Below are 54,374 nucleotides of genomic sequence, written 5' to 3' on the forward strand. Positions count from 1 at the left end.
AAGCTCGATCTCCACTCTGAAAACTCTGGTATTCATACTCTCTTCTGTTTTCTGTCAACGCTACTGTACGTAGTGTGTCTGTAGATACATACCGATGCAAGAAAGCTGGACTATTACACTCTCACACTTTCACATTCTCAAAGAAGTATGGTACGGTTACTATCCGTGACCATTATATATACCGCTCAAGTCAAAGAAAAGGAATGCACATGTAATATACCGCTCAAGTTAAAAAGTGAATGCACTGCTCACCATTTTCAAAATCACGATTTTTGTCTTTTTAGTGTAGCTCTCACCATAACGTATATCATATTCAAATTTTACACACGTGTAATATATCTGTACGAACGCGTGTGTGGTTTTTTTTTTTGAAAATTTTAAATATGATTTTTTTTTTAAAAACAAGGTCCGTGAAGCTCATCCTTTGTTTAGCATTTGCGGTTGTATTACAACTAAGTTAACTATAATGAAATATGTTTTTACCCAGCTTTATAAATAAAGCATCAACCATGTTGAAACAAGTTATTCGAGTACGATCATATTGAATAGAAGATCTGTTGGGACAACAGTACAAGACATACCCAAAAGCGACACATTACTCCTCCCCAGGGCCGAGGAATCAACTGCTAGGAGGCGCAGCAGGCTGACGGAAAATCACCAGAAGACCATCCATCATGCCGCCTAGCTGGTCTCTGTCCCTCCGCCTATATAGCGGGTGTGCCACTGCCATCGAAATGCAAGAATTTGGCTCTGTTTGTTTGCGTTTATGTAACCGTTTTGAACAAAAAAGCTAAAGTCCAAACTAACAGCTAATTAGCAATTACTCACTACAGGAAAGACCTTGTATGTCGAATACCGAAAGTACTCGGCAAAGGCTGAAAAATAGTTGGCAAAGTCTTTGTTGAGTGCTACACTTGGCAAAGACCACTCAATTGCAATAGGAAACGAAGAAGAAATAATTGGCGTAATGTGGTGTGTGTATTATTAAGCCTCGAGGAAACGAAGGAAGAAACCGACAGCAAACTGACATCCCCCACAGTTGTAGCGGGAGCATCGTCGACAGTGTCGCACCACAGATGCCTTGATTGTAAAGGAAGCCTACAAGGTGCTCAAGCAAGGTGGTAGTCCTTTGTGCCAATGTCAAGGTAGTCAAGAGTGTAGGGCGGTCGAGCCACGGTCGAGGTAGCCGAGCATGTGGACGTCGTGGCCGATGTCGAGGTTGGGGTTGTTGGTATATAGGTAGCCGCACGTGAAGTCGCGACTACAAAGAAGCAATCTAGGAGCCGGGGATGCAGCAATGCGCCAAGAAAAAAAGTGAAGATATGATGAGGCAATCGTCGAGGAGGGTGTCGATGCCGAAGACGACATTTTTATAGCAAGAATGTTACTTTCTTGATCAAATAATTATAGCATAATAGATTGGAGAAAATGACCTACTCTTAATTAAATTAAAACATATTCTGGGATTTCCTAGGGCTATCTTCGTGGATAGCGCTTACGTGTTCGGTCATTTTGGGAGTAGCTGGTAGTAGAGGTAGAGGGACTCCCTCCTGTGACACACCCGCAGGCGTCCGGGGGGGGGGGGGGGGCAACCCTAGCCCCCCCTCCTCCACTTCCTCCTCCCTCACTGTCGCCGGGGGCCGCGAGCGGGCGAAGCCCGCTCATCACTGGTGACAGCGGGGCTCTCTCGTCTCCGCGTGCAGGGGATGCGGCACGGGTTGAATACCTCAGGCCGGATGCGGCGCTCGGCAGCACTTCGTAGTGATCCGGCGACGGTGCGTGACGACAATGCAACGGGAAGCGCGAAGGTGGTGCGGGCTGGATGCTGGTGGTGGCGGCGGCGCGCCCAGATCCGCCTCTGGCGTCACGGGTCGCGGTCGGCCTCCCCTGCCATGGCTCGTGTGGGGGGGGGGGGGGGTAGCGGGTGGATGCGTGCGCCGCTGGCCGGTCAGGCCCTTGTGGCTGGTCGGCGACGCACGCGGTGCGGGAGACTCCCCTGGTCGCTATCCATGAACGCGGCGACGAGGGCTCTGCTTCCTCCTCTCCGGCGATGGGCTGCTTTTGTGGTCTCGTGCGGGGCTAGGCCAGTGGCAGGGGGCGAAACTAGTGGTTTCAAGGTGGGTGGGTGGGTGGGTGAGGAAGCTAGTTGGAGTGATATGGGCTTCGCTGCCGAGCTGCCCATCGTCGGCACAAGGTTATTGCTTGAAAGATAGTGGATGTCGCCTAGAGGGGGGGTGAATAGGCGCTTTAAAATAATTACGGTTTAGGCTTCACTAGTAGAAAAAGGGTCTGTTGTCCCGGTTCGTAAGGGCCTTTTGTCCCGGTTCCTGAACCGGGACTAAAGGGTCGGTACTAATGCCCTGTCCCTTTAGTCCCGGTTTAATCCAGAACCGGGACAGATGGACCTCCACGTGGCCTGTGCGCGGAGCCCAGGCAGGAGGGCCTTTGGTCCCGGTTGGTGGCACCAACCGAGACCAATAGGCATCCACGCGTCAGCATTTCTGTGGCTGGGGTTTTTGTTTTTTTTGAAGGGGGGGGGGGGGGTTGGGGTTGGGACAATTCCATTTCTATCCCTAATTTCAATGTGTGCTCAAATTTACCCCTCTGCTGTTAGTTGCCCTTATAGAAATGCCCTTCTGCGCCATTACCGTCTGGTCAAACAGCTTTGACCATCTCGAAAAAATAGCAAAAAAGTCAAAAAAATCTGAAATTTTGTGGGATCGAAGATACTCAGTTCGCAAGGTGCGTGCAAATTTTCATGTTGTTTGGACATTTTAGGAGCTCGTGGCGAAGGAAAAATAGTAAATATATATGCGTGTGAACCATAAATTCAAAAAAATAGCAACAAAATTCAAAAAAATATTAATTCTTTTGGCATCCAAGATGCTTAGGTGTGGAAGGTGTGTGCAAATTTTTTTTGTGTTTGGACATTGTAGGAGCTCGTGGAGAAAAAAACAAAATTTGTCTCAGAAAAAAACTTGTAAAAAATACACTATTTTAGTTTTTTTGCGAGAGCTCCTCGCATGTCATTTGATAACAAAATTTTGCACACGCCTTGTGCCCCCAAGCATCTTGGATGCCAAAAAATTTCATATGTTTTTGAATTTTCTTGCTATTTTTTTGAATATACTATTCAAAGATGTACAGATTTATTGTTTTTCTTTGCCACGAGCTCCTGATATGTCTAAATAGCACGAAAATTTGCACGCACCTTGCGCACATGAGTAGCTTCAATCCCACGAAATTTCAGATTTTTTTGATTTTTTTAACTATTTTTTCGAGATGGTCAAAGTTGTTTGACCGGACGGTAACGGCGCAGAAGGGCATTTCTATAAGGGCAACTAACGGCAGAGGGGCAAATTTGAGCACACATTGAAATTAGGGGCAAATTTGAGTAGTGGGTTCCAGTTAGGGGCAGTAATGTAATTGTCCCTTGGGGATTTTGGGGGGGGGGGGTTAATTTAGGTGTTTCATATATTGTGTTGGCTAGCTATAATTAATAGAGAGAAGTGTCCTCTCTTATGTCCGTGCTTGGTCGACGCTACGTACTATACATACGTATAGAGAGGACTAGACACGCTAGCTAGCTAGTAAGCAAACGAAGGAAACAGAAGATCGTCATGAACATATATGCATACAGAGAGAAGTGATATCGACCACCTCTCCTTCTCCGAGAGACTGGTCGAACAATAAGTTCTCGTATATCTATCCGACACTACCAGCTACATATATACAATAATTATCTCTTACAAATATAATCTCCTAACATACGGACTCATGGTCCACATAGTATTCTCCGTGACTCGCAAACGTAGTATCCACAGAAATCATTCCCTTGTTCCTGCCACAACCACTTTACAAGAAATAGAGGTCAATCAAACTGATAAGCAAGAATGCCAAATGGTATTGATGAGACTAGCGCTTGAATCAATAGGAGATGCGCGGAACATGCTACTATAGTACTTACTTTCGGGTGTCTAAATTGCAGCTTCTTCGGGAGTCCCGGAGCTTTTTTGGTGAATTTTTTCCAAACCCTGCCACACAAAGAAAACAATTACTTGATATATCAGGAAATGAACAAAGTTGCTGATATGGTGGATAATGATCGATTTAACTTACTTCTCGAGCATTTGAGTCATGTCCGCATAGTCCTGGGGATCTTTTCGTCTTGAGTCTAAGACAATTACTAGTCCGTGCTCAAGCTTAATCTCTAAGAGAATATAGTGGAAACTGCACATGCATGCATAACTCATCAATTACATTACTATAATCTTGACTAATATATAAGGGAAACCGAATACGCACAAGACAGTAACACTCACTTGAAGTTGTAAGGAAAGAGTATTATATCTTCGTTTTCATTTATTACCAACGATCGTAGCAAGTTGGCCTCGGTATCTGCGGCATGAAATTTAACCTAAGTTGCATCTATGATATTTGTGTTAATGAACCCAATATCACCGATTTGTCGTTTCTTCAATTCGACGATCTTCAATCTGCATAATATAGTGAGAATAATTATAAATACATGCAATGAAAGAGCTGAGTTATATAGAGAGACTTAATGACAGAAGTAGTACTACTTACAGACAGTAGCAGGTGACCGTTGCTTTATCAAGGTCCAATTGATTGAAAAACTGAAAGAACTCCTCAAATGGAACAGGCAACAGATCAATTCCAACGAGGTCATGCTCCTTTTTAACTCTCACATACAAAGTACTCCTCCCCCCAGACTCTCTGCAGATTTTCAAGTACCAATCATGCAATCTTCGCATCATCGTTGATAGAGATCTTTCATCTTTGACGAGAGGCTTCCCGTACTCGTATCTTTGTATCTGCACCTCCATGGAATCATAATGTACATCGTCGGGAAGGTAATCTCCAAGATTGCTATAACCGGGCACCATCCTCGGATCATTAGCGACGATGTCGCTAGGCACCTTGAGCGGGGGGCACGATTGCTTCGCTTGTTCGCCGAGCTGTGCAATTTGTTTCCCAGCTCATCGTTCTTTTCGCCTTTGATCACCGATAGTACTTGCCGACCGCTCCGCTTCGGCAAATTCCTTTCCAATAATGCGGTCATAGTTTCCTTTCGGCGGAGACTTGGGTGGTTTTGTCAGGGCAGCCAGAGTGCGCTTCACTTTCACCGAATCTACCTTCTCCTCCGGAGGTGGATGTTTCTTTGCTTTCACCCCTTCAAAGAAGTTCCTCACTTCTTCTCGCGTGATCTCGGCGTTCTCCTCCGGGGTCCTCTCGTATGGTAACTTCTCTAGAGTCTTCAGAGAAGGACCGAATCTGTATGTCCTCCCGCCTCTGGCTGTACTGCTAGACGCTGGCAGAGCAGACGGAGCGGTTGTCTTCTTTACTTGCTTACGAGGCGGAGGAGAAGGACTACGACATGCCGGAGCAGCCGGAGCGGCGGCAGGTCTCTTCTGCCCTTGCTGACGAGGCGGAGAAGGAGGAGGCTGGCTGCTCAGGCGCGCCGGCGCAGGCGGAGAAGGAGGCGGAGTGCCGCCATGCGCCAGAGAAGGAGCCGGCCGAGTGCCCTGATCGTCACTCGCCGGAGGAGGCGGCGGTGGAGGAGGCGGAGTGCCCTGACTCGTCGGAGGAGGCGGAGGAGGCGGAGGCGTCCAGTTCAGAAGGTTGATGAGCTCCTTCCGCCATAGGCATGGAGTCTTCGGAGCAGAACCCAGCCGAGTCTCCCCTTCACCAGTAGGGTGGTCAAGCTGGAGGTCCTCAAATCTCTCCATTATTTCATCCACCATCACCCTAGCATATCCTTCTAGAATCGGCCGGCAGTGAAAAGTTGCACCGGGTTCAGTAGGAAAAACAGAGCCAACAGCCGTCTTGACCTTCATATTAATCCATTGCGTCATAAGGTGGCAATTTTGAGACTCCGTGATAGCATCCATGGGATAGCTGGCAGGAGCCGTCAAGACATGCTCCGGCTGAAGCAGCTCGGTGGAAGCCATGCTGCTTCTCCGCTGAGATGGCGGGGTAGCTTCAGGGGAAGCTTCGGTAGTTCGTTTGCTACAATTTGCTTCTCATTCCTCTATCGCTTGTACCCTTGCTTGCAGCGTCTGCATTTGGGTCTGCTGCACTTTTTTCCTCCTCTCCTGGCATTTGTAACCGCTTGCGTCTGGAAACCCAACCTTCCACGGAATGAAGCCTGGCGTGCCTCGTGTCCGTCCAGGGTGCTCAGGATTCCCGAGGGCCATTGTGAGCTCGTCGTTCTCTCTGTCTGGAACGAACGTCCCTTGCTGCGCTGCTTCGATATACTGCTGAAGCTTCTTGACTGGTATGTCCATTTGATCGTTCATCCAAATGCACTTTCCTGATACAGGGTCCAAGGTTCCGCCAGCCCCGAAGAATCAAGTCCGGCAACGGTCTGGCCAGTTAATTGTCTCTGGTTCGATCCCTTTATCAGCCAGATCATTCTCAGTCTTGGCCCACTTAGGCCGGGCTACGAGGTAGCCACCTGACCCCGTGCGATGGTGATGCTTCTTCTTCGCAGCATTTTGCTTCTTTGTCGCCGACATCTTCTTGTTGGGGATCGTAGCAGAAATTTAAAATTTTCTACGCATCACGAAGATCAATCTATGGAGTAATTTAGCAACGAAGGGAAGGGGAGTGCATCTACATACCCTTGTAGATCGCTAAGCGGAAGCGTTGCAAGAACGCGGATGAAGGAGTCATACTCGTAGCGATTCAGATCGCGGTTGAATCCGATCTAAGCGCCGAACCACGGCGCCTCCGTGTTCAACACACGTGCAGCCCGATGACGTCTCCTACGCCTTGATCCAGCAAGGGGAGAAGGAGAGGTTGGGGAAGACTTCGTCCAGCAGCAGCACGACGGCGTGGTGGTGGTGGAGGAGCACGGAACTCCAGCAGGGCTTCGCCAAGCACTACAAGAGACGAGGAGGGAGAGAGGTAGGGCTGCGCCAAGAGGGAGATGATCTCGTGTGTGTTGCAGCCCCCAATACCTCAAGTATATATTGGGGAAGGGGAGGGGCTGCGCCCCCATCTAGGGTTCCCTCCCTAGGGGTGGCGGCAGCCCCAAAACCCATCTAGGGTTGCGGCCAAGGGGGGAGAGAGGGGGCGCACCTAGGGTGGGCCTTAAGGCCCATCTGGACCTAGGGTTTGCCTCCTCCCACTCTCCCTTGCGCCTTGGGCCTTGGTGGGAGGCGCCCCAGCCCACCTAGGGGCTGGACCCTTCCCACTATTGGCCCATGTAGGCCTTCGGGGCTGGTGGCCCCACCTGGTGGACCCCCGGACCCCTCCGGTGGTCCCGGTACACTACCGGTGATGTCCGGCACACTTCCGGTGGCCAAAACCATACTTCCTATATATCAATCTTTACCTTCGGACCATTCCGGAACTCCTCGTGACGTCCGGGATCTCATCCGGGACTCCGAACAACATTCGGTAACCGCGTACATACTTTCCCTATAACCCTAGCGTCATTGAACCTTAAGTCTGTAGACCCTACGGGTTCGGGAGTCATGCAAAGATGGCCGAGACAACTCTCCGGTCAATAACCAACAACGGGATCTGCATACCCATGTTGGCTCCCACATGCTCCACGATGATCTCATCGGATGAACCACGATGTCAAGGATTCAATCAATCCCATATACAATTCCCTTTGTCTATCGGTACGATACTTGCCCGAGATTCGATCGTCGGTATCCCGATACCTTGTTCAATCTCGTTACCGGCAAGTCTCTTTAGTCATTCCGTAACACATCATCCCGTGATCAACTCCTTGATCACATTGTGCACATTATGATGATGTCCTACCGAGTGGGCCCAGAGATACCTCTCCGTTTACACGGAGTGACAAATCCCAGTCTCGATTCGTGCCAACCCAACAGACACTTTCGGAGATACCTGTAGTGTACCTTTATAGCCACCCAGTTACGTTGTGACATTTGGCACACCCAAAGCACTCCTATGGTATCCAGGAGTTGCACAATCTCATGGTCTAAGGAAATGATACTTGACATTAGAAAAGCTTTAGCATACGAACTACACGATCTTTGTGCTAGGCTTAGGATTGGGTCTTGTCCATCACATCATTCTCCTAATGATGTGATCCCGTTATCAACAACATCCAATGTCCATGGTTAGGAAACCGTAACCATCTATTGATCAACGAGCTAGTCAACTAGAGGCTTACTAGGGACATGGTGTTGTCTATGTATCCACACATGTATCTGAGTTTCCTATCAATACAATTCTAGCATGGATAATAAATGATTATCATGAACAAGGAAATATAATAATAACCAATTTGTTATTGCCTCTAGGGCATATTTCCAACAGTCTCCCACTTGCACTAGAGTCAATAATCTAGTTCACATCGCCATGTGATTAACACTCACAGGTCACATCGCCATGTGACCAACATCCAAAGAGTTTACTAGACTCAATAATCTAGTTCACATCACTATGTGATTAACACTCAATGAGTTCTGGGTTTGATCATGTTATGCTTGTGAGAGAGGTTGTAGTCAACGGGTCTTGCCATATTCAGATCCCTATGTATTTCACAAAACTTTATGTCATATCGTAGATGCTGCTACCACGTTCCACTTGGAGCTATTCCAAATTGTTGCTCCATTATACATATCCGGTATCTCTACCCAGAGCTATCCGGATAGGTGTTAAGCTTGCATCGACGTAACTCTTTACGTCGAACTCTTTATCACCTCCATAACCGGGAAACATTTCCTTATTCCTCTAAGGATAATTTTGACCGCTATCTGGTGATCTACTCCTAGATCACCTTTGTACCCTCTTGCTAGACATGTGGCAAGGCACACATCAGGTGTGGTACTTCAGCATGGCATACCGTATAGAGCCTATGACAAAAGCATAGGGGACGACCTTCGTCCTTCCTCTTTCTTCTGTCGTGGTCAAGCTTTGAGTCTTACTCAACTTCACACCTTACAACTCAGGTAAGAACCCCTTCTTTGACTGATCTATTTTGAACTCCTTCAAAAACATGTCAAGGTGTGCGTTCCTTGAAAGCACCATCAGGCGTCTTGATCTATATCTATAGATCTTGATGCCCAATATGTAAGCAGCTTTATCCAGGTCTTCCTTTGAAAAACACTCTTCAAACAACCGTTTATGCTTTCCAGAAATTCTACATTATTTCGGATCAACAATATGTCATCCACATATACTTATCAGAAATGTTGTAGTGCTCCCACTCACTTTCTTGTAAATACAAGTTTCTAACAAACATTGTATAAACCTAAAAGCTTTGATCACTCCATCAAAACATATATTCCGATTCCGAGATGCTTGCTCTAGTCCATAGAAGGATTGCTGGAGCCAGCATATCTTTTAGCATCCTTAGGATCGACAAAACCTTTTATTGTATCACATACAACTTTTCTTACGAAAACTGGTAAGAAAACTTGTTTTGACATCCATCTGTAAGATTTCATAATCGAAAAATACAGCTAATGCTAACATGATTCTGACGGACTTAAGAATCGCTACGGGTGAGAAATTCTCATCGTAGTCAACTCCTTGAACTTGTGAAAAGATTCTTTCCCATAAGTCGAGCTTCATAGACGGTAACATTACCGCCCACGTCCGTCTTCTTCTTAAAGATCCATTTATCTCAATGGCTTGCCGATCATCGGGCAAGTCCACCAAAGTCCATACTTTGTTTTGATATATGGATCCTATCTCGGATTTCATGGCTTCTAACCATTTGTCGGAATACGGGCCCACCATCGCTTCTCCATAGCTCGTAGGTTCATTGTTGTCTAACAACATGATATCTAAGACAGGATTACCGTACCACTCAGGAGTAGTACATATCCTTGTCAACCTACGAGGTTCGATAGCAACTTGATCCGAAGCTTTATGATCACTATCATTAACTTCCTATTCAACAGATGTAGGCTCCACAGAAAACATCTTTCTGTGTTGCATCACTCTCTGGTTGAAATAAAGGTCCGACAACCTCATTAAGTTCTATCTTCCTCCCACTCAATTCTTTCGAGAGAAACTCCTTCTCAAGAAAGGACCCGTTCTTAGCGACAAACAATTTGGCCTCGGATCTGAGATAGAAGGTATACCCAACTGTCACCTTTGGGTATCCTATGAAGATGTGTTTGTCCGCTTTGGGTTCGAGCTTCTCCGGTTGAAGCCATAAGCATCGCAGCCCCAAACATTAAGAAACGACAACTTCGGCGTCGTCTCAACAGACTTATATGGTGTCCTATCTAAAGTGAATGCAGCTGTCTCTAATGCATAACCTCAAAATAATAGCGGTAGATCGGTAAGAGACATCATAGATCGCACCATATTTCATAAGGTTCGATTACGACGTCCGGACACACCATTACCCTGTGGTGTTCCAGGTGGCTTCAACTGTGAAACAATTCCACAATGTCTTAAGTGTTTGCCAAACTCATAACTCAGAAATTCTCATTGATCAGATCGTAGGAATTTGATCTTCTTGTTATGATGATTATTAACTTCACTCTGAAATCGCTTGAACTTTTCAAACGTTTCAGACTTGTGCTTCATTAAGTAAATATACCTATATCTACTCAAATCGTCAGTGAAGATGAGAAAATAGCGATATCCACCGCACGCTTCAATTCTCATTGGATCACACGCATCAGCATGTATGATTTCCAACAAGTCACTTGCCCGTTTCATTGTACCTGAAAACGGGGTCTTAGTCATCCTGCCCATGAGGCATGGCTCGCACGTGTCAAGCGATTCAAAATCAAGTGACTCCAAACATCCATCGACATGGAGTTTCTTCATGCATCTTACGCCAATATGACCTAAGCGGCAGTGCCACAAGAAAGTGGTACTATCATTATTAACTCTACATCTTTTGGCGTGAACATTTGTATTACCACGACCGAGATTCAATGAACCATTCACACGGGGTGCATGACCATGAAAGGTATTATTCATGTAAACAGAATAACCATTATTCTCTAATTTAAATGAATAACCGTATTGCAATGAACATGATCTAATCATATTCATGCTCAACGTAGACACCTGATAACATTTATCTAGGTTCAATACTAATCCCGAAGGCAGATGGAGCGTGCGATGCTGATCTCATCAACTTTGGAAACACTTCCAACACACATCGTCACCTCGCCCTTTGCCAGTCTTCGTTTAGTCCGTAGCTTTTGCTTCAAGTCACCAATAATAGTAACTGAACCGGTATCCAATACCTAGGTGCTACCAGGAGTACTAGTGAGGTACACATTAATAACACGTATATACTTTGAAGTTGCCAGCCTTCTTATCTACCATGCATTTGGGGTAATTCCGCTACCAGTGACCGTTCCCCTTACAATAGAAGCATTTAGTCTCGGGTTTGGGTTCAACCTTGGGTTCCTTCACTGGAGCGGCAACTGGTTTGCCATCCATGAAGTTTCCCTTCTAGCCCTTGCCCTTCTTGAAACCAGTGGTCTTGCTTAACCATCAACACTTGATGCTCCTTCTTGATTTCTACCTTTTGCGGTCTTAAGAACCGCGAACAGCTCCAGGATCATCTCCATCCCTTGCATGTCATAGTTCATCACAAAGATCTAGTAGCTAAGTGATAGTGACTAGAGAACTCTATCAATCACTATCTTATCTGGAAGTTCAACTCCCACTTGATTCAAGTGATTGTAGCACCCAGACATTCTGAGCACATGCTCACTAGCTGAGCTATTCTCCTCCATCTTAGGCAAAGAACTTGTCAGAGGTCTCATACCTCTCAATACGGGCTTGAGCCTGAGATCCCAATTTCAGCTCTTGGAACATCTCATATGTTCTATGGCGTTCAAAATGTCATTGGAATCCCGATTCTAAACCGTAAAGTATGGTGCACTAAACTATCAAGTAGTCATCAGGATATGTCTGTCAAGTGTTCACAACATCCACAGACGATGTTGTAGGGGTTTGCACATCGAGCGGTGCATAAAAGACGTAAGCCTTCTGTGTAGCAGTGAGGACACTCCTCGGACTATGGACCCAGTCCGCATCATTGCTTACAATATCTTTCAACTTGGTCTTTCTCTAGAAACGTATTGAAACAGGGAGCTACAACATGAGCTATTTATCTACTACATATTTGCAAAGATAATTTAGACTATGTTCATGATAATTAAGTTCATCTAATCAAATTATTTAATGAACTCCCACTCAGATAGACATCCCTCTAGTCATCTAAGTGAAACATGATCCGAATCGACTAGGCCGTGTCTGATCATCACGTGAGACGGACTAGTCATCAACGGTGAACATCTCATGTTGATCGTATCTTCTATACGACTCATGTTCGACCTTTCGGTCTTCCGTGTTCTGAGGCCATGTCTGTACATGCTAGGCTCGTCAAGTCAACCTAAGTGTTTCACATGTGTCCCGAGGCCATGTCTGTACATGCTAGGCTCGTCAACACCCGTTGTATTCGAACATTAGAATCTATCACACCCGATCATCATGTGGTGCTTTGAAACAACGAACCTTCGCAACGGTGCACAGTTAGGGGGAACACTTTTCTTGAAATTTTAGTGAGGGATCATCTTATTTAAGCTACCATCGTTCTAAGCAAATAAGATGTAAAACATGATAAACATCACATGCAATCAAATAGTGACATGATATGGCTAATATCATTTTGCTCCTTTTGATCTCCATCTTCGGGGCTCCATGATCATCGTTGTCACCGGCATGACACCATGATCTCCATCATCATGATCTCCATCATCATGTCTTCTTGAAGTTGTCTCGTCATCTATTACTTCTACTACTATGGCTAAGCTTTAGCAATAAAGTAAAGTAATTACATGACGTTTATGTTGACACGCAGGTCATAAATAAATTAAGACAACTCCTATGGCTCCTGCCGGTTGTCATACTCATCGACATGCAAGTCGTGATTCCTATTACAAGAACATGATCAATCTCATGCATCACATATATCATTCATCACATCCTTTTGGCCATATCACATCACAAGGCATATGCTGCAAAAACAAGTTAGACGTCCTCTAATTGTTGTTGCAAGTTTTTACGTGGCTGCTATAGGTTTCTAGCAAGAACGTTTCTTACCTACGCGAAAACCACAACGTGATATGCCAATTTCTATTTACCCTTCATAAGGACCCTTTTCATCGAATCCGATCCGACTAAAGTGGGAGAGACAGACACCCACTAGCCACCTTATGCATCTAGTGCATGTCAGTCGGTGGAACCAGTCTCACGTAAGAGTACGTGTAAGGTCGGTCAGGGCCGCTTCATCCCACGATGCCGCCGAATCAAGATAAGACTAGTAACAACAAGTAAATTGACAAAATCGACGCCCACAACAACTTGTGTTCTACTCGTGCATAGAAACTACGCATAGACCTAGCTCATGATGCCACTGTTGGGGATCGTAGCAGAAATTTAAAATTTTCTACGCATCACCAAGATCAATCTATGGAGTAATCTAGCAACGAAGGGAAGGGGAGTGCATCTACATACCCTTGTAGATCGCTAAGCGGAAGCGTTGCAAGAATGCGGATGAAGGAGTCATACTCGTAGCGATTCAGATCGCGGTTGAATCTGATCTAAGCGCCGAACCACGGCGCCTCCGCGTTCAACACACGTGCAGCCCGGTGACGTCTCCTACGCCTTGATCCAACAAGGGGAGAAGGAGAGGTTGGGAAAGACTTCGTCCAACAGCAGCACGACGGCATGGTGGTGGTGGAGGAGCGCGGAACTCCAGCAGGGCTTCGCCAAGCACTACGAGAGACAAGGAGGGAGAGAGGTAGGGCTGCGCCAAGAGGAAGATGATCTCGTGTGTGTTGCAGCCCCCAATACCTCAAGTATATATAGGGGAAGGGGAGGGGCTACGCCCCCATCTAGGGTTCCCTCCCTAGGGGTGGCGGCAGCCCCAAAACCCATCTAGGGTTGCGGCCAAGGGGGGAGAGAGGGGGCGCACCTAGGGTGGGCCTTAAGGCCCATCTGGACCTAGGGTTTGCCTCCTCCCACTCTCCCTTGCGCCTTGGGCCTTGGTGGGAGGCGCCCCAGCCCACCTAGGGGCTGGTCCCTTCCCACTATTGTCCCATGTAGGCCTCCGGGGCTGGTGGACCCCCGGACCCCTCCGGTGGTCCCGGTACACTACCGGTGATGCCCGGAACACTTCCAGTTGCCAAAACCGTACTTCCTATATATCAATCTTTACCTCTGGACCATTCCGGAACTCCTCATGACGTCCGGGATCTCATCCGAGACTCCGAACAACATTCGGTAACCACGTACATACTTTCCCTATAACCCTAGCGTCATCGAACCTTAAGTGTGTAGACCCTACGGGTTCGGGAGTCATGCAGACATGGTCGAGACAACTCTCCGGTCTATAACCAACAGCGGGATCTGGATACCCATGTTGGCTCCCACATGCTCCACGATGATCTCATCGGATGAACCACGATGTCAAGGATTCAATCAATCCCGTATTCAATTCCCTTTTTCTATCGGTACGATACTTGCCCGAGATTCGATCGTCGGTATCCCGATACCTTGTTCAATCTCGTTACCGGCAAGTCTCTTTACTCGTTCCGTAACACATCATCCTGTGATCAACTCCTTGATCACATTGTGCACATTATGATGATGTCCTACCGAGTGGGCCCAGAGATACCTCTCCGTTTACACGGAGTGACAAATCCCAGTCTCGATTCGTGCCAACCGAACAGACACTTTCGGAGATACTTGTAGTGTACCTTTATAGCCACCCAGTTACGTTGTGACGTTTGGCACACCCAAAGCACTCCTACGGTATCCGACAGTTGCACAATCTCATGGTCTAAGGAAATGATACTTGACATTAGAAAAGCTTTAGCATACGAACTACACGATCTTTGTGCTAGGCTTAGGATTGGGTCTTGTCCATCACATCATTCTCCTAATGATGTAATCCCGTTATCAACGACATCCAATGTCCATGTTTAGGAAACCGTAACCATCTATTGATCAACGAGCTAGTCAACTAGAGGCTTACTAGGGACATGGTGCTGTCTATGTATCCACACATGTATCTGAGTTTCCTATCAATACAATTCTAGCATGGATAATAAACGATTATCATGAACAAGGAAATATAATAATAACCAATTTGTTATTGCCTCTAGGGCATATTTCCAACACTTCTTACTCTTTTTCGATGTCTTGTGGGCCATAAATGCGGGCCAGTGATCTCTGATCTTCTCATATCTGCCCTTGAATTCTAGTGTCTCTTTATTTTCGACAAACTTATTCAGCTCTTTCTTCCACCTCCTGAATAGTTCTGCCATCCTCTTAAGAGCAAAAGACTTGATTAATTTCTCTTTAACTGGCTTCTTCGGATCATCCTCTTGCGGTAGGGTGAAATTTGATTTCAGCTCAGTCCAAAGATCATTTTTCTGCATATCATTGACATAAGACACCTCAGGGTCTTCTGTAGCCGGCTTTAACCATTGCTGGATGCTGATCGGGATCTTGTCCCTAACCAAAACCCCGCACTGAGCAACAAATGCGCTCTTTGTCCGGAGGGGTTCAATCGGTTGGCCGTCGGGCGCGATTGCTATGATCTCAAACTTTTCATCCGAGCTCAACTTTTTCTTCGGGCCTCGTCTCTTTACCGAAGTTGTGCTCGATCCGGAGGGCTAGAAAAAAGAACAAAGACTTAAGTAATATGTGTACATACCAAAACAATGAATGCATCAATTAGCTAGTCAGCAGAAGCTTAACTAATATATATACCTGGCCGGACTCGGTTTGGTCACCGGAGACGTCATCACGGTCTCCTTCTTGCACCGGCATTGGGTCACCGGAGCCATCATAATCATAGCCAGCTGCTTCCAGACCATCGGTGTCGTTGAGAAACAACGAGCAGACGGCATCACCTCCTCGTGCGATTATGTCCCCCAACAACTCTTCTTGTACTTCGTCTCGGGCGGTGTCCATAGTTTCTACAAATATTTACAACATGGAAATTATTATTCAAACATGACAGATGGATATATTAGTGGCAAACGTAGAACAAATATTAATTAGTGGCCTCGACGCTGCTTCTCTAGGGTTCGGGGTGGCCTCGACGCTGCTTCTCTAGGGTTTGGGGTGGCCTCGACAACGCTTCAAGGATTAAAAAAGAGGAAGAAGAAGAAAAAAAAAGAGGAGAAGAAAGAATAGACCCTCGTTCCCAACAAAATAAAGAGGAAGAAGAAGAAAAAAAAAGAGAAGAAGAAATCTTTCTTCTCCTCTTTTTTTCTTCTTCTTCCTCTTTTTTTTATCGGAAACGAGGGTCGTCGAGGGTCGCCGAACGGTAGAGGAAACCGTAAATAGAAACTATCGTGGGTGTGAGATACATGTGGCGTCGGTGTCGGACACTACATCCACGCCCCACAAGTGACATGGGCGTCGAAGCCTGCGTCACTTGTGGGACGTGGATGTACTGTCCGACACCGACGACCACATGTATCTCACACCGACGATACTTGCTATTTAGGATTTCCTCTACCGCTCGGCGACCCTCGACGACCCTCGTTCCTGATAAAAAAAGAGGAAGAAGAAGAAAAAAAGAGGAGAAGAACTCCTTTATTCTTTCTTCTCCTCTTTTTTTCCTTCTTCCTCTTCTTTTTTTATCCTCTTCTTCCTCTCATGTTCGACGACCCTCGACCCCTCGGCGACCCTAGACCCCCTCTCGTCCCTCGACCCCTCGGCGACCGTCGACCCCCTCTCGACCCTCGACCCCTCGGCGACCCTCGACGACCCTCGTTCCCGATAAAAAAAGAGGAAGAAGAAGAAAAAAAGAGGAGAAGAAAGAATAGAGGAGAAGAACTCCTCTATTCTTTCTTCTCCTCTTTTTTTTCTTTTTCCTCTTCTTTTTTTATCCTCTTCTTCCTCTTATGTTTGGCGACCCTCGACGACCCTCGTTCCTGATAAAAAAAGAGGAAGAAGAAGAAAAAAAGAGGAGAAGAAAGAATAGAGGAGAAGAACTCCTCTATTCTTTCTTCTCCTCTTTTTTTTCTTTTTCCTCTTCTTTTTTTATCCTCTTCTTCCTCTTATGTTTGGCGACCCTCGACGACCCTCGTTCCTGATAAAAAAAGAGGAAGAAGAAGAAAAAAAGAGAAGTAAGAATAGAGGAGAAGATCTCCCCTATTCTTTCTTCTCCTTTTTTTTTCTTCTTCCTCTTCTTTTTTTATCCTTTTCTTCCTCTCATGTTCGACGACCCCCTCTCGACCCCCTCTCGACCGTCGACCCCCTCTCGACCCTCATATATAAAACATTTTCTTTCTTCTTCCTTCTATTCCTTCTTCCTAAATATATAAAACTTTTTTTTAAAATGAAACTAACCTAAAATGTACTAAATCAGAGAACATATATAGATAAAACTTTTCTAATAAAACAATCTAACTTTTGCATATATGTATTTTTAAAACATCATTACAATTGAAAAAATACATACATATATACCTATATGAACATACGTAAAAAAACATATATGAACATACATACAAAAACATGTATCTAAAAGATACATACATACATATATATATATATATATATATGAAAATCTAAAAACATGTAAAAAATGTATAATTAAAAAATGCACGGCGGCGGCGGGGGCGGCAGACGCGCGGTGCTCACAGAGGCGGCGATGCGTCGGGGCAGGGGACGGCTGGCGAGGGCGCGGGCGACGGCGACGACGGGCGCGGGCGAGGGCGCGGGCGACGGCGACGACGGGCGCGGGCGAGGGTGCGGGCGACGGCGACGATGGGCGCGGGCGACGACTGGCGAGGGTGCGGGCGACGGCGACGGCGGGGGCGGTGTGCGGCATCGGGGCAGCCTGGCGGCGTCGAGGAGGTCGGCGTCGTCGGGGCAACTGGCGAGGGCAATCTGAAAATTTCACAAGTCCTGGTTATATACCAAAGGCATTGGTCACGGTTCGTGATACAAACCATGACCAATGCCCCCTTTAGTCCCGGTTGGTGCCACCAACCGGAAACAAAGGCCTCTTTTCAGCAGCCCAAAGGGCGGGAAGCGGCGGCCTTCGGTCCCGGTTGGTAGCACCAACCGGGACTAAAGGGGGGCATTGGTCACGGTTTGTGCCATGAACCGTGACCAATGCCCCCTTTAGTCCCGGTTGCTGGCACCAACCGGGACCAAAGGCCTTGTGCTGCCCCGCGCCAAAACTTTAGTCACACCTCACTAGTTGAGAGAGCTCGAGAGTGGTTTATAAGCGCTACTGCGCCTTCCCTCTCGAGCTCCTCTCAAATGCAGGCTTTCGGGCCTAACCCTGCGCTGTGTGCCTGTGGGCCTACTGGGCCTCCTGCGGGCCTGAATCCTGGCCCATGGTAGGATTTCTAGTCGTATTCAGGCCGTGGGGGCCCAGTAGGTGGCACTTTTTTTTCTTTGTTGCTTTATTTATTTTATTTTGTTTCTACTTACAACAAAATACTTATTGTTGCTATTTTTTCCAGTTTTTTTGTTTTATTTTCTGCATTATTTATTTTCTTTTTTTTGCTTTATATTTTAATTCTTTTTTGCTTTTAGTTTTAGAAAAATTATGAACTTTCTGTTAGTGCCATTAGTTTTCAAATTTGAAAACACTTTTTTAGTTTTTTAGTTTTCTTTGTTGCTTTATTTATTTTATTTTGTTTCTACTTACAACAAAATACTTATTGTTGCTATTTTTTCCAGTTTTTTTGTTTTGTTTTCTGCATTATTTATTTTCTTTTGTTTTTTGCTTTATTTTTTTATTCTTTTTGCTTTTAGTTTTAGAAAAATTATAAACTTTCTGTTAGTGCCATTAGTTTTTAAATTTGAAAACACTTTTTTAGTTTTTTTTGTTTTCTTTGTTGCTTTATTTATTTTATTTTGTTTCTATTTACAAAAAAATACTTATTGTTCCTAATTTTTTTTGTTTTCCAGATTTTTTGTTTTGTTTTCTACATTATTTATTTTCTTTTGTTTTTTGCTTTATTTTTTATTTCTTTTTGCTTTTAGGTCAGCAAAATTATAAACTTTCTGTTAGTGCCATTAGTTTTAGAAAAATTATAAACTTTCTGTTAGTGCCATTAGTTTTCAAATTTGAATAGTTAAAATTTGAATTCTTTGAAATTTGTGTGAATCACAAGTTTGTGATTAACTTTACTAAAAAAATGAATATAGATGCACCTATAGAGAAAATTCGACCTAAATTCATAGTTTTCAAATGAACTCTGAAAAAGTTGGCATAGCATACTTGTGTGTTACAAAGTTGGCATGGTATCATCATAATAGTTGCGGGAGAAAGTCTTTACTTTTTCTTCGCTTGTGTCATTTGCTTATTGCGCCGTAACCATGGATAATCTTCATCGTTTATCAGGATGCTTGGGTCAGCCTTGATATTGAAGGGAGGAATTTCATGAAACTTTTCATAATCTTCAGACATGTCTATCTTGCCGTCCACTCCCAGGATGTCCCTTTTTCCTGAAAGAACTATGTGGCGCTTTGACTCATCGTATGATGTATTCGCTTCATTATCTTTTCTTTTTCTCGGTTTGGTAGACATGTCCTTCACATAGATAACTTGTGCCACATCATTGGCTAGGACGAACGGTTTGTTAGTGTACCCAAGATTTTTCAGATCCACTGTTGTCATTCCGTACTGTGGGTCTACCTGTACCCCGCCGCCTGACAGATTGACCCATTTGCACTTAAAAAAAGGGACCTTAAAATCATGTCCGTAGTCAAGTTCCCATATGTCCACTATGTAACCATAATATGTGTCCTTTCCGCTCTCGGTTGCTGCATTAAAGCGGACACCGCTGTTTTGGTTGGCGCTCTTTTAATCTTGGGCGATCGTGTAAAATGTATTCCCATTTATCTCATATCCTTTGTAAGTCAATACAGTCAAAGATGGTCCCCTGGACAACAAGTACAACTCATCACAAACAGTGTTGTCACCTCTGAGACGTGTTTCCAACCAACTGCTGAAAGTCCTGATGTGTTCACATGTAATCCAGTCGTCGCACTGCTCCGGGTGTTTGGAGCGCAGACTGTTCTTGTGTTCATCGACATACGGGGTCACCAAGTTAGAGTTCTGTAGAACCGTGTAGTGTGCTTGAGACCAAGAATATCCGTCCCTGCATATTATTGAGTCACTTCCAAGAGTGCCCTTTCCAGTCAGTCTCCCCTCATACCGCGATTTAGGGAGACCTATCTTCTTAAGGCCAGGAATGAAGTCAACAAAAAACCCGATAACATCCTCTGTTTGATGGCCCATGGAGATGTTTCCTTCTGGCCTAGCGCGGTTACAGACATATTTCTTTAGGACTCCCATGAACCTCTCAAAGGGGAACATATTGTGTAAAAATACGGGCCCCAGGATGACAATCTCGTCGACTAGATGAACTAGGATGTGCGTCATGATATTGAAGAAGGATGGTGGGAACACCAGCTTGAAACTGACAAGACATTGCGCCACATCACTCCTTAGCCTTGGTACAATTTCTGGATCGATCACCTTTTGAGAGATTGCATTGAGGAATGCACATAGCTTCACAATGGCTAATCGGACGTTTTCCTGTAGAAGCCCCCTCAATGAAACCGGAAGCAGTTGCGTCATAATCACATGGCAGTCATGAGACTTTAGGTTCTGAAACTTTTTCTCTGGCATATTTATTATTCCCTTTATATTCGATGAGAAGCCAGTTGTGACCTTCATACTGAGCAGGCATTCAAAGAAGATTTCTTTCTCTTCTTTCGTAAGAGCGTAGCTGGCAGGACCTTTATACTGCTTCGGAGGCATGTCGTATTTTTCGTGCAAATGTTGCAGGTCCTCCCGTGCCTCAGGTGTATCTTTTGTCTTTCCATACACGCCCAAGAAGCCTAGCAGGTTCACGCAAAGGTTCTTCGTCACGTGCATCACGTCGATTGAAGAGCGGACCTCTAGGTCTTTCCAGTAGGGTAGGTCCCAAAATATAGATTTCTTCTTTCACATGGGTGTGTGTCCCTCAGCGTCATTCGGAACAGCTAGTCCGCCGGGACCCTTTCCAAAGATTACGTGTAAATCATTGACCATAGCAAGTACGTGATCACCAGTACACATGGCGGGCTTCTTCCGGTGATCTGCCTCGCCTTTGAAATGCTTGCCTTTCTTTCGACATTGATGGTTGGTCGGAAGAAATCGACGATGGCCTAGGTACACATTCTTCCTGCATTTGTCCAGGTATATACTTTCAGTGTCATCTAAACAGTATGTGCATGCGTGATATCCTTTGTTTGTCTGTCCTGAAAGGTTACTGAGAGCGGGCCAATCGTTGATGGTCACGAACAGCAAGCGCATCATAATGAACTTCCGCTTCATGCACATCCAAGGAGGAAGGTTATACATACATAGAGTCACGGGCCAGGTGTTGTGATTGCTGCTCTGCTCCCCGAAAGGATTAATGACGTCCGCGCTTAAAGCAAACCATACATTCCTTGGGTCCTTTGCAAAATCATCCCAGTACTTTCTCTCGATTTTTCTCCACTGCGACCCATCAGCGGGTGCTCTCAACTTCCCATCTTTCTTCCGGTTCTCACTGTGCCATCGCATGAACTTGGCATGCTCTTCGTTTCTGAACAGACGTTTCAACCGTGGTATTATACGAGCATACCACATCACCTTCGCAGGAACCCTCTTCCTAGGGGGCTCGCCGTCAACATCACCAAGGTCATCTCGTCTGATCTTATACCGCAATGCACCGCATACCGGGCATGCGTTCAGATCCTTGTATGCACCGCGGTAGAGGATGCAGTCATTATGGCATGCATGTATCTTCTCCACCTCCAATCCTAGAGGGCATACGACCTTCTTTGCTGCATATGTACTGTCGGGCAATTCGTTATCCTTTGGAAGCTTCTTCTTCAATATTTTCAGTAGCTTCTCAAATCCTTTGTCAGCCATAGCATTCTCTGCCTTCCACTGCAGCAATTCCAGTACGGTACCGAGCTTTGTGTTGCCATCTTCGTAATTGGGGTACAACCCTTTTTTGTGATCCTCTAACATGCGATCGAACTTCAGCTTCTCCTTTTGACTTTAGCATTGCGTCCTTGCATCGACAATGACTCGGCGGAGATCATCATCATCGGGCACATCGTCTGGTTCCTCTTGATCTTCAGCAGCTTCACCCGTTGCAGCATCATTGGGCACATCGTCTGGTTCCTCTTGATCTTCACTAGCTCCCCCTGTTGCAGCATCACCGTATTCAGGGGGCACATAGTTGTCATCGTACTCTTCTTCTTCGCCGTCTTCCATCATAACCCCTATTTCTCCGTGCCTCGTCCAAACATTATAGTGTGGCATGAAACCCTTGTAAAGCAGGCGAGAGTGAAGGATTTTCCGGTTAGAGTAAGACCTCGTATTCCCACATTCAGTGCATGGACAACACATAAAACCTTCTGCTTGTTTGCCTCAGCCGCATCGAGAAACTCATGCACGCCCTTAATGTACTCGGAGGTGTGTCTGTCACCGTACATCCATTGTCGGTTCATCTACGTGCATTATATATAATTAAGTGTCCAAATTAATAGAAGTTCATCATCACATTAAAACCAAAGTGCATACATAGTTCTCATCTAACAACATATAGCTCTCCAGAGCATCTAATTAATTAAACCATACCTTGAAACTATGTAAAACATTTTAATGCGAAAACAAATGCGATCATAATCGCAACCAAGGTAACAATTGATCCAACGGCATAATGATACCAAGCCTCGGTATGAATGGCATATTTTCTAATCTTTCTAATCTTCAAGCGCATTGCATCCATCTTGATCTTGTGATCATCGACGACATCCGCAACATGCAACTCCAATATCATCTTCTCCTCCTCAATTTTTTTATTTTTTCCTTCAACAAATTGTTTTCTTCTTCAACTAAATTTAACCTCTCGACAATAGGGCCGGTTGGCATTTTCGATTCACATACATCCTACATAAATAAAATCTATGTCAGGTTGGTCGGCATAATTTTCATAAACAATAAATGAACCAATAGTTATAAAGATAATATATATATACCACATCCGAGTCATAGACAGGACGAGGGTCGACGGGGGCGGATACCAAAACCATCGCACTATATAAGATGCAATAATAAAAGTAAGAAAATAATACAAGTATCTATGTTAACATACAAGTAAGAATATTTTTCCTTTCAGAAAGAAGATAAGAACAAGAGGCTCACCACGGTGGTGCCGGCGATGAGCTCGGCGCGGGTGATCGACGGCGGTGAAGACGGGGACGGGGCATGACGGACCGCTAAATCTAGACAAATATTGAGGAAAATGGAGCTTGGAGGTCGAGCTTGGAGAGGAGAAAGCTTAAGTAGTGTGGCTCGGGCATTCCATCGAACACCTTATGTGCATAGGAGGTGAGCTAGAGCACCACCAAGCCCTCTCCCCCTCGGCCAGAAAAAACCTGAGCAGTGTGCTTTGCTCTTACTCGAGGGGGTATATATAGGCACCTCATTGGTCCCGGTTGGTGGCATGAACCGGGACTAAAGGGGAGCCTTTGGTCCTGATTCAAGCCACCAACTGGGACCAATGGTGGTGGGCCAGGAGCGAGGCCCATTGGTCCCGGTTCTGGACTGAACCGGGACTAATGGGCTGACCCGGCCAGCCCCCTGGGCTCACGAACCGGGTCCAATGCCCCCATTGGTCCTGGTTCTGGACTGAACCGGGACTAATGGGCTGACCCGGCCTGGACCAAAGCCCTGTTTTCTACTAGTGCTTGAACAAATGCGAAATAAACCTAGCGGTTAATTTGTCAAGAACAAAACCTAAAACAACTAGGCTTACCTATGTGCACCAACAACTTATGCTAAGCAAGATAAACTACTAGGTGATAGCATGATATATGACAAGAAACAATATGGCTATCACAGAGTAAAGTGCATAAGTAAAGGGCTCGGGTAAGAGATAACCGAGGCACGCGGAGACGACGATGTATCCCGAAGTTCACACCCTTGCGGATGCTAATCTCCGTTTGGAGAGGTGTGGACGCACAATGCCCCCCAAGAAGCCACTAGGGCCACCGTAATCTCCTCACGCCCTCACACAATGCAAGATGCCGTGATTCCACTAAGGGACCCTTGAGGGCGGTCACCGAACCCGTACAAATGGCAACCCTTGGGGGCGGTCACCGAACCCGTACACTTTGGCAACCCTTGGGGGCGGTCATCGGAACCCGTCAAATTGCTCGGGGCGATCTCCACAACCTAATTGGAGACCCCGACGCTTGCTCGGAGCTTTACACCACAATGATTGAGCTCCGAACACCACCAACTGTATAGGGCGCCCAAGCACCCAAGAGGAACAAGCTCAAGGGTACCAAGCACCCAAGAGTAATAAGCTTCTCAACTTGTAACTTCCACGTATCACGTGGAGAACTCAAACCGATGCACCAAATGCAATGGCAAGGGCACACGGAGTGCCCAAGTCCTTCACTCTCAAATCCCACCGAAGCAACTAATGCTAGGGAGGAAAATGAGAGGAAGAACAAGAATGAGAACACCAAGAACTCCAAGATCAAGATCCAAGGGGTTCCCCTCACATAGAGGAGAAAGTGATTGGTGGAAATGTGGATCTAGATCTCCTCTCTCTTTTCCCTCAAAAACTAGCAAGAATACATGGAGGGATTGAGAGTTAGCAAGCTCGAAGAAGGTCAACAATGGGGGAAGAACACGAGCTCAAAGGATAAGATTCATTGGGGAAGAAGACCCCCTTTTATAGGTGGGGAAAAATCCAACCGTTATGCTCACAGCCCGCACTGAGCGGTACTACCGCTAGGGCGGTAGTAGCCCTTTGAAACACAACGGCGAGGAGGCAAAAAGGTTAGAAGAACCGTTGGAGCTGTAGTACCGCTTGACCTCACGGTACTACCGCTAGGGGTAGCGGTACTACTGCTAAGGGTAGCAGTACTACTGCTTGTGACCGGTACTAAAAAATTACATCCGTGCCTACCACCGCTGGACTTGTGACGAGTTTTTGGTCCCGGGCGGAAGTAGCCACGGAAGTAGCCGCGGTAGTACTGCTCCAAGCGGTAGTACCGCTCCCAAGAGCGGTAGTAAAAAATTACTTCCACTCCTGTCCGCGGTAGTACCGCTGGAGCCTTTTCAGAACACCAAAACTGACACAACTTCTGCAAACGGACTCTGAATTCAACGAAACCAAGTTTGTTGGAAAGCTAGCGACAAAGGCTAACACAATCTTGATAGAAATATCAATAAGAAGCAAATTAGAAAAGGCCCAAAAGAAAAAGGTGAGGACCCTTCCTCGGATAAGACCGGTAAAACCTCCAACACCGAAAACATCAAAGAAGACGCATGCAAACTCCATTTTCGATGAACTCAAGCTTGTCATCAAGATGACCATAAGCTCTAAGACTCACAAAGAGAACCAAACAACAACCAAGAAACATGATGCAAGGATGCAATGGTTTGAGCTCTCGACGAACGATACGATCAAGCTACTCACTTGAGAGCCCCCCTTGATAGTACGGCTATCGATCCTATAACCCGGTCTCCCAACTACCACCATGAGACCGGTAAAATAGAAAACCTATCAAGGGCAAACCTTTGCCTTGCACATGATCCCCTTGAGCTAGATGATGACAATCTTGTCCTCCTCAATATGGACCACCTTTCTTGATTGCGTTGGTTCGATGGAGACTAGATGATTGCTCCCCCATACTCCACTATGGGTGAGCCACTCTTCGGCACATCTTCACAAGTCCATTGACACCATGATGGATGGCAAGCTTCATGCACTTGATCTCTTCATGATGCTCCACTTGAACTTGCACACAACAATCTTGATGACGGTCACCACTTGATGTCATCCTCTCCATGGGTTGAGTGATATCTTCCTCTTGATGCAAGCCCATGAACACGTACCTAACCCCACATAGAACTCTCACATAGACCATGGGTTAGTACACAAAGCACAATGGACACTGCTTACCATGCCATGGGATCACTTGATCCCTCTCGGTACATCTTCTACGCTTTGTGAGTTGATCAACTTGATTCACTCTTGACTTAATCTTGATCAACCTTGAATCTTTCCAATTCTCTTCATTTGGATGATGTCTTGAAGGTAAACATGAATGATCACACAATCTTCTTCTTCAAGACATGCTTGCAATAAGCTCAACTCTCACATGACCAATCTTTGGATAATTCCTTAATAGCACCTTGGTCAACACAAACTCTCCTTGAAACCAACACATGTACTCCAAGAAAAGCCTATGGACAAAACCTTCAAATATAACTCAAGTCAACCATTAGTCCATAGAGATTGTCATCAATTACCAAAACCAAACATGGGGGCACCGCATGTTCTTTCATCGCTGGTCATGGCCGTGGACCACTCCCCTTCCCCCCTCCTCCTTCCCCATCCTTATTTGTTTTTTCAGTTCCGGCATCGCTCGAGGCGGGGTGGTTTGCCAGTGGTCTCGGAGGCGGTTGGGGTGCAAATTTGTTCAAAGTCACGACCTTTGATGGTCCTCGGGGCGGTCTGGATGCAGGGCCGCGACTCTGGCGGTGGGAGGCGCGTTGGTCGTGGGCCGACCACGCGACTCGGGTGCGGGCGGGCAGCCATGTTTGCTTGGGCGGCATGGATGCGGGTGGTTGACGGAGCGGGGTTGCGATGGAGGGGTAGGAGCACCGGGGTTCATCACTTGCCCAGTCTCGGTACTGGCCGACGGAGGTGGTGTCCGTGGACGTCATTCTCCTCCTTGCAGGCTCCGTCGTGGTGCTCCCACTTCTTTCGTGTTACTCCGGGTGAAAACTTGATCTTACGGATCAGAAGGTGACGGCTTCCTACGGTCATATCCTTCCTGATGGCATCATCTTGGAGTCCTTGTTCCGGCCGTGTCCATCTCACCGCTCCTTGGTGGATTGCTCATCTTCATGGTGGTCTTCGGCTTATCATTAAGGTGCTTGATCATCGTTGGGATGGTGTTTTTGGTGCTCGGCACCTTTGTACCTCGCCTTAGGTGTGTGCGTTGAGTGTGGTGGTGAAGTGCGTTTGTATCGTCTTGCTTGAATGTTGTGGTGATGGTTGCATTATATATAAAGCGGGGAAACTCTTTTTCGTCGTGTACGGCCATTTTTCTTTTTTTGCAACTCCACGTGCTAATGCATGCCTATAATTCTACGCCACATCAATTACTTAGCAAGTTCGTTATATACATACAAATTGAACTAGCCAATTTATTCCAGTGTTCCAAGAAATGTTTGTAAACGTCATCCATCTAAAGTACTTTTTTTCAAGTATTATGTACGCATTGCATATTTTAATTTACTACATGTATATAGCTAACCCCATCATATCCATGCATCGGAAAGTGTCATGCAAATTGGTTCACTTTTCGAGGTAGATGTACTGCATCAGCTGTACGTGGCATACATAGATTTCTGCAGTGGTCGCACAAAACTAATACTACACAGGATTATATACGCCACTAAATCGTAATCCACCTAATCTCGCATGTAATCAAGCAACAACTACACCAGATACAATCATAATGGATCATGTGGCCGATATATATTCGTTAATGCATGTATCAGCGACGATTGCTAACCTAATCAGTGTACTAATTGTATATACGGTCCACGCCGAGGTCAAAGCTAGCTCAAATTGAAGACACGGTCTTGAGAGAAAGTTCAGATGCAACACACACTTGCTGCTCGACCTAATTCCCGGTTTTCTTAATTATGCGGCTGTATGCATATGCGTGTGCAAGGTCAGCCCTATCGAGTCTCTTGGTTGGTTTTTGTAGTTCATAAGCAGTGGACATACATACGTCCACATTAATTGTGTACTCTCAATACAATGACCCGGCAGCTAATCATGTTGGTTTGGTGAAGTATATCGATCTCACGCATAATAATAATCAGGGGTGATTATATGATTGATATTGTCGTTACGGCGGGGAGATAAGGAAGTGATATACTCCCTTTATTTCAAAATAAGTGACTCAACTTAGAGAATATATGTATAGCTTTGTGGGTCTGAAATAGTGTGAAAAGTTACACATTAGTAATTTCTTTTCCTTGGTGGGATCATCATGAAAATAAAAAATAATATGGGTTTTAAACAAGCGAAGCCCCCCGCCAAAAAAAGAAGTGATACCTAGCTACGACACTGACGTGGAATGTGTAGCAAAATTCAAATTAGGAAAATGGACCGAGTTCTTTATTGTTTACTACTAGCTTCTACTAGTTCACAAGGATTGCAGGAGTTTCAGCACAGTAGTTGGATTTATCCCTAGAAAAGTACCACGGCTTGTATTGAAGTTTTCAAGTTGTTTTCTCGTTCCCTCAGAGTCCGCGAAGCTTCAAGCGTGAGACAAAACTTTACTGTAAAAATACTTTCAAGCCAGTATTTTGACTGCAAATTTCCAAACCATAGCTAGGTATATGTTCGCTAGTCGTTATGAAGGTTGAATCCTTTCGATCTATACTACTCTTCATCAGCAACGGCTATTGTTCTCAGTGGCGGTGCCAGGATCAGAAGTCTGTGATGTCATTTCAAATATGTGATGTCAAATACATGTGTTTCCACCAACTTTAAAGAAATGTTTGCATGATTTTTACTTGTGTACAAAAGGATTTTCCAAAAACCTGTGTGGTCAATTGACCACACTCCTCTCAACGTGGCTTCGCCACTGACTGTTCTGGTGCGTTGGTTCTATGAGATCTTAGCACGACAACTTTTCGACTGTCTATTATAATAAATTTTGCCCGGCTTCGGCAAAGGAGGGATGATGACGACAGCGCGCCTTCGCCTCGGTTCAATGTTTATAGTCGTCGCTATAGATCTAGATGTAATTTTTATTATTTTCGATGTTTGGTGTACTGCCATGATTGAAGATAAATAGATCGTAAGTTTTTGCGCCAAAAAAAAGGTAGATCTCTTAGTAGAGTACGTTTCAGTGTCGAAAAGATCACTTGCTTATCTGTTTTCTCAGGGAACACTTGCTTATTTGTGAACTGTAGGATATCTAGTATATGTGCATGGAGACCCAAATGAGAGATTAAATTTAAATTTATTTCTCACTGGCAACGATGCATCATTTCTTTTTTCCGCAATAAGAGATTAAATTTATTTCTCACTGTGACATTTTATTAAATTTATTTCACACTGCTTTACTTACTTCTCACTGAGCACATGTATTTTGTTGAATTAGTCGGCCGGGAGCAAAAAACATTGTGCACCGTATTAGTTTTGGTTTGCTGCTTCCATACGGCGGTGACAGGGAAAGAATAGTCTGCATGCAGCTAGCTAGCACGGATGAAACGACGCGACAGGACGTCTGGACGTGGCAATAGCCAAATTAAAGGTCACGCTAGCTAGCTAGATAGGGCTGAAAGGAACATTCAGCTGGCGACGGGACAAGACACGCGAGATATATTCAGCCATGCATGTAGGCGCGCGCTCGTAGCCAAAAATGGGCAGGCACGGTCGAGTTCGCTGGCCGCACGATTTACACACACCCCTTTCCTTGTTCCCCGGTCCAAAGTTTCTCCCGATCCAGATGATCAGCAGAACGAGATGGAGGGGCCGGCTTGACACGGTCATGCATGCATGTATGCATGAGTGAACCCATGATAAAAAAAATGTCATGTGGCCGAAAAGGACATGGCCAGTTTACGGTCGGTGTATCTGAGGTGATCAAGTGTAGCACATATACAGTACGTAAGTGCGTGTAGATTAGTTTTTGTTAAGAATGAAATTTTGTAACATTCAATGTATGGGTGTTGCCGAGTCAGTGCATGCATGCATAAGGGTGGACAGGGGAGTACCAGGTACATCTTCCATGGTGCAGAGGACCCGAGGTCCAAATTCCTTCTCATTATAAATTTCATGTGTATGTATATTGTTTAAGGATTGCCTCTTTGTAAGTCTCCCAAAAAAATTGAATTTCAAGGTACATCTTCCATGGTGCAGAGGACACCAGGTCCAAATTCCATCTCATTGATAATTTTCATGTGTATGTACAATGTTTAAGGATTGTCTCTTTGTAAGTAGCCCAAACACTTGAATTTCAATCCAACAGCTCACCTCCATTTTTCTCCTACAGCGAGCCCATCTCTTTCTCCTCCCCTGCCTCTCCTCCGCTGGTGATGCCGCGGGGAGCCTCATTGTTCCTGTCTCCGACAAGCTCTCCCAATCTTAAGTTCGGCGCGGTCTAAGCCAAGCTGCTTAAAATGAAAACCACCCCATCCCTCCCTCAAACATGTGAACCCTCTTTCCTGCTACACGAGCGATGCCACTATGTCCCCATCTCCGGCCAAGCCTTAATGAGGCCTCGTTGGGGACGCTGCGACCAACTGCGTCGTTCCTGCCTCGGCATGGCTTCCTTGCTCTCTTCTGCACCGACTCCATCCCGGCGTTGTTGCTCTGCGCCGCTCTCCTTTCTTCTTCACATAAATTGACTCACACAAAATTTGATTGGATGCAGCTTATGAATAGCACATGGTTAATGTTTAACACCCTAACTCAAAGTTTTCTTGGAGGGCAATCACCCGAATTTTGAATTTGGGCCAGTCGATTCGGTGGAGAAGGAAGCATGCGAGAACGGGTAGCACCGAGGACATCGCCGGGGGCGCCCACGCGAATGATAGCGAGGCCCGAGTATTGAACTCATTCTCCAACTAGTAACTTCAAAAGTCTGAACCGATGAAGAGAAATAGACAATACCATATCTTAACACCGGGGACGCTGGCAATGTCTCGGGCAGGAACGAGCTGTAGCGGGCGTAGGCAAGTAAGAAACTTGATGGTACGGGGTGTAGGGATCTGTGAGGGGAAGGTGGGGCGGCGAGGCTGACCTAGGAGCGCCGTAGGCCGTACGCGCTGAAGGCTGGCGGTTTGGCCGGTGGTTCGTGGGGCAGTTGCGGAAGAAGATGAACAAGAAGGCATGAGTTTGAGAAAGGCCATCTGGGCATTTGTTCGACATCAGACGGCTAAAAACAAATCTGACCCAAATTACTTTTTCAATCAACTTACCCCTAGCCAGTCCTTTTTATTTTATCAAATTTTGTGTACACATAATGTTTGGCACCCCATCTTGAAGTGACAAACATGGTGTAAATTTATAGTGGAGAGGATTTGTGGCATGCAGGTCTCACTGTAAGCAGCACCCTGGATGTGCTTTTATTTTTGACTTTTGATTTTCAATTTTTTTATTTTTTGAACAAAAATCCAAATTAAGTTATGTTTTCATATTCATGTTTCTCATGACGAGGTCTTTCAAATAAGATCAATTTTGAATATGTTATGATGAATTTTAAAAATAAACACTAAGTTTCAACTCTTAAAACTTAGCATGCACAAACAATAAAATCACGATTTTTTTTCTGCGACCAACAAAAAATCATATTAAAATTTTATTGTGAAACTTGGTAAAAGCGAGTGAGAAAATTGCAAGTTTTAGATAAAAACTCATAAGTTTCAACAACCTAAACTTATTTTTTTTACTATGTCCTCGTGTGGATCCAACTATTTCATGAATCACGAGGCAATCGAGCGGCCGGGCTCGGCTTGGCAGGTGCGTGCGCGTGCAAATTTGCGAATTTTATACGGGTCATTTTCGTTCTAAGTGGGTGGTAGACGGTGTCGTGCATCGTTTTTCTCTCAAGGCATTGGTGTGCGTCTGCATGCATTTCTTCTCTCTCTACGTTTCCGTACGATTTCTAAGAGACACAGTGGAAAGCTCAACAGCCCCATGCTAGCATCCTGACCCTATAAATACACCAGGCCTCGCCCTTGTGGACACCAACGCACACAAAGCTCTAGCTCAACAGCGCCTCCAGCTCTAGCTCTAGCTCCCTCGAAGCCTCCTTCGCGTGCAAGAAGCAGCTCTCTCTCTCTCTCTCTCTCTCTCTCTCTCTCTCTCGCAGCCTCCTACGCCCGCAAGAAGCACCCACAGTGCGCACACATCCCTCGATCACCTCGATCACCACACACACAGCCAGTTCCATCCAACACCTCGGGTAGACGATGGCCATGGCGCAAGGACAAGGGTCGCGGGCCACGAGGGAGGCCGTGCCTCCGGTGTCTCGTGTGGCCATCATCGGTGGTGGGATCAGCGGCCTGGCCGCGGCCAAGCAGATGGCGGCCTACGACCCCGTCGTGTTCGAGGCGACGCCGTCCGTCGGCGGAGTGTGGAAGCACTGCGTCTACCGCACCACGCGGCTGCAGACGCCCCGCCCGGACTACGAGTTCTCCGACTACTCCTGGAAGAACCGCGACGACCCTTCGTTCCCGACCCACACCGAGATCGTCGACTACCTCGAGGGCTACGCCGACGAGTTCGACCTCTGGCGCTACATCTCGTTTGGGTCCAAGGTGGTGGACATCAAGTTCCTCGGCGGCGCCCAAGCCGGGTTCACCGAGCTGTGGAGCGGCACCGGCAAGGATCCGCTCCGTGGCAAGCCCATGTGGGAGGTCGGCATCGTCACCGGCGACTCGAACACCGTTCAGGTACCATATATACTTTGACATCCTTGTTTCGAGATACTTTGCACCATGTTCTGATCAATTCAATCGATCTCACGCGCATATTTTGCCACGGGAATGTGCAGTATTACAAGTTCGAGTTCGTGGTGATGTGCACGGGGAAGTACGGCGACGTGCCGCGGATGCCGGTGTTCCCGCCGGGGAAGGGGCCGGAGGTGTTCAAGGGGATGGTGATGCACTCGCTGGACTACTGCAAGCTGAGCGAGGAGGAGACCGTTGAGCTGATGCGAGGCAAGAAGGTTGTGGTGGTTGGGTACAAGAAGAGCGCTATCGATCTAGCCAACGAATGTGCTCAGGCAAACCAAGGTGCGTAAAAGCATACTCCTCCTAGCTATGCATAGGAAAGATTTAACATGGTTTGAACAAAAATTCTCCTAAAACATGGACAAAATTCAACATGGAACTACGCATGAAACTAGCAGCTAGCCAAGGAAGATAAGCTATCGTACTCGTGTAAACGCGTGTATACCAGGAAATCATAGAAAAAGAATATGCTAAGCAAGTTCACACAGAGCTGAACAAAACAAAAACAGGATACTAATAAATATTGTAGAAGAGTCCCATCATTCGATGAAGTGGATGTCTGAATAATGCATACCATTTTTGGTGACATGTGCCTTGGCGATTTGAGAGTCGGATACTTTGTTCCAGAAAAGGGCACTCTTGTCTTGACCCATCGCACACTTCATCATGCATCTAGTATAATTCTACACTAGACAGTTTAGCTAACCAAGACTAGACAGTGGATGCCTAGGTAGGTCTCTTGCATTTACAAGTTCAAAGTACACTAGACGCAAGTAGCAGATTTGCCAGAAAAGATTATCTGCCGTTCTAAACGAACCTTCCGAACTAATTGTTCGCATGCATGACTGGTAGTTAGCTTCCTGACGAACTCACTTGACTATACATTTTAATGGTTCCTTAAAACATACTCCCTTCGTTTCAAAATAGATGATCCAACTTTGCACTAATTTTAGTACAAAATTAATGCAAAGTTGAGTCATCTATTTTGGAATCGAAGGGAGTAATACTCCCTCCTACTTGTCTCTAATTTAGTATAAATTTATACTAAATTGGTAGTAGAAGCATATGGTATGGATCGATCGATTAACCGGTCGCGTTTGCTTGTTTGTTTGCAGGCGAGGGAGGGCAGGCGTGCACGATGCTGGTACGGACCTTGCACTGGGTGGTGCCATCGTACTCCATCTGGGGCTTGCCATTCTCCATGTTCTACTCCACACGCTTGTCTCAGCTCTTCTACGAGCGACCCAACCAAGGGTTCTTCCGATCCCTCGTCTGCCGCCTGATGAGCCCACTGGTATGTGTGCGTCAGAATTCATCTCACAGCGTGAAACTTGCACATGATACACATGCACGTATATTGGGAAATACGTATGAACGTATTAACATATGCACGTGTGCATGCTCGAGACCATGCATGCATATCACAATCTGACAGCAACGTCTTGTTCTTTGAACTTTTGTGGTCCAGCGGTCAGGGGTGTCGAAGTTCATCGAGTCGTACCTGTCGTGGAAGCTGCCGCTGGGAAAGTACGGTCTGACGCCGGACCACCCCTTCGTAGAGGACTACGCCAGCTGCCAGATGGCCATCCTCCCGGAGGGCTTCTTCGACATGGCGGACCGCGGCCTCGTCCGCTTCAAGAGGGCCTCCACCGGGTGGTGCTTCTCGGAGAACGGCGTGGTCCTCGACGACGGCACCAAGGTGGAGGCCGACCTCGTCTTCCTCGCCACCGGCTTCGAGGGCAAGGAGAAGCTCCGCGAGGTCCTGCCAAAGCCCTTCCGCGACCTCGTCGTCGGCAAGTCTTCCATGATGCCGCTCTACCGGTACGTGTATAGGGCTGCGATTATCTTTTGCTCCAACATATATGCACCGATCAATGCTGACGTGCAATTTTTTTCCCGCAGTGGCACGATCCACCCGCTGATCCCGAACATGGCTTTCGTGGGGTTCGTGGAGAGCGTGTCGAACCTGCACACGTCGGAGCTGCGGTGCCGGTGGCTGTCGGGGCTGCTTGAGGGGCGGTTCGAGCTGCCGAGCGTGAAGGCCATGATGGGGCACGTCGCCGGCGAGGCCGACGCCATGCGCCGCACCACGCGGTTCTACCGCCGCCACTGCATCTCCACCTACAGCATCCACGACAGCGACGGCATGTGCGCCGACCTGGGCTCCGCCACGCTCCGCAAGGCCAACTGGATCGCCGAGCTCTTCGCGCCATACAACAACAAGGACTACAAGGAGCAGTAACTCATACGTACGCGTAGTACAACGTCCGCATCAATACACGCGGCGGCCGGTATAATACATTATTTTAGTAAAAAGAACATACATATATACTCCTACGTGATTCCATTGGTAGCTAATAGTAATATCAATCGCTAACAAGAATATATGTATACACGTACCTAATAAGATTCGTCATTCCTGTACTGGTAGTAGTACTACAGTGTGTAAGTCCTTGGGGATCGATGATGACTAACAGTCAAGGACTAGGTCATGCATGATAATTATATAGTATCAAGTGTCATGTGAACCGAAGAAGCGTTCGGTTAAGGACTCGCGACCTCGATCGAGGAGGTCTCGTCTCGCCCGCGACCCACAAGATCGATGGATTGATCTCAGGGAATATTCCAACTGTCGAGGAGCATGTAGACTGTAGTCTGTCCTTGTGTGATTACTTATACTACTGTAGAATCTGATTCATCATGTACGCCCCCCTGTAGTTCATTTTTTCCTTGTCGATGTAACTATTGGATCTATGAGCATGCAATGAAATTCCTCATTTTGTTTATGTTCTGCTGCAAATGACATTCTGGTTCTTTCAGCCTGCTTGTTTGAGGGTTTCCTCATCAGTTTGTGTCGGTTCGATCATTTGTGCCTTTATATTTCTAGGGGTGCGAAAGCCTATTCCGAGCTAAATGACATTCTGGTTGGCGTGTGTTTTCTTGTTGGATACGTCGTTAAGTCCTAACATGGCTACCTCACTACAAAAACATTTACAGGATACCACCATGTGTGAGTTGTAGAAGTGTAGAGAAACAAAGTGTCAATGAATCTCTGTATGATTTTTGAAATGAGGCAAGGATTTGTCATTTTCGTTGACTAAGAAGAAGAGAGTTGTTAGGTTAATTAGAGGAAACCAAATGAAAACGTAGATAACAAACCCCACATAGGGCACCCGCGGACAACCTAGCACTAACAAAATCTTGGCACGAACAAGAAGACAACCGGATCATCGACACCAACCAAGATCATCAACACAAACCGGGAGTGTCGTCGGCATAATCTATCACACTTGATGAGACAACTTTAACTTCACCTCAGAAAAGCACAAACTTAACAACCGCTGAAGCACTGCCAAACAGCCGACCAAAGTGCCGAGGACAAGGCAACTCTGATTTTATTCATGAGCTCGCACGAGGAAGTTGCAAGACTTAGTCTAGTGCAAAACAACCAGGGAGTGTCGTCCACTAAAAATCATGCTCATGGAGTTATCGTTGCCACAGTGGCATCGCCTAACGCAATTTTGTCTTATTTATCACAACGAGATATACAAGCATATATAGGCACACGTAAGTAGTGCAGCAGACCATCGCAAATTAAGGGGGTGTTTGTTTTCAGGGACTTTTTGGTGTAGGGACTAGAAAAAAGTCCCTCTTAAAGACTTTTTAACCAAACAGGAGGGACTACTAGGGACTAAAAGTTGATTTTTGGGACTAAATGAAGAAGACTCTCTAGGAGAGTCTTTTTTGGGACTTTTCCAACAATGCCCCTTCCTGCACCCATTGCCCCACCGCCCCATGATGTTGTTTGGTTGTTATTTTTCTGTATACTAGGGGTAACATGGTCTTTTACATGTCATTTAATAACCTCTAGAGAGGGACTAGGGACTTTTTAGTCCCTGAAAACAAACGGGGAGGGACTTTTTAGGGACTAGAGACTTCTTAGTTGGGACTAGAAAAAGTCCTAAGTCTTATGAACCAAACAGGGCCTAAAAGGACAAGCTACGACCCACCTCTGCTCGCCATCAGCGATGTCTCAACACAAGCCTTAGTGCCATCGCCTAAACTGTCAACCACTGGTCCCTCCAGCCGGGGTCAGCTCAAAAGATGAAGTCTCCAAGAAGGGAAATGATGCAAAGTGTCGTCACCGTACGATCGAAGGTAAATATGAGGTCAGCTCAGGAGGAGGAGAGGAGCACAACAAGACAACAACTCTCACGTAAGGCCTGCAACAAGCAGATATGGATCACCTAGCTCCAGCCTCCCGGAATGGGCCAGCGATACCACTGGATTAGATCGAGCGCACCACCACCCTCACGACACTAGGCACAAGCTGCCACCCGCGAGTAGAGCGCTAGGTCGTTCTCCACGCCTCAAGGAAGCGTGCAGCTAAGGAAGCCGACCACCAAAGAAGTAGGAGGAGAACTAGGACGATGTCAGGCAGTCGTCACTTGTGACAACATGGAAGGGGTGGTGGGAGGGTCAACAACGCTTAGGGTTATGTAATCACCCATGTCACCCCTGCATGGGTCAACGCGCCTGGGGGAGGGGGTGTCAGTATGCGGAAGACTTTGTTGCAAGTCTTGTCATTTCTTTATTAATGATCACCATGGCTTTATATACAAGCTCAAAGGGATGGTTACAGATTTAGAGAGGCAATGGTTGCAATATAACAACTATTGGTGGTTAGACATGTGATCATTCATCATCTTTGGCGGGGGGCGTTGACCTGCAAGAGAGGCGAGAGACAAAGAGGGGAGAAAGGGCCGGAATCGTCCGAGATGAGAGAGATTGGGGGGATTCTCTCTCGATATCATGTGGGCCTATGCCACCTTAGAGTGACAATGTGACCAGAACAGTCTGGCATCGGGTCAAACCGGGTTGACCAAGGAATATCACTCTTAGAGAGGAAATCTACCCGGTATTAAGAGTTTAGGGACGAAGTTTACACCACAAATAAGCGAAGGAACAAAAACCAGAATCCACGATAAGTTGAGGGAGTAAAAATACACTTCACTATCTCTGTTTTCATGATTGTACCATGTTGACTGGATGTACCTAATTTACAGTTGTGTCATTTTGACACATAGTGGTAAATCAATAAAAGATTTCATTCCAAAAATGAGAAAAAGGGTTTCCCCCGCTTTATAGATAAAGCACGATCACCACAACAACGAGAAGAAGATACAAACGCACGCCAGCACCACACTCAACGCACACACCCAAGGCGAGATACAAAGGTGCCGAGCACCGAAAACACCACCCCAACGAAGACTAAGCACCCTAATGATAAGCCGAAGGCCACCATGAAGATGAGCAATCCATCGAGGGGCAATGAGACGGACAAGGCCGGAGGGAGACTCCAAGACGATTCCCTCAAGAAGGAAACGACTGTCGGAAGCCGTCACCGTCTGATCCCGAAGATCAGGTTTTCACCCGGAACGACACGAAGACCATGGGAGCACCACGACGGAGCCTGCAAGAAGGAGAACGACATCCACGGACGCCGCCTCCGTCGGCCAGTACTGGGACTGGGCGAGTGATGAACCCCGGTGCTCCTACCCCTCCGTCGCAACCTCACTCCGCCAACCACCCGCATCCATGCCGCCCAAGCGACCATGGCTGCCCGCCCGCACCCGAGCCGTGCGGTCCGCCCACGACCAACACGCCTCCCACCGCCAGAGCCGCCGCCCTGCATCCAGACCGCTCCGAGAACACCAAAGGTCGAGGCTTTGAGCAATCTGCACCACAACCACTTCCGAGACCGCCAGCAAACCCACCGAACAATGCCGGAACCGATAACAAACAGAGATGGGGAAGGGGGAAGGGGGAGGGGTGGCCCGCGGCCACGACCGGCGACAACACAGTGCCGGCGACGGGCAGCTCGGCGGAGCTCCCGTCCCTCCAACTGGCTTCCCCCCCGAAACCATCGTTTCGCCCCACCCTGCCATAGGCCCGGTCCCGAGCACGGCCATGGCAGAAGCCCGTCACCGGAGAGGAGGGAGCAGAGCCTGCCGCCGCGTCCAACGATGGTCACCAGGGAAGTCTCCCGCGCCGTGCGTCGACGACCAGCCGCAAGGGCCCGGCCTGGCCACGGCGCACACATCCACCCGCTGCCGCGCCGCCTCCCCGCCCCCGAGCCATGGAAAGGAGGGCCGACCGCGGCCCAGGTCGCCCATGACCCGCGGTGCCAGAGGTGGATCTGGACGAGCCGCAGAGAAGCAGCCGCCGCCACCAACCTCGAGCCCGCTCCGCCACCGCGCCGACCGTCGCATCGCCGTCACGCGCCGTCGCCGGCCTACGCCGGCGCGCCGCCGAGCTGCCGCGCCCAGCGCCCAGCGCCGCATCCGGCCGGAGGAGTCCGGCCCGCGCCGAAACCCCCACGGGCGGAGACGAGAAGGCCCCGCCGCCGCCAGCGACAAGCGGACTTCGCCCGCTCGCGCCCTCCGGCGGCGGCGGGGGAAGGGGGAGAGGGGGAGGGGGGACCGGCGGCGGCGCAGGCTAGGGTTGCCCCCCGGACGCCCGCAGGAGCGTCGCGGGAGGGAGAGGGGGGATAAGGTTCCAGAAAAATAATAAAGGTACATGCCATCATACATATCAAACTTTAATTTGACCGCTATTAAATTTCTTAGGTGATTTAGAACTAAAATCATTAAATTTACTGTAACTGCCTATCTACAATTGATAGGCAAGATGCTAGGCATTCAAATTATAGCTAGCTAACCTCGCAAAAAAATAAATTATAGCTAGCTTGACGATACCGATCGATCGTTCAATGTACTAGCACGCGCTTGTGCTAACTGATTGCCCCTTCCGGATACCGAAACTGAACTTCTAAACAATCGTTCTTCTAAACTGAACTTCTAAACAAACATCAAGTGGTTCTGATGGTCAAAACCGTGCTGTATATGTGCAGCATAAGTGCCCACAGTTTTTCCCTGCAGGCCGGTTGACCCCACATGCACGAGCAACTTGCAATCTGAGAGTTTGGGTGCATTGTTTACCTGCACGAACTGTTGAATCTTAATGAATGAAAAAGAAGACTTGTACGTTCATCAAACCCGCCCACTAATTACAAACTCTAAATTAGTCTAATTACTACTACCATCTGACTTTGTATGAGGCAACAGCTGAAAGGGAGAGGTCGCTAGTGTTTGTTTATGTACAGTGATAGGGATCTTTTTTGGCATGGAATGATAGGGCAGGGGACAATATACTACGGTACCACCAAGCGGCTGGCTAGCAACTAGTTAAAAAGCATTTGACGTCAGCTCATAGATTAGTGTCGACTAATTTGAGAAGTTTGACTTGGTCTATTAAATATTTAGGCGTCAAATTTGAAACTGCCTACTTGGTTTTGTGAAGGAAAATAAAACACAAATAAGAGAAGTTGATATTTCAACCGTCAACTCTTGACCTAGTCTAATTTACTACCGCGAACACCAATATCATCTACAATTAGAACACTGAACCTTTAAAACCGGCAAGGATTCCGCCCTCCCCTCCCGTTGACTGGTCCATCCAGTCAGCAAGCCATGTCAGCAAAAAGTTAAAAATTCCATAAAATGTGTAAAAATCAGAAAATAAAAATAAAAACTTTAATTAAAAAAATATTATTTCTATTAAATTAAAAAATGTAAAATTTAAATTGTCAAAATTGTCGTCCCAAATTTTGTCATAAAATTAAATTAAAAAATTCCTATTCCATGTTGGGGTTCAACTTTTTCTTAAATCACTTCCCCACTTTATTAAGCTAAATTAGAAAGTTCATCAAAAACAATACTAAGAATACAATCTGGGGGAGACATCTCCCACGACACCGAAACACTATTACAGAAACCAAAACGGGCAATCTCATGAGCCGCTTTATTCGCCTCCCTTTGCACCCATGTAGCTCTGAACTCCCCCAAGTTTGTGGCCATCATTTTGATTTCTTCCACCAAGATACCCACTGACGACAGATTTCAATCTTGCTCATTTAGCATCCTGGCCACATTAAGGCAGTCGGTCTCCAGATGAAGTTTGGGCACACCTCTTTGCAGAGCTAGCTCGGCCGCCCTCTTGCAAGCCAGTAGCTCCACCACTTCTGCTGATGTGATATCCGAAAGAAAGACAGCATCCGCACCTCTGAAGGCACCCTCATCATCTCTGAACACAACACCACCACCTCCACCTTGCCTCGACCGAGACATAGCACCATCGACGTTGGCCTTGAGCCAGCCCGCCTCCGGTGGTTCCCATCTAGCGCATTGGGTAGGTGGTGTCGAGGTCTCCGTCTGGCCCCGGACTTTCTTCCATTCTTCCATGAGCGCTGCTACTCTCCTCGCCACCATGTTGGCCTCCTCAATTCTTTTTCCATCACGGGTGTCATTTCTTGCCAGCCATATCGCATATAAGCCCTGAGCCATCGTTGACTTCTCGTCCTCTGAAGCATCCGACATCCACTGAAGCATCCATGATGCAACCGAACTCTGGGTGCATGTAGATCGAGGTGGGATCACCACCCTCGCACCCAATACCGAGTTCAACTCCTTCCAGAAAAGCATGGAATGATTGCAGTCCCAAAATCTATGATACAATGTTTCTTCCCGACCACACGCCGGGCAAAAAACTCCGGGCTTGATCCTTCTACGAATAAGTTCTGAGCCCACCGCCAAGCCGTTCTTGATCAACTGTCACACATGGATCAACACTTTCCCTGGCGCGTTGGTGCCCCACAGCGCCACACATGGATCAACACTTTCCCTTGCACGTCGGGGTTCAACTGGTTGGAGCAAAGATGCGCCACTCTGTGACGTTCGTAGCCCACAGCGAACAAACGGAAAGGCCAGAGCTGAAAGGAGCAATAGCCCTCATGGCTTTAATCTGCTATAGGAGATTTTGTTAGAACGGAACAGAATAATTTTTAAACAGCATGAACTTCCAGGTGATCACCTCGTCATAGATGCGGGTGATCTTTTTTTTGCAGGCTCAAACTTTGTATTACACAATCAAAGTCTCATTACAATCCTCAGAAACTATCCCCAACACTTCAGGAGGACCTGATCCTAACCAGGTCATAGTCCTTTTATTAAGAAGACCAAAAGCAGCTAACTTGTTGCTCGCTTTATTCTGTGAACGAGCGGCATGAGTAATACAAGTTTGATGAGAATTAACTAACCCTCTAATCTCATTAACTAACGACGAGTAGACCGAGCGATTAGTGTTTTCATATGTGATCATGGATACTGCCACAGAAGAATCAATGAGGACAAACCCTCCAAGAAGGCAGAAAGCTCTGCCTCTAGCGCACCTTTGCATGAATACAGAGCCCTGCAAGCTGCGAAAATAATCTTCCCTGACTCATCTCGCAAGATCATGCCCGCACCAGCTTCGTCACTTGACACAAAAGCACCATCATTGTTCAGTTTTGTCCAACCATGTTTCGGTTTTGCCCAGCTCGGCTTGGGCATGTGTATAACAGGCTGAACCACAGACTCCATGGTAACGTACGCTTTATCTTTCACCGGATCAGCACCATTGTCATGTTTGATTGCCAAGAGTGACTCTAAATAGCTCCGTAAGTACCTGACAGACACTTTCAATGGCAGGGACGATTTGTGATGAACCACCTCATTGTGAACGTACCAAGCTCTCCAGAAAACAAGAAGTAACATACATCTCTCCAGTTTACTTCATGGTGCAAGGATCTGCAATAGCCACTCCTTCCCACAGTTAACTATTAATTGTAGACGAGGGAGGCTCCAGAACTTAGCCATTTCCTGGTATAAATCTCTCCCGAATTGGCATCTCAAAAATGCATGGTAATTATCCTCCGTATCTAGACCACATACTGGACATCTGCTAGTAGTTTCCAGACCAATCTTATGTTTATTTTTCCACGTCGGCAACCCATCCGTCGCGACCCTCCAAGCAAAGGTTGAAACCGTAGGTGGTACTCCACACTTCCAAATGAACTTCCAACAACCCCTTGCTCCCGACGGTGATGAACTTGATGAAGCTGCATTAGCCCGATGTGCCTCGTCGAGCGCCAAGTGATAGGCACTTCTAACAGAGAAAACTCCCAGTTTGTCAGGCCCCAAGCAATGATATCCTCACCCCGTCTGTGGTACGCTTTGATCTTCAAACTCTCCTCCTCATCCGCATGAACAAAATATTGATTAAGGGTATGAACCTTCCAAGAACCATTATCATTCAGTAAATCGGAGACATAACAGATGCGGCAAACACCCTGTCTAGAGATCGGTTTATAAGAAAAGGGCCATGGGATCCAACTATCCCGCCACACCCGAATACTTCTCCCATTGCCCACTCTCTAGATCAAGGCTTTCTTCAATAACTCCAATCCGTGGCTAATAGCCGACCATGAGGATGAAGCATTTCCAGTGAACACCGTATCTTCGAGCTTACCATCTGGGTAGTACTTGGATTTGAGCAATCGCGCACACAGGCTATCCGGTCTTAACAGATGCGGGTGATCAATGCTGAAACTGGAATAGGGACAGTGTGGAGGTTTGAGCAAAGCTCGCTCCAGTTGTAATTTTTTATTTTGTTTCACTTGGCTTTTCCCTGTACATGGCCATCGGCCTATCTCCTTCAATGGAATCACAGCAGTTCTCCTGTTGTCTTTCAAAAAAAATTATATAGACCACATTTCAAAAACAAATTGGAGGCTACCAAGGGCCAAGGCAACACGCAAACTTAGACTCGTTATAATATGGCCTCCATAAGTCTTTCTTTTGTTGCACCAACGCAATACTTATACACTCAGTTGAAGAGATTTAACACTTGAATCGAGATAACATTGGAATAGAAAGTTCTTATATAGGGAGAGAAGTGACGGTTGGAGAAATTTTCGTGCATAATTATTAGCCAAGGGGTTCAAAATTCGTCGCTCTTACATATATGTAGCGAGTATAGCATGTATTATTATGAGATAGAGTCGACAGTGAATGCTATGCACGCAGGCACATACATGTGTGACGAGTCGGCTCGAGGTCTAGGCATGTCATTGGATGGTCCAGCTCCATTCGCACCAGAGTGGAACCTGTAGCAAACATGAGCGGGATGGTAGACGCGACCACGATCCCTGGAAGTACGGAATGGGGCGGTAGTGCCTTCTGTTGGGAAACGTAGTAATTTCAAAAAATTACCTACGCACACGCAAGATCATGGTGATGCACAACAACGAGAGGGGAGAGTGTTGTCTACGTACCCTCGTAGATCGAAATCGGAAGCGTTATAACAACGCGGTTGATGTAGTCGTACGTCTTCACGGCCCAACCGATCAAGCACCGAAACTACGGCACCTCCGAGTTTTTGCACACGTTCAGCTCGATGACGATCCCCGGACTCCGATCCAGCAAAGTGTCGGAGATGAGTTCCGTCAGCACGACGGCGTGGTGACGATCTTGATGTTCTACCGTCGCAGGGCTTCGCCTAAGCACCGCTACAATATTATCGAGGATTATGGTGGAGGGGGGCACCGCACACGGCTAAGAGATCAATGATCAATTGTTGTGTCTGGGGTGCCCCCTGCCCCCGTATATAAAGGACTGGAGGAGGGGGCCGGCCAAGGAGGGTGGCGCGCCCAAGGGGGGGAGTCCAACTCCCACCGGGAGTAGGACTCCCCCTTTTCCTATTAGGAGTAGGAGAGGGAAGGAAGAGGAAGGAGGGAGGAAGGAAAGGGGGGGCGGCCCCCCTCCCAATTCGGATTGGGCTTGGGGGGGCGCATCCCCTCCCTTGCTCCTTTCCCCTCCTTTCCACTAAGGCCCGATAAGGCCCATATACCTCCCGAGGGGGTTCCGATAACCTCCCTGCGATCCGGTATTGTCCCAATCTCACCCGGAACCTTTCCGGTGTCCAAATATAGTCGTCCAATATATCGATCTTTATGTCTCGACCATTTCAAGACTCCTCGTCAAGTCCGTGATCACATCCGGGACTCCGAACAACCTTCGGTACATCAAAATATATAAACTCATAATGAAACAGTGATCGTAACGTTAAGCGTGCGGACCCTACGGGTCCGAGAACAATGTAGACATGACTGAGACACGTCTCCGGTCATAACCAATAGCAGAACCTGGATGCTCATATTGGCTCCTACATATTCTACGAAGATCTTTATCGGTCAGACCTCATAACAACATACGTTGTTCCCTTTGTCATCGGTATGTTACTTGCCCGAGATTCGATCGTCGGTATCTCAATACCTAGTTCAATCTCATTACCGGCAAGTCTCTTTACTCGTTCCGTAATACATCATCTTGCAACTAACTTATTAGTTGCATTGCTTGCAAGGCTTAAGTGATGTGCATTACCGAGAGGGCCTAGAGATACCTCTCCGACAATCGGAGCGACAAATCCTAATCTCGAAATACGCCAACCCAACATGTACCTTTGGAGACACCTATAGAGCACCTTTATAATCACCCAGTTACATTGTGACGTTTGGTAGCACACAAAGTGTTCCTCCGGTAAACGGGAGTTGCATAATCTCATAGTCATAGGAACATGTATAAGTCACGAAGAATGTAATAGCAACATACTAAACGATCGGGTGCTAAGCTAATGGAATGGGTCATGTCAATCACATCATTCTCCTAATGATGTGATCCCGTTAATCAAATGACAACTCATGTCTATGGTTAGGAAACATAACCATCTTCGATTAACGAGCTAGTCAAGTAGAGGCATACTAGTATTGTTTGTCTATGTATTCACACAAGTATTACATTTCCGGTTAATACAATTCTAGCATGAATAATAAACATTTATCATGATATAAGGAAATAAATAGTAACTTTATTATTGCCTCTAGGGCATATTTCCTTCAGTCTCCCACTTGCACTAGAGTCAATAATCTAGATTACACAGTAATGATTCTAACACCCATGGAGCCTTGGTGCTGATCATGTTTTGCTCGTGGAAGAGGCTTAGTCAATGGGTCTGCTACATTCGGATCCGTATGTATCTTGCAAATCTCTATGTCTCCCACCTGGACTAGATCCCGGATGGAATTGAAACTTCTCTTGATGTGCTTGGTTCTCTTGTGAAATCTGGATTCCTTTGCCAAGGAAATTGCACCAGTATTGTCACAAAAGATTTTCATTGGACCCGATGCACTAGGTATGACACCTAGATCGGATATGAACTCCTTCATCTAGACTCCTTCGTTTGCTGCTTCCGAAGCAGCTATGTACTCCGCTTCACATGTAGATCCCGCCACGACGCTTTGTTTAGAACTGCACCAACTGACAGCTCCATCGTTTAATGTAAATACGTATCCGGTTTGCGATTTAGAATCGACCGGATCAGTGTCAAAGCTTGCATCAATGTAACCATTTACGATGAGCTCTTTGTCACCTCCATATACGAGAAACATATCCTTAGTCCTTTTCAGGTATTTCAGGATGTTCTTGACCGCTGTCCAGTGATCCACTCCTAGATTACTTTGGTACCTCCCTGCTAGACTTATAGCAAGGCACACATCAGGTCTGGTACACAGCATTGCATACATGATAGAGCCTATGGCTGAAGCATAGGGAACATCTTTCATTTTCTCTCTATCTTCTGTAGTGGTCGGGCATTGAGTCTTACTCAACTTCACACCTTGTAACACAGGCAAGAATCCTTTCTTTGCTTGATCCATTTTGAACTTCTTCAAAACTTTGTCAAGGTATGTGCTTTGTGAAAGTCCAATTAAGCGTCTTGATCCATCTTTATAGATCTTAATGCCCAATATGTAAGCAGCTTCACCGAGGTCTTTCATTGAAAAACTCTTATTCAAGTATCCCTTTATGCTATCTAGAAATTCTATATCATTTCCGATTAGCAATATGTTATCCACATATAATATCAGAAACGCTACAGAGCTCCCACTCACTTTCTTGTAAATACAGGCTTCTCCAAAAGTTTGTATAAAACCAAATGCTTTGATCACACTATCAAAGCGTTTATTCCAACTTCGAGATGCTTGCACCAGTCCATAAATGGATCGCTGGAGCTTGCACACTTTGTTAGCTCCCTTTGGATCGACAAAACCTTCCGGTTGCATCATATACAACTCTTCTTCCAGAAATCCATTCAGGAATGCAGTTTTGACATCCATCTGCCAAATTTCATAATCATAAAATGCGGCAATTGCTAACATGATTCGGACAGACTTAAGCATCGCTACGGGTGAGAAGGTCTCATCGTAGTCAATCCCTTGAACTTGTCGAAAACCTTTTTCGACAAGTCAAGCTTTGTAGACAGTAACATTACCGTCAGCGTCAGTCTTCTTCTTGAAGATCCATTTATTTTCAATTGCTTGCCGATCATTGGGCAAGTCAACCAAAGTCCACACTTTGTTCTCATACATGGATCCCATCTTAGATTTCATGGCTTCAAGCCATTTTGCGGAATCTGGGCTCACCATTGCTTCTTCATAGTTCGTAGGTTCATCATGATCTAGTAGCATGACTTCCAGTATAGGATTACCGTACCACTCTGGTGCGGATCTTACTCTGGTTGATCTACGAGGTTCAGTAGTAACTTGTTCTGAAGTTTCGTGATCATCATCATTAGCTTCCTCACTAATTGGTGTAGGTGTCACAGAAACCGGTTTCTGTGATGTACTACTTTCCAATAAGGGAGCAGGTACAGTTACCTCATCAAGTTCTACTTTACTCCCACTCACTTCTTTTGAGAGAAACTCCTTCTCTAGAAAGGATCCATTCTTAGCAACAAATGTCTTGCCTTCGGATCTGTGATAGAAGGTGTACCCAACAGTCTCTTTCGGGTATCCTATGAAGACACATTTCTCCGATTTGGGTTCGAGCTTATCAGGTTGAAGCTTTTTCACATAAGCATCGCAGCCCCAAACATTCAGAAACGACAACTTTGGTTTCTTGCCAAACCATAGTTCATAAGGCGTCGTCTCAACGGATTTTGATGGTGCCCTATTTAACGTGAATGCGGCCGTCTGTAAAGCATAACCCCAAAACGATAGTGGTAAATCTATAAGAGACATCATAGATTGCACCATATCAAGTAAAGTACGATTACGACGTTCGGACACACCATTACGCTATGGTGTTCCGGGTGGCGTGAGTTGCAAAACTATTCCGCATTGTTTCAAATGTAAACCAAACTCGTAACTCAAATATTCTCCTCCACGATCAGATCGTAGAAACTTTATTTTCTTGTTACGATGATTTTCAACTTCACTCTGAAATTCTTTGAACTTTTCAAATGTTTTAGACTTATGTTTCATTAAGTAGATATACCCATATCTGCTTAAATCATCTGTGAAGGTGAGAAAATAACGATATCCGCCACGAGCTTCAACATTCATTGGACCACATACATCTGTATGTATGATTTCCAACAAATTTGTTGCTCTCTCCATAGTACCGGAGAACGGCGTTTTAGTCATCTTGCCCATGAGGCACGGTTCGCCAGTACCAAGTGATTCATAATCAAGTGGTCCCAAAAGTCCATCAGTATGGAGTTTCTTCATGCGCTTTACACCGATATGACCTAAACGGCAGTGCCACAAATAAGTTGCACTATCATTATCAACTCTGCATCTTTTGGCTTCAACATTATGAATATGTGTATCACTACTATCGAGATTCATCAAAAATAGACCACTCTTCAAGGGTGCATGACCATAAAAGATATTACTCATATAAATAGAACAACTATTATTCTCTGATTTAAATAAATAACCGTCTCGCATCAAACAAGATCCAGATATAATGTTCATGCTTAACGCTGGCACCAAATAACAATTATTTAAGTCTAATACTAATCCTGATGGTAGATGTAGAGGTAGCGTGCCGACCGCGATCACATCGACTTTGGAACCATTTCTCACGCGCATCGTCACCTCGTCCTTCGCCAGTGTTCGCTTAATCTGTAGTCCCTATTTCGAGTTGCAAATATTAGCAACAGAACCAATATCAAATACCCAGATGCTACTGCGAGCTCTAGTAAGGTACACATCAATAACATGTATATCACATATACCTTTGTTCACCTTGCCATCCTTCTTATCCGCCAAATACTTGGGGCAGTTCCGCTTCCAGTGACCACTCTGCTTGCAGTAGAAGCACTCAGTTTCAGGCTTAGGTCCATACTTGGGTTTCTTCTCCTGAGCAGCAACTTGCTGGCTGTTCTTCTTGAAGTTCCCCTTCTTCTTCCCCTTGCCCTTTTTCTTGAAACTAGTGGTCTTGTTGACCATCAACACTTGATGCTCCTTCTTGATTTCTACCTCCGCAGCTTTTAGCATTGCGAAGAGCTTGGGAATTGTCTTATCCATCCCTTGCATATTATAGTTCATCACGAAGCTCTTGTAGCTAGGTGGAAGTGATTGGAGAATTCTGTCAATGACGCAATCATCCGGAAGATTAACTCCCAGTTGAATCAAGTGATTATTATACCCAGACATTTTGAGTATATGCTCACTGACAGAACTGTTCTCCTCCATCTTGCAGTTATAGAACTTATTGGAGACTTCATATCTCTCAATCCGGGCATTTGCTTGAAATATTAGCTTCAACTCCTGGAAAATCTCATATGCTCCATGACATTCAAAACGTCGTTGAAGACCCGGTTCTAAGCCGTAAAGCATGGCACATTGAACTATCGAGTACTCATCAGCTTTGCTCTGCCAGACGTTCTTAACGTCGTCAGTTCCATCAGCAGCAGGCCTAGCACCCAACGGTGCTCCCAGGACGTAATTCTTTTGTGCAGCAATGAGGATAATCCTCAAGTTACGGACCCAGTCTGTATAATTGCTACAATCATCTTTCAACTTTGCTTTCTCAAGGAACGCATTAAAATTCAACGGAACAACAGCACGGGCCATCTATCTACAATCAAACATAAACAAGCAAGATACTATCAGGTACTAAATTCATGATAAATTTTAAGTTCAATTAATCATATTACTTAAGAATTCCCACTTAGAAAGACATCCCTCTAATCTTCTAAGTGATCACGTGATCCAAATCAACTAAACCATAACCGATCATCACGTGAAATGGAGTAGTTTTCAATGGTGAACATCACTATGTTGATCATATCTACTATATGATTCACGCTCGACCTTTCGGTCTTAGTGTTCCGAGGCCATATCAGTATATGCTAGGCTCGTCAAGTTTAACCTGAGTATTCTGCGTGTGCAAAACTGGCTTGCACCCGTTGTAGATGGACGTATAGCTTATCACACCCAATCATCACGTGGTGTCTGGGCACGACGAACTTTGGCAACGGTGCATACACAGGAAGAACACTTTTATCTTGAAATTTAGTGGGAGATCATCTTATAATGCTACCGTCAATCAAAGCAAGATAAGATGCATAAAAGATAAACATCACATGCAATCAATATAAGTGATATGATATGGCCATCATCATCTTGTGCTTGTGATCTCCATCTCTGAAGCATCGTCATGATCACCATCGTCACCGGCGCGACACCTTGATCTCCATCGTAGCATCGTTGTCGTCTTGCCAATCTTATGCTTCTACGACTATCGCTACCGCTTAGTGATAAAGTAAAGCATTACAGGGCGATTGCATTGCATACAATAAAGCGACAACTATATGGCTCCTGCCAGTTGCCGATAACTTGGTTACAAAACATGATCATCTCATACAATAAAATTTAGCATCATGCCTTGACCATATCACATCACAACATGCCCTGCAAAAACAAGTTAGACGTCCTCTACTTTGTTTGTTGCAAGTTTTACGTGGCTGCTACGGGCTTAGCAAGAACCAATCTTACCTATGCATCAAAAACCACAACGATAGTTTGTCAAGTTGGTGTTGTTTTAACCTTCACAAGGACCGGGCGTAGCCACACTCGGTTCAACTAAAGTTGGAGAAACTGACACCCGCCAGCCACCTATGTGCAAAGCACGTCGGTAGAACTAGTCTCGCGTAAGCGTACGCGTAATATCGGCCCGGGCCGCTTCATCCAACAATACCGCCGAACCAAAGTATGACATGCTGGTAAGCAGTATGACTTATATCGCCCACAACTCACTTGTGTTCTACTCGTGCATATAACATCAACACATAAAACCTAGGCTCGGATGCCACTGTTGGGAAACGTAGTAATTTCAAAAAAATTCCTACGCACACGCAAGATCATGGTGATGCACAGCAACGAGAGGGGAGAGTGTTGTCTACGTACCCTTGTAGACCGGAAGCGGAAGCGTTATAACAACGCAGTTGATGTAGTCGTACGTCTTCACGGCCCGACTGATCAAGCACCGAAACTACGGCACCTCCGAGTTTTTGCACACGTTCAGCTCGATGACGATCCCCGGACTCCGATCCAGCAAAGTGTCGGGGATGAGTTCCGTCAGCACGACGGCGTGGTGACGATCTTGATGTTCTACCGTCGTAGGGCTTCGCCTAAGCACCGCTACAATATTATCGAGGATTATGGTGGAGGGGGGCCACCGCACACGGCTAAGAGATCAATGATCAATTGTTGTGTCTGGGGTGCCCCCCTGCCCCCGTATATAAAGGAGTGGAGGAGGGGCCGGCCAAGGAGGGTGGCACGCCCAAGGGGGGGAGTCCAACTCCCACCGGGAGTAGGACTCCCCCTTTTCCTATTAGGAGTAGGAGAGGGAAGGAAGAGGAAGGAGGGAGGAAGGAAAGGGGGGCGGCCCCCCTCCCAATTCGGATTGGGCTTGGGGGGGCCTCCCTTGCTCCTTTCCCCTCCTTTCCACTAAGGCCCAATAAGGCCCATATACCTCCCGGGGGGTTCCGATAACCTCCCGGTGATCTGGTATTGTGCCAATCTCACCCGGAACCTTTCCGGTGTCCAAATATAGTCGTCCAATATATCGATCTTTATGTCTCGACCATTTCGAGACTCCTCGTCAAGTCCGTGATCACATCCGGGACTCCGAACAACCTTTGGTACATCAAAATATGTAAACTCATAATGAAACTGTCATCGTAATGTTAAGCGTGCGGACCCTATGGGTTCGAGAACAATGTAGACATGACTGAGACACGTCTCCGGTCAATAACCAATAGCGGAACCTGGATGCTCATATTGGCTCCTACATATTCTACGAAGATCTTTATTGGTCAGACCGCATAACAACATACGTTGTTCCCTTTGTCATCGGTATGTTACTTGCCCGAGATTCGATCGTCGGTATCTCAATACCTAGTTCAATCTCATTACCGGCAAGTATCTTTACTCGTTCCGTAATACATCATCTTGCAACTAACTTATTAGTTGCATTGCTTGCAAGGCTTAAGTGATGTGCATTACCGAGAGGGCCCAGAGATACCTCTCCGACAATCAGAGCGACAAATCCTAATCTCGAAATACGCCAACCCAACATGTACCTCTGGAGACACCTATAGAGCACCTTTATAAGCACCCAGTTACGTTGTGACGTTTGGTAGCACACAAAGTGTTCCTCCGGTAAACGGGAGTTGCATAATCTCATAGTCATAGGAACATGTATAAGTCATGAAGAAAGCAATAGCAACATACTAAACGATCGGGTGCTAAGCTAATGGAATGGGTCATGTCAATCACATCATTCTCCTAATGATGTGATCTCATTAATCAAATGACAACTCATGTCTATGGTTAGGAAACATAACCATCTTTGATTAACGAGCTAGTCAAGTAGAGGCATACTAGTGACACTTTGTTTGTCTATGTATTCACACAAGTATTACGTTTCCGGTTAATACAATTCTAGCATGAATAATAAATATTTATCATGATATAAGGAAATAAATAATAACTTTATTATTGCCTCTAGGGCATATTTCCTTCAGTCCCCCACTTGCACTAGAGTCAATAATCTAGATTACACAGAATGCTCTAATCATGCACAATTATATAGTTTACTCATGCTCCATTTTCGTACTCATGTTTAATATTGACATAGAAATAATAATACTTCAAGCATACTAACTAAGCAATTATGTCTTCTCAAAATAACATGGCCAAAGAAAGTTCATCCCTACAAAATCATATAGTTTACTCATGCTCCATTTTCGTCACACAAGAATGCTCTAATCATGCACAACCCTGATGACAAGCCAAGCAATTGTTTCATACTTTAGTAATCTCAAACTTTATAAACCTTCACGCAATACATGAGCGTGAGCCATGGATATAGCACTATGGGTGGAATAGATTATAATGATGGGGGTTATGTGGAGAAGACAAAAAAGGAGAAAGTCTCACATGAACGAGGCTAATCAATGAGCTATGGAGATGCCCATCGATTGATGTTAATGCAAGGAATAGGGATTGCCATGCAACGGATGCATTAGAGCTATAAATGTATGAAAGCTCAACAAAAGAAACTAGTGGGTGTGCATCCAACTTGCTTGTTCACGAAGACCTAGGGCACTTGAGGAGGCCCATTGTTGGAATATACAAGCCAAGTTCTATAATGAAAAATTCCCACTAGTATATGAAAGTGACAAAACAAGAGACTCTCTATCATGAAGATCATGGTGCTACTTTGAAGCACAAGTGTGCAAAAAAAAGATAGTAGCATTGTCCCTTTTATTTTCTTCTTCTTTTTTGGGCCCTCTTTTTTGGCCTTTCTCTTTTTTTAATATTGGGACAATGCTCTATTAAATGATGATCATCACACTTCTATTTATTTACAACTTAATGATTACAACTCGATACTAGAACAAGGTATGACTCTATATGAATGCCTCCGGCGGTGTACCGGGCTATGCAATGAACCAAGAGTGACATGTATGAAAGAATTATGAACGGTGGCTTTGCCACAAATACTATGTCAACTACATGATCATGCTAAACAATATGACAATGATGAACGTGTCATGATAAACGGGATGATGGAAAGTTGCATGGCAATATATCTCGGAATGGCTATGGAAATGCCATAATAGGTAGGTATGGTGGCTGTTTTGAGGAAGATATAAGGAGGTTTATGTGTGAAAGAGTGTATCATATCACGGGGTTTGGATGCACCGGCGAAGTTTGCACCAACTCTCAATGTGAGAACGGGCAATGCATGGTACCGAAGAGGCTAGCAATGATGGAAAGGTGAGAGTGTGTATAATCCATGGACTCAACATTAGTCATAAAGAACTCACATACTTATTGCAAAAATCTACAAGTCATCAAAAACGAAGCACTACGTGCATGCTCGTAGGGGGATAGATTGGTAGGAAAAGACCAACGCTCGTCCCCGACCGCCACTCATAAGGAGGACAATCAAAGAACACCTCATGTTTCAAATTTTTTACATAATGTTTACCATACGTGCATGCTACAGGACTTGCAAACTTCAACACAAATATTTCTCAAATTAACAACTACTCAACTAGCACAACTTTAATATCACTACCTCCATATCTCAAAACAATTATCAAGCATCAAACTTCTCTTAGTACTCAAAACACTCATAAGAAAGTTTTTACTAATCTTGAATACCTGTCATATTAGGATTATTTAAGCAAATTACCATGCTATTTAAGACTCTCAAAATAATCTAAGTGAAGCATAAGAGATCAATAGTTTCTATAAAACAAATCCACCACCATGCTCTAAAAGATATAAGTGAAGTACTAGAGCAAAACTATATAACTCAAAAGATATAAGTGAAGCACATAGAGTATTCTAATAATTTCCGAATCATGTGTCTCTCTCTCAAAAGGTGTGTACAGCAAAGATGATTGTGTTAAACTAAAAAGCAAAGACTAAAATCATACAAGACGCTCCAAGCAAAACACATATCATGTGGTGAATAAA

At 45.8% G+C, this 54,374-nt stretch overlaps 1 protein-coding gene across 1 annotated transcript; it reads left to right on the plus strand.

Moving 5' to 3' along the window:
- The first annotated feature begins 31,844 nt into the window (after positions 1-31,844).
- On the plus strand, positions 31,845-35,360 carry LOC125552835 (putative flavin-containing monooxygenase 1). The gene is made up of 5 exons (XM_048716522.2): positions 31,845-32,536; positions 32,638-32,878; positions 33,712-33,890; positions 34,065-34,417; positions 34,499-35,360. Exons 1-5 carry the CDS (start codon positions 32,054-32,056, stop codon positions 34,836-34,838), a joined length of 1,596 nt encoding a protein of 531 aa, XP_048572479.2. The 5' UTR covers positions 31,845-32,053; the 3' UTR covers positions 34,839-35,360.
- Positions 35,361-54,374: the final 19,014 nt, after the last annotated feature.

Source organism: Triticum urartu, chromosome 4A (assembly GCF_056163025.1).
Source record: "Triticum urartu cultivar PI428250 chromosome 4A, HENAU_Tu73, whole genome shotgun sequence".
NCBI classification, from domain to species: domain Eukaryota; kingdom Viridiplantae; phylum Streptophyta; class Magnoliopsida; order Poales; family Poaceae; genus Triticum; species Triticum urartu.

Excerpts from the sequence above, each read along its gene's own strand:
- LOC125552835 (XM_048716522.2), top strand. The coding sequence starts at position 32,054 with ATGGCCATGGCGCAAGGACAAGGGTCGCGGGCCACGAGGGAGGCCGTG. Across the intron at positions 32,879-33,711 it reads ATGTGCTCAGGCAAACCAAG|GCGAGGGAGGGCAGGCGTGC; the intron begins GTGCGTAAAAGC and ends GTTTGTTTGCAG. Across the intron at positions 33,891-34,064 it reads GCCGCCTGATGAGCCCACTG|CGGTCAGGGGTGTCGAAGTT; the intron begins GTATGTGTGCGT and ends TTTGTGGTCCAG.